Source organism: Lepidochelys olivacea, assembly GCF_965140295.1.
Source record: "Lepidochelys olivacea isolate rLepOli2 genome assembly, chromosome: 1".
Lineage (NCBI taxonomy): Eukaryota > Metazoa > Chordata > Testudines > Cheloniidae > Lepidochelys > Lepidochelys olivacea.
The window spans coordinates 212,386,917-212,453,294 of record NC_140411.1 but is presented as its reverse complement, the minus strand read 5'-3'; the positions used below and the strand labels follow the sequence as shown (position 1 = coordinate 212,453,294).

At 49.1% G+C, this 66,378-nt stretch overlaps 3 protein-coding genes across 11 annotated transcripts; all 3 read left to right on the top strand.

The window, feature by feature from the left end:
• The first annotated feature begins 6,032 nt into the window (after nucleotides 1–6,032).
• On the top strand, nucleotides 6,033–31,633 carry CHD4 (chromodomain helicase DNA binding protein 4). 4 transcript variants are annotated; one of them, XM_084617196.1, is made up of 40 exons: nucleotides 6,033–6,106; nucleotides 7,464–7,615; nucleotides 10,683–10,810; nucleotides 11,022–11,213; nucleotides 11,533–11,651; nucleotides 12,057–12,298; nucleotides 12,373–12,500; nucleotides 12,676–12,811; nucleotides 13,343–13,524; nucleotides 13,689–13,928; nucleotides 15,131–15,334; nucleotides 15,435–15,640; nucleotides 16,073–16,204; nucleotides 16,479–16,575; nucleotides 17,089–17,280; nucleotides 17,380–17,580; nucleotides 18,833–18,970; nucleotides 21,826–21,947; nucleotides 22,077–22,250; nucleotides 22,537–22,678; nucleotides 23,034–23,165; nucleotides 23,267–23,384; nucleotides 23,627–23,751; nucleotides 24,092–24,329; nucleotides 25,185–25,357; nucleotides 25,538–25,718; nucleotides 25,822–25,908; nucleotides 26,074–26,162; nucleotides 26,247–26,380; nucleotides 26,694–26,838; nucleotides 27,083–27,248; nucleotides 27,644–27,753; nucleotides 28,112–28,238; nucleotides 28,474–28,551; nucleotides 28,664–28,801; nucleotides 28,897–29,005; nucleotides 29,292–29,424; nucleotides 30,439–30,634; nucleotides 30,767–30,942; nucleotides 31,111–31,633. In XM_084617196.1, exons 2-40 carry the CDS (start codon nucleotides 7,519–7,521, stop codon nucleotides 31,126–31,128), a joined length of 5,745 nt encoding a protein of 1,914 aa, XP_084473322.1. In that variant the 5' UTR covers nucleotides 6,033–6,106; nucleotides 7,464–7,518; the 3' UTR covers nucleotides 31,129–31,633. The 4 variants fall into 4 exon arrangements, with proteins under 4 accessions (XP_084473322.1, XP_084473321.1, XP_084473320.1 ...); XM_084617195.1 differs by having other exon boundaries at nucleotides 27,638–27,753; nucleotides 28,115–28,238; XM_084617194.1 differs by having other exon boundaries at nucleotides 27,638–27,753.
• Nucleotides 31,634–33,188: 1,555 nt separating this feature from the next.
• Nucleotides 33,189–45,629, top strand: NOP2 (NOP2 nucleolar protein). 3 transcript variants are annotated; one of them, XM_084617198.1, is made up of 17 exons: nucleotides 33,189–33,263; nucleotides 33,837–33,955; nucleotides 34,115–34,160; nucleotides 34,679–34,782; nucleotides 36,379–36,653; nucleotides 36,982–37,025; nucleotides 37,723–37,877; nucleotides 38,264–38,463; nucleotides 40,496–40,585; nucleotides 40,665–40,752; nucleotides 40,854–40,994; nucleotides 41,248–41,387; nucleotides 41,617–41,706; nucleotides 42,400–42,522; nucleotides 42,624–42,721; nucleotides 42,831–42,961; nucleotides 43,111–45,629. In XM_084617198.1, the coding sequence occupies exons 2-17, from the start codon at nucleotides 33,850–33,852 to the stop codon at nucleotides 43,344–43,346; spliced, it is 2,067 nt and encodes a 688-aa protein (XP_084473324.1). In that variant the 5' UTR covers nucleotides 33,189–33,263; nucleotides 33,837–33,849; the 3' UTR covers nucleotides 43,347–45,629. The 3 variants fall into 3 exon arrangements, with proteins under 3 accessions (XP_084473324.1, XP_084473323.1, XP_084473325.1); XM_084617197.1 differs by having other exon boundaries at nucleotides 33,250–33,344; XM_084617199.1 differs by having other exon boundaries at nucleotides 33,256–33,368.
• Nucleotides 45,630–49,084: 3,455 nt separating this feature from the next.
• On the top strand, nucleotides 49,085–65,456 carry IFFO1 (intermediate filament family orphan 1). 4 transcript variants are annotated; one of them, XM_084612754.1, is made up of 9 exons: nucleotides 49,085–49,982; nucleotides 57,588–57,648; nucleotides 57,734–57,829; nucleotides 58,194–58,334; nucleotides 59,243–59,427; nucleotides 60,485–60,605; nucleotides 61,575–61,667; nucleotides 61,930–62,060; nucleotides 64,663–65,456. In XM_084612754.1, exons 1-9 carry the CDS (start codon nucleotides 49,252–49,254, stop codon nucleotides 64,763–64,765), a joined length of 1,662 nt encoding a protein of 553 aa, XP_084468880.1. In that variant the 5' UTR covers nucleotides 49,085–49,251; the 3' UTR covers nucleotides 64,766–65,456. The 4 variants fall into 4 exon arrangements, with proteins under 4 accessions (XP_084468880.1, XP_084468879.1, XP_084468882.1 ...); XM_084612753.1 differs by having other exon boundaries at nucleotides 49,087–49,982; nucleotides 61,572–61,667; XM_084612756.1 differs by having other exon boundaries at nucleotides 49,088–49,982; nucleotides 59,267–59,427.
• Nucleotides 65,457–66,378: the final 922 nt, after the last annotated feature.

Genomic DNA, 66,378 nt, shown 5'->3' with positions numbered 1-66,378 from the left:
CTGGCAGCTTTGCTGATGATTACATACAATAAATTATGATAAAAGACTGTTAAGGTTGCAAAGTCGAGCATTTGAAAGTTAGGAAAACACAGAATTAAGCTTGCCTGTACAACTTTAATTCAGCCCCCTTGTGTATATACATTATGATGTAGTCTTAATTACATGATCAGGTACTATTTTTTCCACAGGACCCCCAGCCTCATTCAATGCAGAATGGATAATGCTCACTGAACGGGTAGCTATGTGACATATCCATATCATTCAATGTATGGCCTCTGCGTTATTTATTGCCTACCATCCAAAACCTGCACTGAATACAGAATTAATTTCCTCAGTGGCTTTTTTATGGTGCTTATCACCGTAGTTTGAGAGTTCTTTACAAAATTAATGAATTTCTCTTCATAGCACCTATGTGAGGTAAAGTAGTAGTATAATTTCCATTTTACAGCTGAGGGAACAGGTACAGAGAGATTAAGGCCAAAATGATCAAAAGTTTCTGTCAATGTTGGGTGTGGGAAATAAGATATAGGGCTACATATTTGTCTGGATTTTCACAAGGATGGCAAAAGATACCTCTGTGACCCCAAGGCAAGCCCCTTGCCAAATTTCAAATCTCTGGTTGCTAAAGCTTCTCAATGAAATTGTTGTAAGAATTTTTTAACATTGGCAAAAAAAAACATACTTTTCCTTAATCACATTTTCTGAAATGGCTGAATGGTGTTTGCTGAACTTTTCATATATACAAAAAGCTTAGCCTGAGGTAGACACCAGGCATACAAAATTTTAGCCCACGTGGTCAAAGTTTGGCAGTTATAAGCAAATGAAAAGAGTCTTATAAAGGAAAGTGTCTACCAATCTTAACTACAGGAGTTGCTGCCAGCCATGCCTGTAATAAATATTTTATAATGATCAGTTAAACATATAACTCAACAAATAATGCATATGGAGTCAGAGGTTACCACTTCATTACCTGCCAATGGGGTACAGTCTTTACCACTGTCCTTTTACTGCATATTAGACCCATAGTCGTGCTGGCAAATAGTTTCACAGGGGATATTGTTTGAGTCACAGGATTCTCTGCCTCAGCTAGCACATTCTTCCCAGCAATCTCTCCCTCCAAGGCACTCTCTGGTCCACAAGGTGGTTGTTGATTGCACCCTTCTATATTATAAAAAGAAAAGGAGTACTAGTGGCACCTTAGAGACTAACCAATTTATTTGGTTAGTCTCTAAGGTGCCACTAGTACTCCTTTTCTTTTTGCGAATACAGACTAACACGGCTGCTACTCTGAAACCTTCTATATTATGTACATGCCTCACTAGAGGTCTTCAAGTATCTCTTGTTCTAGTGGCATCAGTTTCCTGCAGGAATAACCACTTGATATGACCTGAGGTGTTCACATCTTTTCTCCACAAGAGTAGGCAACTGTATTAGTTGCCTCCATGCCCAATGCGAAACAAGGACATTACAAAATGTCAGAAATGCCTCCCTGAGAAAAGAAAGGGGGAGGGAGGAGAAGGGACAGGAAGACAGCAACAGAGAAACAAAGAAAATGGGTAATTTCAAATCCCTAGAACCCCTAGCCTAAGGTGGAAACATTGCAGAAAAACAGAAGTGGTGGTAGTAACACTTCAAACTCTACTTGGCAGCATCTGGAGCAGAGGCAAAGCCCCAGAAAAAGCAAGTAGCAATCCTTTTGCATAGTATTAGAGAAGGTGCCTTTGAGATATTTGGTATTTTTGTTTTCACTAGTGGTGAGGCCCTAGAGAGCATAGCAAAGTTTATAGAATACTGTAAAAATGTAGCAATGTTGTGTTCAAGACACCTAAATTCTGAGATTATAAACAAACAAAGGGAAAATTATAGAACATTTTCTTATTGGTTTTAAAGTAAAAGCAAGTATCTGTGAGTTTGGCCCATAATGAGTTAAATGATCTAGGACAAAATTATCTTCTGTGTTACAAATGAAAGATGAAAAAAGACTCTGACCTCACATTTCAAAAAGAGGTGCTGCACAGTAGAAGCAACAAGCGTTTAACTCTAGGTCATGACAAGAGCCAGTACAATAGAGAAGGAATTGCATGGTTACTGAGAATATGCTCTGCAAAGGATCAGCCCAAGAAAGTTAGAAATCAAAACAGGCTTAGAGAGATTAAATGGGCTTGTGCAAATTTGTTCTATGGTGTGTCTGTGTGGACATCCCAGGAAGCTGCCCGGCATATTAAAAGGTTTTTCACAAGCATGGTGGTAAAAACCACTATGCCAGATTAAGTGTAGGTTGAACCCAGGTGCTAACAAAGGGGACAGAAAATTCCTAGCATGTGAACTGGATATGAGCAGTTTATTCACAGGGATGGAGACCTGTTCCAACTCCAAGCAGGCCTGAACCTACCATGATGGATGATTTGTTAACTAATAATAAAGGATCTTCCTCTCAAGTCAAAATGGACACAGGAGCACAGGCCAATTAGTCCATTTACGGAAATACCAGGGAACAAACAATTTGCTAAACCAAAGTATGGGTTTTGCATGGTGTCACTACAGGCCAGAGTTAAGGTTTCTGCTGAATGAGAAACTTTGATTTATGAAGAATAATGAGGGGAGAGAGAGAGGATTACCATTAATCATGAAAAATATATTCAAACAATGTCTGTGACAGAGCCTCCCTATCTGTTGCATAACTGTTTGGCCTGTGTTATACCATGGCGGTATATAGCCCTCCCGAGATCATAATCCTAAATGGGAAAGTAGAATATGGTACACAGAGACAGAACTTTGGTAATTGGCCTTCTAGAGATTCTGCCTGTGTTACCTTTAATCACTTGACCACATCTGTAAAGATAAGATTTTTATGGGATATATCTAGAATTTATACAGTAATAACAAACTGTATGTACGGTTTCAGAGTAGCAGCTGTGTTAGTCTGTATCCACAAAAAGAACAGGAGTACTTGTGGCACCTTAGAGACTAACTGTATGTAGATAGTTGACCTGTCTGTTTACCATAGAGCTTCACAGTTCTCCCCAACCAACCACAACCCTAACAGCATTATGGGATGTCAGTGTGTAAAGAGGGAATGGAAAACTTTCTGGGATGTTTACATGTATAGTGTGTGGGAGAGGGAGATTGGATGTACATGTCTAGAATGGGTGATAGAGAGTATTACAATATATTCATGGATAGAATGTGGGCTGGATAGTATTAGTAGTAATACTAAACATCACTTACTTCTTATGCAGCATTTTTAATCTATAAATCTCAGATAAAGGAAAGACATAAGCCCCACTTTACAGAGGGAAAACTGAAGCAATGAGGTGAAGAGATATATTGTGAGTGTGTGTACAGGTGGTTGGAAAGTGATGGTGAGTAGTAAAATAGTATTTTAGGGTGGACAGTCTGGTTTGTATAGTAATGTAAATATGTGCATTGAATGTGGAGTATGGATAGAGTGTGTTGTGTAGATGGATAGTATTTCGGAATGCTGATGTGTACAATGAGAGAGTGAGTAGTATTATGGGATGTCCTCTCATATAGTGGAGAGAAATGGATAGCATTATGGGATGACTGTATTTAACAGGAGGAGGGGGAGTAGTCAGTATTATAGGATGACTGTATAACAAAGACAAGATCATATTATGGGGTGGCTGTGTGTAATAAAGAGGCCTCAGTAGTATCATGAGATATCTGTTTGTAACAAGGGATGGATACTGTTGTGGGACGTTTGTGTATGTAACGAGAGGGGATGGATAACATTATAGGATGTCTATAAATAATGGAAAATTGGTAGTATTATGTGATGTCCATGTGTCTAATGGGAGGGATGGACAGTATAGGATGTCTGTCTTTATAACAGTGTGTTATAAAGTGATAGCGTTATGGAATGTCATGGTAAATTGGGATAGATGATATTATGAGCTGTCAATTAGTATGAGGATTGGAATATGTTATGGGATGTCACTATGTATAACGTGAGACTAAGTATTATTGGATGTGCGTATTATAATTGTGAATATGTATAATTGGGGTGTTTGTATTTTTATGAAATGCCCATGGTCAGTATAAAATGATGATGAGTATCACAAGATGCGTGTGGTCATAATGAGGGATGTATAGTGCTATAAGATGACGATGTCTATAATGAAAAGAATGGATAGTAAGATGGGGAGTCTCTGTATAATTGGGGTATGGATAGTTTTATGGGTGCCTGTAATGGAAGGGTGGATTCTGTTATGGTCTGTGTTTGCATATATGGGATAGATACTATTTTGGGATTTACATGTTTATAGTAAGGGATTATTAGTTATTGTATTATGGGATGTCTGTATGTACAACAAAGGGGAAGGACAATAATATGGGATGTCCATGTGTATAAAGGGAGGGTTAGATACTATACTAATATGTGTAATGGGATAGTACTGATATTATTATGGCATGCCCCTGTGCATAATAGAGGAGGAAGGATTGTAATATGGGATGTCTGTATATATAATGGTGTGAATAGTATTATGGGATGTCCACATATACATACACACACAATGAGAAGGACATAATTATAGAATATCTGTGTGTATAAGGAAGGATAAATACTATTGAGGGAAGTCCATGCATATAATGGAGGGGAAATAGATACTATTAAATTTATATCATGAAGATGTATAGCATTAAGGGATGGTCATGTCTATGATCTGGGTGAGGGGGTGGATAATATGTTTGACCTTGATAGGGATGTTTGAGTATCCAGAGTTGTTCACATTGATTGCTCTTCTGTATTGTAGGATGCCATTCCTTAATGGGGTGTATCTGTATTATTGGATGCTTGATTCTCTTTTAAAAGCGGGGTGAGCATGGTTATTTATGGGATGTCTGTCTAGAGGTAGATTCTAGTGAATATTATGGGCTAACTGCCCGAGTGTGTGTTTGGGGGTGTGTTGATTTTTATGGGATACGTTGAATCTGTATCATCTGGAGGAACAAAGAATCCTGGCAGTCTGTGCCAGAGTATTATGGGATGTGTCGCTGGCCCTGTGCCCCCAGTGATTATTATGGTCTGTGTAGATGGGATGTGGGGGTGGGGTGAATGGTGAGTGTGGCTCATGAGTATTATTATGAGATTTTCTTAGGAGTGATTGGTAGGTAGTACTACAGGATGCTTGTCTCCATGCTTCAGTATTGTGGGCTATTCAGATGGCACCCTGTTCCTTCTGGTCTGTCTGGGTGGAGGGGGGGAAATCCATGAATGTGATTATTATGGGCTGCCTGGCTGGAGTGGGGGAGCAGGCAGTCAGTGCAAGTATTGTGGGTTGTGGCTAAGAATTGCTGAGAGTATTATGGGATGCCTGACTGGACAGTGGCTCCTGGCAACTATTATGGGATGCCTGGCTGAGAGGGGAGGATGAGAAGGGTGACTATTATTATGGGATATATGTCTGGGGTATGACTATTATGGGATATTATGGGGGCTGTTATGGAATGTCTCAGTGGGGGAGTTGAAGAGGGAGTAGTGCTTATTATGGGATACCAGATTGGGCAGTGAGTGTGTGGTATTATGGGATATTTTAACAAGGAAGGGGGATTATTGTAGGATGTCTGGGTGAGGGAGGGGGAATGGGGTGGGGAGGAGGAAGTATTATGGGATGCTTGGGGCTGAGAGTGGATGTCAGTGTGTGTGGGAGAATGCAATTATGGGATGTCTCAGTGAGGGAGGGTGATGGTGAGGGACTATTATGGCATGTTTTAGCAAAGGATTAGTATTATGGGATGTTTGAGTGAGGGGTGAGTGTGTGGGGAATATTATGGGATGTTTCTCAGAGGGAAGATTGTATTATGGGATGTTCCTGATGGGAGGGGTGATTATTATGGGATGCTGGGCCGGCCAGTGAGTAGGGAGTTCTGAAGGGAGGGCAAGTATTATGGGATGTCTCAGTTGGGGGGTTGCCAGGGTAATGGGGGCGGACCCATTGCCGAGGTGTCGGGCATATTATGGGCTGGAAGCGGGAGTGGGGAGGGGCCTGGCCGGGCTTTTTCCCCTTTAAGAGGTGGTGCCGGAGCCGGGGCCATTTTCCCTTCAGCGGCGGCAGCGAGAGCGAGGAGCCGGGGGGCGAGCTGGGTGAGGAGAGGGGCAGGGACCGGACACGACCCGCAAATTGCTTCAAAGGGCAGGACGCGGGGGCTGCAACCACTCATGGGGCCGACTCCCGCCCCCGTCCTGTCGCCGCCGAGCCGCCCCCGACCCCGGGAGCTGTCCTGTCCCGGGGGCGCCGACCTCGGCCTGGGCGCCGTGTGTCCCCGCTGGGCACGGGGCAGCCGCGGTGCTCGGGACCCTCCTGCCTTGGGGCCGCCTCGCACCAGCGAGCGAGGGGCTCGCGTCCCTTCCCCCCCGCCCTGCCGCCGCCGCCACCACGGCCCCCAGGGAACGGCCCCGCTCATGGGGCCGCCCCGCCCGCCGGGACTGGCCGCGCGCCCCGAGCCGCAGCTGCGCCCGCCCCCAGCGAGGGGCACGGGTGGCCGCGTGCTGCTGCTTGGCTCCCCCCGCGCGCGCGCGCGCGTGTGTGTGTGTGTGTGTGCGGGGGGGGTGGCAGGCTCGCCGGGAGCCCGCGCGGTGCCTGCCACGGGCTCGCCGTGCCTTTGTTTTCTCTGCGTGAAATCGGGGGGCCTCTGTCAGCCTCCCGGGGGCGTGGTGGGGCTCCTTGAACGGGCATCTCTGTACATTGTCCCGTCCTGCTCTGCTGGCTCCGTGAGGGGGGTGGGACGTGAATCCCCCGGGTACTGAAAAGGCTTTTTTTTTGTGGTGGTGGTGGTCCTAAAAGCACGTCTTGACGATGGGAAATGTTGGGGGGGCTGCGATGCGGGTCCCTCGCACCGCTAGGGGCTTGTCTTCGCTGGAGTTTTTACCTCATGAATTGATCGGCAGCTTAAGGCAGCGAACACTTTCTTTGTAAAGGCGAGTTTGGCTGTTCCCCAAACACTTGTTCCATGCTGCACCCGCTTGTCGCTCAGCCGCGGCTGGCTCCCTGGAGATGTAAACCACCAAAGTTTGGGGACCATCAAGAGTAGCTTTGACAAGAGTGTTAACTATCTCGAATTAAATTGCGACCAATTGGCTAAAAGTCACAAAACTCCACTTAGCCTTACCCTACAGCACTGGTACCAGTCTGGCATCATATTGCAAGGGTTTGGACGCTGTTACCATCAGACTGCCATTTGATGGCCCTTTGCATGAAATGAATTCATGATACAGTTTAATTCCCAGTAGCTACAAAACCACCTTCATCAGGACCCTGAACTAGTGCTCAGTCTCAGCGTTTCCACGCTTCTCTACTCAGCCCTTATGTTGTAGGCTGCACATTTCCAAGCTCACTACAGATGTACATTGGGCAGGATTATTGCATGGGGATGTGGGTTCATGCTGATTATCATAGCTAATTTTTTTTGCGTTTTTATTAACCTACTGGCCTGACTGGCAGGAAGGAGACAAGGCTGCAGAAGCTGTCTGAGCCCAAGTACCCTAATTCAGAGGACATGGCATCGGGCATTGGATCCCCATCACCTTGTTCTGCTGGCAGTGATGATGAGGAGATGGAAATCCTGCTGAATAACAGCATCCCTCAGCACCCAGGTATAGATGGCATTATAGGATGTAAAAGGGAGTAGTAGTGGGTCTGTTCTACCCATTTTATTGAATGGGTGATGCACGTAAAATATGATGTGCAGGGAGGAGTTTTGTTTAGGAGCACAGGTGATTAGACTGTTTGGGTCTCTTTACTGTTTCCTTTTTAAAAGGTGTGGTCTGCACACTATAGTGAGGTAGAACTTGTTTTATTCCAAGCTAGTGCAGGCTGTTGGAGGTCCCTAGGGCAGGGAGTCTGGTTTTAATGGGGCATCTGAGTGCCTGCAAGGTATATGTACCATGGCTGGGAGCAGGAAAAGTATGTGAGAGGGCAACCTCTCATCCATCTGGGAGCTCAGACCTGCTGACAGTCCAGAGGAAACTGCCTTGGGCTATTGCATGACCCACTTTCTGTCTTCACCACACCCTACTCTCCAGGCTTCCCATGGATCATTCTACACTGTTCACCTTAGTCCTATTCTCAACCAGGAGTCTGAAGCCCCTGGGGGGCTGTGAGCAGGTTTCAGGGGGTCTGCCAAGCAAGGCTGGCATTAGACTTGCCAGGGCAGAAAGTCCTAGCCCTGCTGTGAGGGGCAGGAGCCCTGGGGCGCTCAGCCCCATCATCCATGGCTGAAGCCAAAGCCTGACTAACTTAACTTTGCAGGGCCCCTTGTGGCATGGGGCCCCAGCAATTGCCCTGCTTGCTACCCCCCTAGTGCTGGCCCTGACTTTTATATGCAGACAAATGGTGGTTGTGGCATGGGTGGGCCATGGAGTTTTTATAGCATGTTCGGGGGGGGCTCAGAAAGAAAAAGGTTGAGAATCCCTGCCTTAGTATTTGCTTCTTCAGGCCGCATACCTGGTTTTCACTATAACTGCAGTCTGTGTGGAGAATGGGGATGAAGTTACAGCTCTGGAGACTAAGCCCTGGGCTACACTGGTGGGGCGGGGGGGGAGGGGAGGGAGAGAGTTGATGTAAGGTACACAGCTTCAGCTATGAATATAGCGTAGCTGAAGTTGATGTACCTAGACTGACTTACTGCAGCGTCTTCACAGCAGTGAGTCGACTCCTCTTGCGGCACTGGAGTTCTGGAGTCGATGGGAGGGTGCTCAGGGATCGATTTATCGCATCTAGACTAGACACGATAAAACTACCCCTGATATATCGATTGCTACCCGCGGATCCAGTGGGTAGTGTAGACCTACCCTGAGAGTCAGCTCTCAGGTTCTATTCCCAGTTCTATTGCTGACTTGTATGGATGTACAACTCATTTTACCACTCTGTAAAATAGGAGTTCTAGAAAGGAGCTCTAGAATCATCCCCCCACACTTAGCCATTTGTGAGTCTGGGGCAGGGAGTCTTTCCAAGGGAAGTCACTTAAGTCAGTGGTTCTCACCCCATGGAAGACCTCTGTGTACCCCTAGGGGTACACATACCCATGATTATGTCAGCTCACCTAGGTATTTGCCTAGTTTTACAGCAGGCTACATAAAAAGCACAAGCAAAATCAGTTATGAACTAAAATTTCATACAGACAAAGACTTGTTTGTGCTGCTGTATATACTATACACTGAAATGTAAGTACAATATTTATGTCAGCTGATTTATTTTATAGGTATGTGGTAAAATGAGAGAGTCAGGAATTTTTCAGTACTAGTGTGCTATGACATTTTTGTATGTTCATGTCTGATTTTGTAAGCATGTAGTTTTTCAAGTGAGGTGAAACTTAAGGGTCTGATTTGTCTTGTGTACCCCTGAAAGGGGTACAGTAGTCTGGAAAGGTTGAGAGCCACTTACTTAAGTCACTGGGAATTTAAGAGGTTCAGGGAATGTACTGGGTGAAATCGGTGGGGGGGGGGGGCCTGACAAAGCCCTAAATCAGAACTGGTTGGAAGGGAAGGATAGGGTGCCTGTCCTGGTAGATAAGATACAGGCAAATATTGCTTGAAGGGGATATATTTGTGTCCATTGTGAATATGGACCCCATCCTGAGCACATTCCTCTGTGCCCCTTATTCTCCGGTGGCTGCATCTGCTGTGAGCTGTGGCTTCTCCCATCCTGCCTTGCTTCTGTGGTCAGGAGGCCATTTTCCCTTGGAGGCAGAATGAGTAACTTTCACTCTGTAATGGGTGGGGTGGCTGAGGAGGGAGAGAGGATGAGTGGTTGGGCTGCTGTGGATCCGGTCACAAAGGAAAGGACTGTCTGGCTGTCCATTGCTCTCTGGGCTTTGTGTGGGAAGGAGGGGGAGAGAACACAGATGGGAGTGTGTTTTTGTGGGTGGGGGAGAGTTGGCATGCATTACAACAGTGAAGGACTGAGCGTGCTGGCTGTGGTGCTTGGAAAGCACTGCTTGTGGGCTGGCTGCTGAGGCAGGGATCTGGTGAGTGAGTTGCCCTGAACAGAAGCTGCCCAGGTGGGAGTGGAAGAACCAGTTGCAGTTGACTGTTTTGTTCCTTGCTTGCCATTGTAGGGCCCCTGTCCTGTAGGAGTTTCTTCTGGGGACTCTGGGATAGAGCCCATGCCCTCATCCCTGATCAGCTGGTTCTCTTGAGCTTTCTGTTACGCTCATGCTGCCTATTCCAAAGATCAGCTGGGGGCTTCCTGTCTTGCTTTTTTCCTCCCTTACCAATTGGGGCTGCTCACATCTGACTGCTGAGTCCTCTGCATGTGGCCAGTATCTCCTAACTCCATTTTTGCTATGCTTGCTGGGCTAAGGAAATTCCTAACCTGTTAAATAACATGTGTGGCTTTGCTTGGAGAAGGAGCAGTGTGCTAACTGGGGTAAATAATGATGTGGGCACTATGAGGGTCTAAAGGCTTTTGATTTCGCCCGCTTCAGTACAGTATGATCAGTCTGTTACTGGACACTGTTAGACAGGGCTAAGACACGTGTGGATTTGCACATGTGCACCAAGGAGTTAAAGAAGCAGTTGAGCTGTATGGGGAGTGGGGTATGCTGTGATGCAGCACTCTTGGATTGTGTAGTGTGGCCCAAAGGGCATGATGGTGGGGCTTGGATATATATCCATGCTTCCTAATTTTTCTGCTCTCCCCTACCTACACATCCCCTTCCAGAGCCTGAAGAAGAGCCAGAGGAAGAGTTGCTATCAGAGGCTGAAACTCCCAAAATCAAGAAGAAAAAGAAGCCCAAGAAGCTGAAGGAACCAAAAGTGCCCAAACTTAGCAAGCGTCAGAAAAAGGAGGTGAGGAATGGAGGGCTGAGTGTGAGGGGAGATTCTCCCATGGAACAGGCCCTGAAGACTGGGCACATAGGCAGTCATTCCTGTTGCTGCACAGCCTGAGGCAGTGACCCCTGGTTTGAACCCCCTGGAGTGTGCGGGAGGGTGTAGTGAGTACTCCTCTTGGATCTCTTCTCACAGCTGCCTGATCTTCTCTCTTCCCAATTTCCCCCAGCTAGGGGACAGCTCTGGTGAAGGGAATGAGTTTGTGGAGGAAGAAGAAGAGGTGCTGCACTCAGACAGTGAGGGCAGTGACTACACCCCTGGGAGGAAGAAAAAGAAGAAATTAGGGCCCAAGAAGGAAAAGAAAAACAAAGCCAAGCGCAAGGAGGAGGAGGAGGAAGAAGAGGAAGATGATGACTCAAAGGTGAGAGAGTGGGGCGATAGGGCAGCCTATCTCCTAGATCTGACCTGGCGAGACCATCACATTGCCCCCTTACAATGGCACACGGGGGCTGTCCTGCTTGTTCTTCCCTCAGTTCTCTAGACTTGGCCCATATGAGCCATATTCCCAAATTACTTTCCCCTCACCCTTAGATCTTGAGGGGGAATCCCCTGACCCAGAGTTGTCATTTCTCCCCCACACACCCCCAGACTGATGGGCTTGCCTGCAGTATATAGAGGCTAAATCCCTTTCCATTGTATCTGGTCACCCTGGGACTTGCTGCCTGTCACCTTTTACACAGGAACCCAAATCATCTGCTCAGCTCCTGGAAGACTGGGGTATGGAGGACATTGATCATATCTTCACAGAGGAGGATTACCGCACTCTCACCAACTACAAGGCTTTCAGCCAGTTTGTCAGGTAAGCTTTGAGCCGATGGGGCTTTTGGGCCTCTGGAGCAGAAGGGAAACAGGACAAAATATCCTTGTTCCCAGGACCTCAAAGCATTTTAGACATTAAATGCCCACCTTTTGGTGACAGTTACCACCAGGGAAGGGGGAATGGAGACAGCAGTAAAGTGATTGGTCCCATGGTTTTGCTGTCAGTTGTAAAGCAGGGACACAAGTCCATATTTTCAGGCCCCCTTCTGCTCTAATGTAGACATCATTCTTCTCCCAGAGCTAGAAATATTTCCTCCTCAGGAGGGTGGCAGCAGCTAGTATCCCTGGGGTTAGGCTGGATTGTAGTTCCTGTGATGGGCGGGGGGGGGGGGGAAATCCAGTATCCATGTCCTTTCGGTAACACTCGCTCTTTGCCCCCACACAGGCCACTCATAGCTGCCAAGAACCCTAAGATAGCTGTCTCAAAGATGATGATGGTGCTGGGGGCCAAGTGGCGAGAGTTCAGCACTAACAACCCCTTCAAAGGCAGTTCAGGGGCCTCTGTGGCGGCTGCAGCGGCTGCGGCTGTGGCTGTGGTAGAGAGCATGGTGGCCAATGTGGATGCTGTCCTGCCCCAGCCCCCTGCTGATGTGCCACTACGTAAGGCCAAGACCAAGGAGGGCAAAGGTGAGATGAAAAACCAGGATGAGAGGTGGAATTTGGTAGCTAGAGATGTGTCTCACAATCTCTCTCACTCATAGGGCCTAATGCCCGACGGAAGCCCAAGGCCAGTCCTCGTGTTCCTGATATCAAGAAACCCAAAACCAAGAAGGTGGCTCCTCTGAAAATCAAACTGGGAGGATTTAGCTCCAAGCGTAAGAGATCATCAGTAAGTGACTCTTCTTCCCTTTTCTCCCCATTAGGGGGTACTGATGATGGCAGGAACTTGCAGCTGACCAGCTCCACGCTTCCCAACATGCAATGCATGAGGATGGTCCAAGGATGTAGGAGGCTGATAAACCATAGCTGCTTGACTCTCCATTCTTTCTTCCTGCATTCCCCAGAGTGAAGATGAGGATCTGGATGTGGAATCAGACTTTGATGATGCTAGCATCAATAGCTACTCTGTTTCAGATGGATCCACTAGCCGCAGCAGCCGCAGCCGCAAGAAACTCAAGGCTGGGAAAAGGAAAAAGAAAGGTATCCAAGTACAGTGCTCCTCTGGGGATGGAGCACAGCTAAGGAGATGAGCGGGGAGATACGAGAATTGTCTGCTGTTGGTGTATAAGGACTCTAAAGCCCTGGACAGGAGAATTGTTTAGAGAGCTCGGGGTGGATGAACTACTGGAATGGGGTAAGACTGCTGAAAGGGAAGGGAACTTGAGTCTCCCCCACAGTTAGCACTGAAGAGTTTAATTCCTGAGGAAGGGACCGTGAGAAGCAATCCTGCCTTGGGTCCCAAAGGTAGTATAAGACATGAAGGGACCTATGCAATTATTGCAGTTGGCAACAGCTGCTTTGCTGCCCTATCCTGGGTTTCTGTTTCCACTCACCTTGGCTATTGTGGAGCAAGAGCTGCCTGCTCCTGCCTTTTTTCTCTGGATCTGGAGCAATGTCTCTCCCCCTATGTAGCCTTCTGGTGTGGCGGGGTATCCCCACTGCTGCAGGAAGGAATTCTACCAGTGCCAATGACTTCCAATGATGTGTAACTGCAACCACCACCCTCTCCAGGTGAGGATGACTCCACAGTTCCTGTGGATGGCTATGAGACAGATCACCAGGACTATTGTGAGGTGTGTCAGCAGGGAGGAGAAATCATCCTATGTGACACCTGTCCCCGTGCCTACCACATGGTCTGCCTGGACCCAGACATGGAGAAAGCCCCAGAGGGCAAATGGAGCTGCCCACACTGTGTGAGTACCAGATTTTATACACCCAAGGGAAGAACCATGGAGGAAGGGGGTTCCGTACTCCCTGTTTCTGCAGAAGGCTAAGTTGAAGAGATGGTGGGAGGCTGGGGGCACCAGGAGGGTGGGGGGTTTTCTATACCCTGGGCTAATTTTCTTCTCTGCTGTAGGAGAAGGAGGGGATCCAGTGGGAGGCAAAGGAGGATAACTCTGAAGGCGAGGAGATCCTGGAGGATGTTGTGGGAGATCCTGAGGAGGAGGATGATCACCACATGGAGTTCTGCCGGGTCTGCAAGGATGGAGGGGAGCTGCTCTGCTGTGATGCCTGTCCCTCTTCCTACCACATTCACTGTCTAAATCCCCCACTGCCAGAGATTCCTAATGGGGAATGGCTGTGCCCTCGCTGCACTGTGAGTCTCTGCTACCCCCATTTGCCCCACCTCCACAGGGTGTGGTATCCCTCTCTGTCTCAGGGCTGTGTAGTTCCCTCAGGGATGTAACTGCTCTTCTAGCTTGCCCATTTCTTTCTGTCTTTATTTGTTTGGGGCCTCTCTCCTCCAGCCTTACAGTGCCTCATAGCTTGGTTACCTTATTTAGACTTCAGAAAGGGGCTCTATGGTCGTGGATCCCAGTGCTGGGCAGACTTGTGCTACCATGTGCAAAATGGTTCCATCGACATGGCTCCAGGGACCTGAGGCTCCAACTTTCCTGGACCCCTGAACACATCTGAGAACAAAGGCCATGGTTAAAACTCTTCAATCCTAAAGTGTTGTTCATTTAGCTGAGTTCATTATCAATAGGGCACAGGTACTGGAACTAGGGGTGCTGGGGGTGCTACAGCACCCCCTGGCTTGAAGTAGTTTCCATTATATACAGGGTTTACAGTTTGGTTCAATGGTTCTCAGCACCCCCACTATACAAATTGTTCCAGCATCCCTGCAGTGGGGTGTGAATTACCTATGTGGGCTGCAGATTTGGTGTCATATGCAGAGGCCTCACATCCCAGAACAGAGCAGGCATAGATGCTTACTGCACAAGATATCACTAAGAAAAGAATTTAAAATGGTGTTGAATGTATATGTGGCTATTGAGGAGATCCACAGTGAGAAGTATACAAGTTCTCCTGCTTCAGTGCATATTCCAACCTCTGACCCATTAGGAAGAAACTTCCTTTATGGGTAGGTTTTTCCATAATTGTCCTCTAGCCATCAAGCAGGATACTGGACTAAGTGGACCCTGGGCTGATCCAGTCTAGTAGCTTCTTTTCCGTATAGAATCTATATGGGTTTACATGGCTCGAAGATGACATCTGCAAGGATCAGCAGGAGGGCCAGACCTGTCCCCTGCCACCTGCCCCAGGAACATTGCACTCCTAAGGGCTCCTCCATCCTGGAAGAATGACAAACTAGCAAAAGTTCAGAGACAAGCCACAGATACTCAAGCACCAGAGGCTTTGAGGAGTTTGAGAGCAAAATCCATCTGGCTCAGTGAAGCCATGACTTAGGGGGATGTGTAAATTATTGGTATGTGTCTCAAGGGCACAAATGCTGGTGGGGAGTGGGGGTTGTTTGTATTAAATTCTGACATAACCACCTCTGTCTCCCTTCTCCAGTGCCCATCGCTGAAGGGGAAGGTGCAGAAGATCTTGATCTGGAAGTGGGGCCAGCCCCCGCTGCCCACACCAGTACCCCGACCAACTGATGCAGACCCTAACACTCCCTCCCCCAAGCCCTTAGAGGGCCGGCCTGAGCGGCAGTTCTTCGTCAAATGGCAGGGCATGTCCTATTGGCACTGTTCGTGGGTGTCTGAGCTGCAGGTTAGTGGGCTCTTGGCTTGCCCAAGGGATGGACCGCTACCTTTGTGTGGTGGGAGGGATGCGTGATGCCACTCTAACCATGTGTCTGTCCTGGCTGCAGCTGGAGCTGCACTGCCAAGTGATGTTCCGAAATTACCAACGCAAGAATGATATGGATGAGCCACCCTCAGGAGACTTTGGGGGTGAGGAGGAGAAGAGCCGCAAGCGAAAGAACAAGGACCCCAAGTTCGCTGAGATGGAGGAGCGCTTCTATCGCTATGGGATCAAGCCTGAGTGGATGATGATCCACCGGATCCTCAACCACAGGTGAGGGAGGGAGCAAGGATTTGTCACAGCAAGATCCAGTGGATTCCAGCCTACAGAGATAGTGGGGAGGCTTTCTCAAGAGTGTCAAGCATGACTACAGGAATGGAATAGGATCCACTGAATTCAGTCATGGGAGGGGAAGACCCATTGTGATCAGATCCATTGAGACCCTAACCATAGATATCAGTCGCACTTGGCAGAAAGAAGGTTGATCATGCACTACAGGTAAAGACAGGGGTTCCTATTATGATAGGATCAACTGGATCCCCTTCTGTGGGAAAGGGGATTTGATTTCAATTATGCTGGAGATTATGGACATGGCTGCTTTCTTACTCCGTCCCCTTCTGTTTCCTACCTTCCTTCCCCTCTGTGCAAGGGGTGGGCTGGCTGAAGGCTGGTTCCCACGCTTGAGATTTATTGTTCTCTCTGCAGTGTGGATAAGAAGGGGAATGTCCACTATCTGATTAAATGGAGGGACCTTCCCTATGACCAGGCTTCCTGGGAGAGTGAGGATGTGGAGGTGCAGGACTATGACCTCTACAAACAGGCCTACTGGAATCACAGGTAAGAGGGTGGCAGGGGGATCTACCTGACCTTCAGGATTGGTAGGATGAAGGGGATCAAGGAATCATTCTGCCCCTACTGACTCTTTTTTTTCCATAAAGCAGAGACCCTGTGCCTGCCTTGCAGTGTGTTTCGGGGTTGGCTCGTGTCTTGGACACTCTGGATGATTTCCTTGTCCTCCTTGCTATTTGCAGCCCCTCCCCATTTGGTGTCTCCTGCAAATTCCATTAAACTCACATAGCCCCACCCACACCCAGAGAATATTTTTGTACAGGGAGCTGATGAGAGGTGAAGAAGGTCGGCCTGGCAAGAAGATAAAGAAGGTGAAGATGCGGAAGCTGGAAAGGCCCCCAGACACACCCACAGTGGATGTAAGTTACTACTCCCTGTTAGGGGGGGCAGGTGGGTTCTGGGATGTGTGGGATACCTGCATCTTAAGGGGTAGAGTGTGAAGCATGTTTCTTTCTCTCCCACTAGTGATGCCAGCTGGTGCATCTGACTCGTACACATCAGTAAATTACTAAGCTGAAGGCAGAAGGATATTGTCTCCGGAGAGCCCCCCCATTGGGTTAAAGAGGATACAGAACCTTTAAATTCAGTTTTACCTTGCCATTTGGGGAGGGGACTAGCTGGCTTGTCATAGGAAGGGTTCGGTTTCCAAAGTTGAGCTCTTGAGATGGGATGCCATTCAGGCACAGTTGAGACACGTGGCATGGGGGATTGAGAGCTTGTTCAGGCACAGTTGAGACAGTGGCAGGACTATGGAGGCACAAGCTGGAGTCTGATGCATAGGAAACAGAAGTCTTGGTGGCTGTGTGGTTTTGTTTTTGTTTTGTTGTCTGATTGGTGCAAAGGGACTCAACATTTTTCTCCTCCTACTATAGCCAACGGTGAAATATGACCGGCAGCCAGAGTACCTTGATGTAACAGGAGGGACGCTGCACCCCTATCAGCTGGAGGGGCTGAACTGGTTGCGCTTCTCCTGGGCACAGGGCACAGACACTATCTTGGCTGATGAAATGGGGCTGGGCAAGACAGTGCAGACAGCTGTGTTCCTGTACTCTCTGTACAAAGAGGTGAGGAGCAAAAGTGGCTGATACCCACATATCTATGGGAATGCTCTCCTGCGCTGGTGGGATGCAGTTCTGTAACACTCCTGATGACTCTGTCCCCAGGGCCACTCAAAGGGACCCTTTCTGGTGAGTGCCCCACTCTCCACAATTATCAACTGGGAGCGGGAGTTTGAGATGTGGGCTCCAGACATGTATGTGGTGACCTACGTTGGGGACAAGGACAGCCGGGCCATCATCCGGGAGAATGAGTTCTCCTTCGAGGACAATGCCATACGTGGGGGAAAGAAGGCATCCAGGATGAAGGTAAAGAGCCTTAAATTGACTCCAGTTAAGCCCCAGTTACAGCACATTGGCTCACTTCTAAGAGTTGAGGACTTCAGTCTCTAGAAACCTGGTTCTGATCTGGTCCTTACTAAGTGAAAGTGGTTGCTAATTAAGGGCTGGTGGGCAATCCTCTGTGAAATAAATTCTCTGTCAGATTCCTGGTAGGACAGGTGCAGCTCATGTTGTAGACGTTTCCACTCCAAGTTCAGTAACAAATAAGGGAGGCTGCGACTAGGGCTTCCTGGATCTGTCACTGGCTCACTGTGTGACCTTAAGCAAGTCCCTTCTCTTTGCCTCCATTTCCCCATCTGTAAAGTGGATGACACTGACCTTACTTTGTAAAGGAATTTGAGATCTATAGCACTAGATAAGAGCAAAGTAGTAAACTCACAGAGACTGCAGCTCTGATTCCATGTGGAGCCTTGAAAGGGCCAGTTCCTCATAGTTCCTCTTGATATTCGTTTCACCTGACTAGGGGGCTGAAAATTTCCCCCCCTCCCCCACTTGCTTCCTTTCACTGATAGATAAATAACCTTCCTTACCACAGCTGTTAGTTTCTGTAGCATTCCAGCTTTCCCAGTAAATAACTTTTTTGAACATTCTAATTGAAAAGAGCCTTTAAACCGACTGCTTGCTTTGCCAAACCTACAGACAGGCAGCCTGGTCGGGGTGATGTTGCTGCTCAAAGCTTCCACGGCAGTATAGGGAAGCTTGGATTCCTCTGCTTTCACAGAGTGGCAGTGAAATGGGAACCATGTTGACAACTCCTTCTACTCCTTGAAGCTCCAGGCAGCACTAAAACAATTTCAACTAACTAGAGTTGTATGGCGTGGATTTAGTTCTCTGGCCGTACCATTCTCACCCCCGCCCCGCCAAGTTGTTCTTCAGTAATTGTCCATTTCTCTAGCATTCTCCTTCCCTCTCTTCATCCATTTCTAAACAGTGGACTCTTCTAGAATGAGGCTTGGCAAGTATTCAGCAGCCTCCTTAAACAGTAACTTGTGGAATCCTAAATCTAACTGAACATGGTTGCTAAGGAGGTAAAATCTATTTGTCCAAGTTGGAACTACCTCAGTGCTGATATTAACACCTTGACTCTTGAAGCCTTGAATGATAGTGAATGGTCAGGGCAGCCTGATGCAAGGGCAGGACCTGCCCTTGCTGCTTAGGCCTGGGGCTGTACCTATACTTCCCTGTTCCCTTATGACTGATCTCTCATTTTTCCTTGCAGAAGGAAGCATCTGTGAAGTTCCATGTGCTGCTCACCTCCTATGAGCTGATCACAATTGACATGGCCATTCTGGGTTCCATTGACTGGGCCTGTCTTATTGTGGATGAAGCTCACCGGCTCAAGAACAATCAATCTAAGGTACAGAAGGAGTTCTGGAGTGATGGCAGGAGGTTGAAGGTGGTGCAATTTATAGGGGTTTTTTAAAGGCCAGATCGGTGTTTTAGCCTAATCTGCATAATACAAGCCAGAGAATGTCACCCAGTAATTCCTGATCAAGCCCATAATTCTCAGATGAGCTCCATAATGTCTTAAAAATCCAATCTTGATTTTAAGGACTTCATGTGATAAAAGAATCTAACACTGGGTGGGCAAACTATGGCCTGTGGGCCAAGCAGTTTTAAGCCAGCTCTCAAGCTGCACCACATGGCTCAGCCCCGCTCTGGTCGGGGCTGCACTACGTGACTCTGCCCCGCTCCAGCCAGGGCGCTGGGTCAGGGCCGCACCAGGCGGCTCAGTCCTGCCGAAGTCATAGCATGGCCCCGCTCTGGCTCCTACGCGCTCCAATGGGAGCTGCAGGGGCAGTGCCTGCGGATGGGGCAGCATGCAGAACTGCCTAGCCATGCCTTCTTGTAGAATCATAGAATATCAGGGTTGGAAGGGACCTCAGGAGGTCATCTAGTCCAACCCCCTCCTCAAAGCAGGACCAATCCCCAATTAAATCATCCCAGCCAGGGCTTTGTCAAGCCTGACCTTAAAAACTTCTAAGGAAGGAGATTCTACCACCTCCCTAGGTAACGCATTCCAGTGTTTCACCACCCTCCTAGTGAAAAAGTTTTTCCTAATGTCCACCCTAAACCTCTCCCTCTGCAACTTGAGACCATTACTCCTTGTCCTGTCCTCTTCTACCACTGAGAATAGTCTAGAACCATCCTCTCTGGAACCCCCTTTCAGGTAGTTGAAAGCAGCTATCAAATCCCCCCTCATTCTTCTCTTCTGCAGGCTAAACAATCCCAGCTCCCTCAGCCTCTCCTCATAAGTCATGTGTTCCAGACCCCTAATCATTTTTGTTGCCCTTCGCTGGACTCTCTCCAATTTATCCACATCCTTCTTGTAGTGTGTGGCCCAAAACTGGACACAGTACTCCAGATGAGGCCTCACCAATGTCGAATAGAGGGGAACGATCATGTCCCTCAATCTGCTGGCAGTGCCCCGACTTATACATCCTAAAATGCCATTGGCCTTCTTGGCAACAAGGGCACACTGCTGACTCATATCCAGCTTCTCGTCCACTGTCACCCCAGGTCCTTTTCCGCAGAACTGCTGCCTAGCCATTCGGTCCCTAGTCTGTAGCTCTGCATTGGGTTCTTCCTTCCTAAGTGCACTTATCCTTATTGAACCTAATCAGATTTCTTTTGGCCCAATCCTCCAATTTGTCTAGGTCTCTCTGTATCCTATCCCTGCCCTCCAGCGTATCTACCACTCCTCCCAGTTTAGTATCATCCGCAAATTTGCTGAGTGCAATCCACACTGTCCTCCAGATCATTTATGAAGATATTGAACAAAATCGGCCCCAGGACCGACCCCTGGGGCACTCCACTTGAGACCAGCTGCCAACTAGATATGGAGCCATTGATCCCTACCCGTTGAGCCTGACAATCTAGCCAACTTTCTACCCACCTTATAGTGCATTCATCCAGCCCATACTTCTTTAACTTGCTGACAAGAAGCCAGAGAAGGGACATGCCACTGCTTCCGGGAGCCACTTCAAGTAAGCGCCGCTCAGAACCTGCACCCCCAGCCTCCACCCCAGCCCTGATCCCCCTCCTGCCTTCCGAACCCCTTGGTTCCAGACCAGAGCCCACACCCCAACCCCAATTTTGTGAGCATTCGTGGCCTGCCATACAATTTCTATTCCCCGATGTGGCCCTTGAGACAAAATTCTTGCCCACCCTTGATCTAACACATCCCTTGTAAGTATTCTTATGGGCTCATTGTTTAAAAACAAGCAAGCTAGGTTGTTCTGTATGAATGACGTTCCCATGATTTCCACCCCACCAAACTCATCTACAAACTTAATCAGCAATTTCATGTTTTCTCCCAGATAATAAAGCTATTAAATAATTCAAAAGAAATCCCCATCAGAATGACGCCCTACTAACTACATCTAGAGATCTATTTTAGACCATTTCTGATCCATTTCAGGTGGACTACATTGACTTGTTATACTTCTAACATTTTAATCAGTGCTATGTAGTACTAAGTGGAAGTATGTTGTGTCAACAGTAACCTTTATCAGCTAAACTTAATTTCAAAGTATCAAGTCTGTCTGACAACTTTATTTTTCGTAGAACCATGTTGACTGGCATAAATACTTGTTTAATTTGGAGTACCATTTCAGCATTCCCATGTTTTTGCCTGGGACTGCTTGTTGGGTTAAGCAGCCTCGTTTACTGCTTATACATACTGGCACAACCTTGACTTTTTTTCCCCCAGTTCTCTGGAACTTCCCTAGTATTCACAATTCATTAAAAATTGCCAATAATAGTTAGATCTACTTGGCCAGGGTCTCTTAAACTCTTTGAGAGGGAGGGAGCCTGAAGGAATGTAGGACTCCAGTTCAGGAGGAGGTAGAGTGGACAATATGTCAGTCTGGACAATGTCAGTCTTGAGAAGGCTGGTTGTCTGGAAGAGTCTGCAGTTCAGATACTGCACGTTTCCTTTATGCCTCTTGATCTGTGGGAATTTGCTACGGCAGGGTCTCACCCAGGCGGGTCTGAGGAGTGAGTATTAGGCAATGTGTGAATGAGATCAGCTTCTGTAAAGACACTAGCCAGGAGGTGCAGTATGTAGCTGTCCCTGTAATCTAAGATGAACCCTGGCTTGAAGGGTTGATTCTGGAAGGAGTATTCGTCTATGGCACAGTATCTTGTGTTGGAAAGGGGGACCTGCAGACTACCTGGATGAGTCCATTGACTCCCTTCCTTTCTTCTCAGTTTTTCCGGGTGCTGAATGGATATTCCCTGCAGCACAAGCTACTGCTCACAGGGACCCCTCTGCAGAACAACCTGGAGGAACTGTTCCACCTACTCAACTTCCTGACACCGGAGAGATTCCAGTATGTCTTGTAATGCAGGCCCAGACTGAGTCTGCTTCCTTGCCCCCCTCCCCCACCCTATTTGTCTCCCTATGGACCTGCATCTCCTTCCCTTGTGGCTCCTGCCCTGAGTGCTTGTTTTTCCTGCAGTAACTTGGAAGGCTTCCTGGAAGAGTTTGCAGACATTGCCAAGGAGGATCAGATCAAGAAGCTGCATGACATGTTGGGCCCACATATGCTGAGGCGCCTCAAGGCTGATGTTTTCAAGAACATGCCCTCCAAGACTGAACTCATTGTCCGGGTGGAGCTGAGCCCCATGCAGAAGTGAGCATGGGAGGGTGGAGGAGCTACTTGAGACCAACTTATGCCTTATCTAGGTCCATATGCTTTGGACATATTGGGTGGGATCCAGAATTCTTGCTGCCACTGGCAGGGAGGAATAATCTTACACACTCACGTAATAATGACTGACTGTTGGCAGAGTATAGGTAGCACTAGCAGGGAAGAATTGCCTAGGTAGTGCCAGGAGCTGGACTGATGCTAGCTGGGGTGTGCGTGTTATCAGCCCTTTTGTGATGGGGGCTTAGTGACTCAGATTCTCTCTTCACAGGAAATACTATAAATACATCTTGACAAGGAACTTTGAGGCACTGAATGCACGAGGTGGTGGCAACCAGGTCTCCCTGCTCAATGTGGTCATGGATCTGAAGAAATGTTGTAACCACCCTTACCTCTTTCCCGTTGCTGCTATGGTATGTTCTAGTCCTTCAGTCCTCCTCTGAGCAAGGCCCCTTACCATTCACATGGGGTGAGCCTGAACTTCCTGCCCCTTAATTTGGGCTTGAGATGTTTGTAGGCCCTTCCTTTATTTCCCTCTGCAGCCCCTGCCAAGTGACAAGCAGAGGGAGTCTCTCTGAAGGGGCCACAAGAGGTAGGGAGGGGAAGATTCAATAAGAGAAAGGAGTGGGAAGAAAGAAATGTAATGGGAGTGTAGGAGCCAAACTGCAAGATACCAGTTGAACAAAGGATGATAGTGCTGAGCACCATCGTGGTGCGAGAGTCAGAAATTTAAGAGAAAATGTACCTCCTCTTCAATTCCTCCCCCAGGAAGCTCCAAAGATGCCAAATGGGATGTATGATGGTAGTGCCCTGATCCGGGCATCTGGGAAACTGCTGCTGCTCCAGAAGATGTTGAAGAACCTCAAGGAAGGAGGCCACAGGGTGCTCATCTTCTCACAGGTAATGGGGCAGTGCCTCCCAGAGGCTGGGGACCCTGTGTGTGAGAGGGGCAGCAATCCAGTTTGGTATCTTCCTGCTCAGCTTTATCTCCTTGTTCCCAGATGACTAAAATGTTGGATCTTTTGGAGGATTTTCTGGAACATGAAGGGTACAAATATGAGCGGATTGATGGTGGGATCACAGGGAACATGCGCCAGGAGGCCATTGATCGCTTCAATGGTATGGAACCCTATACACCCCACAGAAAATGAGAACCCTCCCTCACCTCACAAATGCTTGAGGCCCCACATCTGCTGCTAACCCTTAGTGCTGATCTGCAGCACATCCTCTATGCCATTTTTAGGCCTTTGGGTTGACACTGCCCCCATGCATAAGGGGCTGGATGTGATGAGTCTGTGGAGTTGAATCTAATGCGCATGCTCTCCCCCATCCCCTTCGCTCTCCTCCCTCTCCCCCTGAAGCTCCTGGTGCTCAGCAGTTCTGCTTCCTGCTTTCCACTCGAGCTGGGGGGCTCGGTATCAACCTGGCCACAGCAGACACAGTGATTATCTATGATTCAGACTGGAACCCACACAATGACATCCAGGTAAGGTTGTAGGATGGTACTAGAGTCACTAATGGTAATAGGTGACCCTTAAGAATGAGAGGTGGTGAAAGAGAAAGTGGAGGGAGGGGAGAGAAGGAAGTATATATGTAGTCCGGCAGGGGAGGGGGAGACTCCACTGTGAAGAAACAAAGCACTAAGTGGGGAGGGGGCAGCTGGAAGGGATTTGGCAGGGAAGGCTGCTCCCAAAGGGTAATCTGCAGGAAATGGAAGGGGAGAGTGAAAGAGCCCAGGAAGGTCAGGGTTATGTAGACAAGGTCAGATGGGTGAAGCAGTGTAGTATTTGGTTTTGGGGTTGATTTGAATAAATCTTCCCCCTCAGGCTTTCAGCCGTGCACACAGGATCGGACAGAACAAGAAAGTGATGATTTACCGTTTTGTGACACGGGCTTCAGTAGAAGAGCGTATCACTCAGGTGGCCAAGAAGAAGATGATGCTAACACATCTGGTGGTGAGGCCAGGGTTGGGCTCCAAGACAGGCTCCATGTCCAAGCAGGAGCTTGATGACATCTTGAAGTTCGGGACTGAGGAGCTCTTCAAGGATGAGGCCACTGAGGGTGGTGAGTGCCTGGGTGTTGTCTAGGGCAGTGATTTTCAAACTTTTTTTTTTCCCCCCAGGGACCCAGTTGGAGAAAATTGTTGATGCATAACTGGGGATGAGCGGTTTGGGGTGTGGGAGGTGCTCGGGGTGGGGCCAGGAATGAGGGGTTCAGGAGGTGGGAGGGGGCTCGGGGCTGGGGGTGCAGGCTCTGGGCTGGGGCTAGGGATGAGGATGAGGGGTTTGGGGTGCAGGAAGGACTCTGGGTTTTGGGGGGGCTCAGGGCTGGGGCAGGGGGTTGGGGTGTGGACTTACTTCTGGTGGTTCCTGATCAGCAGTGCAGCCACCAGAAGTGGCCAGCAGCAGGTCCAGCTCCTAGGCAGAGGCATGCAAGCAGCTCCATGCGGCTCTTGCCTGCAGGCACCACCCTCCCTCCTCCTCCCCTCCAGCTCCCATTGGCTGGTGCTCGGGGCCAGGGCAGTGTGCAGCACCCCGTGGCCTCCTTGCCTAGAAGCTGGACCTGCTGCTGCCCGCTTCCAGGGCACAGTGCAGTGTCAGAACAGGTAGGCACTAGCCTGCCTTTGCTGGGCAGCACCGCTGACACAACTTTTAACATGCTGGTGCTGACCAGAGCTGCTAGGGTCCCTGGGTGCTGAGCAAGGTGACCCAGTGCCTTACATGCTGCAACACAATACTGGGTCATGACCCGAACTTTGATAAGTACTGGTCGTGGGGATGCTGCCCAACGGGTGGGGATGCTTTGTCCTCCACTGAATGGCAAGAGGGCTGAATGCTGCCTCATGGAGAGGCCTTCTGTGGCACACTCCCAAAAGGCTCTTGAGTCTCAACACCAACTGACTGTGCTCCTCTCCTTCAGGTGATAGCAAAGAGGGTGAGGACAGCAGTGTCATCCACTACGATGACAAGGCAATTGAGCGACTACTGGATCGAAATCAGGATGAGACTGAAGACACAGAGCTGCAGGGCATGAATGAGTATCTCAGCTCCTTCAAGGTGGCCCAGTATGTGGTACGGGAAGAAGAGATGGGGGTGAGTGTCTTGCCCCTCCTGTTCCAGGGTGCAGGAGTTAAACAGGAACAGATGTGACTAGGATGTGGACATGCGTAGGGTTCCTCTGGAAAGTGGTGGGGAGTGGTAAGCAGCAGGTATCTGCCCCGGTGGGGGTTTTGAATGCATGGCTATTATCGTATCCCTCTCTCCCTGGAGCAGGAGGAGGAGGAGGTGGAACGGGAGATCATCAAGCAAGAAGAGTCAGTGGACCCCGATTACTGGGAGAAGTTGCTGCGTCACCACTATGAACAGCAGCAGGAGGACCTGGCTAGGAACCTGGGCAAGGGTAAACGTATCCGCAAGCAGGTCAACTACAATGACGGCTCCCAGGAGGACAGAGGTACAAGAGGGACACCCACAGGGATTTTTTTTTTTTGTGGGGGCTGGGGAGAACAGGACCTGCAAGGATAGGGTCTGTCAGGCTCACTTTTTTTCTCCTCCAGATTGGCAGGATGACCAGTCAGATAACCAGTCGGATTATTCAGTGGCTTCTGAGGAAGGAGATGAGGATTTTGATGAGAGATCTGAAGGTAGGTGCCCTAGGAGCCTGGGCAGTATATCTGGGAGGTGGCAATCAGCACACCTTGGCTTGGGAGCTTGGTGCTCCAGTCTATCTCCATGTAGCATAGGATGCCATGAATGAATGTTCTCACTGTGGTAGGTTGTGTACCTCTTACTGCTTGTCTGTCTTCCAGCTGCTCGCCGGCCCAGTCGCAAAGGCCTGAGAAACGACAAAGACAAGCCCCTGCCTCCTCTTCTTGCCCGTGTGGGAGGGAACATTGAAGTAAGTGGTACCCTGGAAAAGGCCTTTCAGTCCATGTGTTTGTGTGCCTGGGGCTCTCACTATACCTGTCCTTCCTTTTTCCAGGTGCTGGGCTTCAATGCCCGCCAGCGCAAGGCCTTCCTTAATGCCATCATGCGCTATGGGATGCCACCCCAGGATGCCTTCACCACCCAGTGGCTTGTCCGGGACCTGCGTGGCAAGTCTGAGAAGGAGTTCAAGTGAGTCTCTGCATTGGGCAAGGGAAGGGAGGAGGCAGCATCTGTGAACCCACTGGGAAAGGGTGAGAATGGTAGCAGAGGGCTCAAGGGGTAAAGGGGGCTGCATGCTGCAGGGGCAAGAAGTCTGTTTGGGGAGGCTGAGGAGGAATAACCAAAGGGGAAACTGAACCAAGGGAAGGGAGCTCAGGAACTGTCTTGGAGTACTTACAGGTCTGAGCCAGGAGCCTATTGCTTGGGTCACTGGGGACTAGGAGCCGCAAGGCAACTTTTCCCCTATATGTTGGACCTTCAGGCTGATCTAATACTGCTACAGGGCCTACGTCTCGCTGTTCATGCGTCACCTATGTGAGCCGGGAGCAGATGGTGCGGAGACCTTCGCAGATGGGGTTCCACGGGAGGGGCTGTCCCGCCAGCATGTCCTCACCCGCATTGGGGTCATGTCACTCATACGCAAAAAGGTGGGTGCTTAGTGGAGCAATGCTGAACTCTCCCTCCACCCCACATCATCCCTTTATCCTCTTATCACAGAAGCCCTGAGCTCTTGTATGCAGTGGACAAACAAGTGGCTGCTCTCTTCCTCTCCCACCCATCTTTGGGGACTCCCCAGCCTGTGGTGTCTTGAGCGATCCCCATCTACCCTGCTTAGAGAGGCAACTTAGTGTGATCTCTCCCATGATGTGTCTTTCTCTGCTTTCCCACCAGGTGCAAGAATTCGAGCATGTGAATGGGCGCTGGAGTATGCCAGAACTGGCAGAGATAGAGGAGAACAAGAAGCTTTTGCAGCCAGGCTCGCCCTCCCCCAAAACCCCCACACCCTCCACACCAGGGGACACACAGCCTAACACACCTGCCCCTGCCCTTCCACCTGGTGAGACCCTTCCCCTTGCATAGCCCCGCGTCCTACCCCTACCAGTGCTGTTCCCCTCACCTGAGCTGTGGTGGGGAGGACCTTAGGGTGGACGCAGATCAACCTGCCTCTCAGGTTAGGAGGGCTGCCCCCAAGAGATGCGCATGCCCTTAAAGGCACGAGAGAACATTGCCTTTCCCTGGGTGGGCTGTGGCCAACAGGCAACTCCTGCATCTGTCCTGTGGGGTCTGAGGGCTTTGGTGCCATTGTGGTTCAAGTTAGGGTGGAGGTCCATTTTGTGGGAGCTAAGGGAAAGGTGCACCAAGTTGCAATGAGGGTCAGCTTACTGATGGTCTTTTTTTTTTTTTTTTTTTTTTTTCATAAAAATATGCTGGTCTTGGGTGGGGGAGGCACAGAAGAGGGTGTGAAGGTGGAAGAAGGAGCCAGTACTAGGGAGCAAGGGGAGCCCATGGAGTCTGAGAAGGAATCCAACCTACCTGCTGCTGAAGCAGAGATCCCAATGGAGGTGAGTTAGTAGCTGTTTTTGTTGTCATACTTTTATAGGTATCTCTTCTTCTGTTGTGCCCATTGTTGTTGCCCTGTCCCCTTCTCTCCTTTCTCCACACTCCCACCCCACCCCCCCGTGCCTGGGACAGAGCTAGACTCTGGGGATTCCTAGGAAGAATGCATCTTCTTGTTAACACTCTGTAGAGGTATGAAGCAGCCCTATTTTGTTCTCTCCAGCACTCTGTTCTCCCACAGCTACCCTCTGTGGCACACTCAGATGTCTTTCACCGTGCCTTCAGCTTCCGGTGATGGGTGGGGTTTCATAGGCTTTGTCCATACACTGCTCCTCCTTGAGTGAACAGGCTTTCTCTCATCAGCAGTGTGCCCAGCCTGTGGAGACACCCCCACAAGAGGCAAAGTCCCCAGTGAACCCCCCAGAAGCAGAGGAGAAAAAGCCAGAGGAAACAGAGGTGAAGGAGGAGCCAATGGAAATGGAAAGCAAAGGTATTAGTTGCAGGTTGTTAGAAGCCCAGAACTATGTGCAGGACCCCAGTTGTCTGTACAGCTCTGGAAACGTGCTACTATCCTCTTTTGGTCAGGGTGAGGCTTGAAACATAAATGTGAATGGGGATCACATGGCTGTGATTGCGGAAACAGACCAGGTTTTAGACTGAACAGTTAAACCCTCTGTAGCTACCAGACTTGATCTCATGGCTTCTATTACTCTTTTCTCATGCAGCTGATGTGGAGAAGATTGAAGATAGAGTGTCTACTGAGCCCTCTGCTGAACCTCCAACCATCAACCTGGATGAGAAGGGTGAGTGTGGCAGGGTACTGCCAGCCCTCTTAATTCTCCACCTTCTAGAGGGGTACTTCATGAGTGCACTGTGGTACTCTATTTTCTCTCTAATGGGTCCTTGTTTCTGCAGAGGAGAAGAAGGAAGATGACAAGAGAGATGTGGTGATGCTGCAGAATGGGGAGATGCTGAAGGACTCTCTTGATGAGAGGCACAAGAAGGCAGTGAAGCAGCGCTTCATGTTCAACATAGCTGATGGTGGCTTCACTGGTATGAGGGGCCTGAGTGCAGCTACACTTACTCTGCCTCTGCTCATCTTAGTGAAATCCCTTTTGACTTTTTTTTTCTTTTTTTCCCATTCTCAGAGTTGCATTCTCTATGGCAAAATGAAGAACGAGCAGCAACTGTCACCAAGAAAACCTACGAGATCTGGCACCGGCGCCATGACTACTGGCTTCTGGCTGGGATCATCAAGTATCCTTCCTCTGACAAAATACCCTTTTTTCCTTTCTGGGAATCTGACCCATCCCCATAAAGGGATCTTATCAAGTGGTGGCTGGAATATAGTTAATGGGATAGCCTCATATTTACCCACCCCAACCAAGATCACAGCTCCATCTGGGGATCTTGCTACAATATAGTGAGTAAGATAGTCTCGTCTCTTGTATCACATTGGGTGTGAGGGAGATGGAATCCTCTTTGCCTGGAATGTGTTCCCTTGTTTTCATTACCTTTGTTTGCCTGAGCTCCTCTATCTCAGTCATGGCTATGCCCGCTGGCAGGACATTCAGAATGATCCACGTTATGCCATCCTCAATGAACCCTTCAAGGGTGAGATGAACAGGGGCAACTTCCTGGAGATCAAGAATAAGTTCCTGGCCAGGAGGTTCAAGGTAGGAGCTGCAGAAAGAAAATTGAGGGCATCTGCCTATCTGAGACTATTTCTGATGGATAAAGAGAGCATTGCTATCTTTCATGCTTGCCCACTGTTAGGTTCTCCTGCAATCTATGAAGAGGATTGGGAGTGCTTTGGCATCAAAGGGGTGGTGTTTGGTTTTTTTCCCTCTTCTTTCTCCACCCTCAAGCTCCTTGGCGTTACAGCCCTCTTAGGGTATGTCTAGACTAGGTTAAAATAATTTTAAAGCATGTTTGACATATAGAATCCTAGTGTAGATAGTGCATGTTGTATTCACACTGCTATAGTAAAGTTCTAAAACAAGTTAACCCATGCTTCAATAAAACCATTTTTCTTCTAGTCTAGCCATGCCCTTGGTGACTACACAAGAACTGGTTTTTTTGTTACTGTTTTATTTTGGTTTTGTTAGCATGTTTGTTTTTCTGATTGAATTACTATGAAAATTGTCCCAGACTGCTCTGCCTACCAAAAAGAGAATAGTGGCCATTTGCCTGCTTAAGAGCACTTGTTCCTGGGGTTTAGGGGGGAAGAGGGAAGGAAGAAGTGGCCTGAAGGTCCTTCAAGGAACACCTACTGTGAATGTGTTTGTGTGGTCTGTTTGCTCCTTCAAGGGATAAAGAGGATAAAACCATGAAGGTACCTGAGGGAACAGTCCCTGAAAAAGTGAGCTATAGTTGCATGGAGAAGAGGATGCTTAGGAGATGATTTTGTTCTGGGACAGGACTAGTTCTTTTGTGCATAGTGTCTAGCACAGTGGGGACCTGATCCTTGACTGGCATTTCTAGACACTACCCCAATATAAATAAGAGCCTGGGAAATGGAGCTAAGGGAAGGAGCTGCAGTAGCTCAAGCCTGAGAAGATGGGGTGGGGATGTTGGCAGAAGGTAAGTCTTAGAATCTGGGGGAGTAGGAAGGTGTGTTTGATAGGCTGCTCTGCAGGAAATAACTGGAGGTGGTGTGGCAAGGCTCTCATATATCCTTTCTCTCTCAGCTGCTGGAGCAGGCTCTGGTGATTGAGGAGCAGCTGCGGCGAGCTGCCTATCTGAACATGTCAGAAGATCCATCGCACCCGTCTATGGCCCTCAATACACGTTTTGCTGAGGTGGAGTGTCTGGCGGAGAGCCACCAGCACCTGTCCAAGGAGTCAATGGCTGGGAACAAGCCAGCCAATGCTGTTCTTCACAAAGGTGAGGCAGTAGATCGTGCTGAGCAAAGGTGGACTTGTCTTATGCTGCTATTTCCTCTTCCCCGCCCCCCCCCCGTTTCCCCCTGTGCAGGTGCCCCTTCCCCCTCTAAATACACACCCCTTTCTCTTCCAGTTTTGAAGCAGCTGGAGGAGCTTCTGAGTGACATGAAGGCAGATGTGACTCGGCTGCCTGCCACTATTGCCCGCATCCCACCTGTGGCTGTGCGCCTCCAGATGTCTGAGCGTAACATCCTCAGTCGATTGGCTAACCGCAGCAGTGAACCTCCTCCCCCACCGCCTCCCCAACAGGTAAGCATCCTCCCCTCCCCTGGCCAGTAGAGATCCCCATCCCTCTTGGCGCTTAATTCACCCCACTCCAATCCGGTTGTTTATCGGGAGGGAGTGGGACCCATGGGGAGTGTCCCAGCTGGACGGGTGCTGTCAGTAAGAGCTCCTAATGCATGTTTTCACCCACAGGTGGCCCAGCAGCAATGAGTCCTTGGCTTGGTACTGTTGACTTCTCGACCAAGCTGAAAAGATCCTTCTTCACACGCTACCCTTCCTCTGCCTGACGTTCCTGATCGGGTGCTGTTCCCCTTGTTGGACGTTGCTGCACGGGCCTCCCTGGGGGCGAGGAGACTCCTCCCTCTGCCGCCAGCCTGCACAAGCAAGGAGTGTGCCAGGGCTAGAGGGGGACATGATGGACTCTGTACATAGTGACTGGAGGCCACAGCGCCATGTCCTGTTACACAGAATCTAGGCTGCACTGCTCGCTGCCTCAGCCTGGAGTTCCACGTTTTTTGTTTTAATCTTATTTTGAGTTTGTTTACTGAGACGAGTGTACAGATGAGACCAAGCAAAAGTCAGGACAGAGACACAGCTACCTCCATCAAGATCGTTTTTAATACAAAAACTGACTGGACTTGTCCACTAATAAACAGCTAAAAAAGATGAAAAAAATCTTGATAAAACTGAAAAATAAAGGTTTCCTTGTATTTTATTCTGCTGTCTTTCGTAGCTGTGCTGAGAAGCTGTAGGGCGGAAATAGCAGGAGCTAAACAAGCAATCTCTGGTGGAGTGCTGCTGCTGCTTTGCCCTTCTGGGGCATGGCGCAGGGTGGGTCCCTGGTATCCTGTGGCATGAGCTGCCTTCTGTGCTCCACAAAGACAGAAATATTGTCAGATCCTCATTTGCATGCTGTGATGCTGCTACCTCCTTTCCAGCCCAATTTGTGATCAGTGCAGATCTGTCATTTATATTACTGCTCAGGTAATGAGCTGTCAAAGGCTTGTTGCTGGCTTGGGGCCCTCATGTCCCTGATTTCTGTACCTTTACAAATGCTAAGTAGTGTATATCTACGCTATAGTTAAAAACCTGCAGCTGTCCTGTGTCAGCTGACTCAGGTTAAGGGGCTGTTGACTTCCCGACCAAGCTCAAATGATCCTTCTTCACACTTGACCCTTCCTCTGCCTGCCATTCCTGATTGGGTGCTGTTTCCCTTGTAGATGATTTGGGCTCAAGGATGCCTTGAGCCCCAGGAGCCTGAGTCAGGTGTCTTATCATAGTGTAGATATACTCAAGGTGCTAGTAAGCTATGCCCAGTTTCTGATCTCTATGGCTACAGTCTTCTCCCCCATAACTGAGTCAGTGCTGCTAGGGCTGCTGCTGTCAGTACACACCTGGCCAGAGCTGCCTGCTTGCTTCTGCTTTTAGCAGGGCCAGACTTTTGGGCTTGATAGCTCCCCACCTTGCCATTTTTGGAGCAGAGGGTGGTAATTGCTCTGATCTGGCAAATACATAAGTGCACATTTACCCTCCTCTCCCCCAAAATTCTAGAGCCGCTGTTGGGACAAATCCAGTGTTGCTATCTCTAACTCTTGGTTATTAATTTCATTGTATGTGATATTTGGACAGAAGTGAATTCAGCATAATCTCTGCTGTCTAATATTAAACATTTTAGTTCTACAGCCTGTGAGGGAAAAATCTGAGTTGTACCCCTTGAAGTTTCAGAAGGCAAATAAGTTCCTTTACATTTACAATTTGATAGTCTCCTGCAGTAGCAGCCTAAGGCATGTTTGAACAAACACAGGGTAAATCTATGCTATAGAACCTCTACCAGCATAGCCAGAGTATTTTAGCTGTGTCATGTAACTGTAGGTTATGCTGCCATAGCTGTCCCTATAAGCACATCACCTCCCCAAACACGTGGCTAGGTCAATAAACCCTCTGCCCTTGACACTGCTGGGGTTAGCCTAGCTAGGTCAGCAGTAGGGGCTCTCTAGAGCCCTGCCTGACACCTTAACTGCAGGGTAGACCAAGCCTGCAGCTTTTACGGCTGTCTGGCTCGATGCATTATTCTGGAATCGCTGTTGCCCTCTAGATTCACACCTACCTTACTCCGAAACAACCCCCACTGCGCCGAGGGGCTTTGCTTGAGCCTCCCTCCTCGGCGGGGGGAAGTCTTCCCAATCATTGGGTAGGGGAGACAAATCTAGCCAATGGCGGGGTGGCAGGAGGAGCAGCTTCTGGCCAATCCCAGGGCGAGGGAGGAGCCAGGCTGAGCCTGCGTAGAGAGGCAGCTTCGCAGGGACCTCCCCAGGAAGTAGCCGCTGCGCACGTGGGTCCGGAAGGTAGGTGGTGGGGTTGCGGCTGCTGCTCTCGCCCGGGCCCGGTGCTGGTGCTCTGCCCGTGTCCACACTCCTGGAGCCGGGGTTCGTGCAGGCCTCCCGGGCGTGGTAACTTGGGGTGAAAGCTCTAGCGGAGCTGGGGCCTTTGGGGGGTGAAGTGGGGGAGCCAGCCACAGGCTCCTTGTGCCTGAACTGGGAAAAACTCTGAGGCTGGTCGGGAGGGGTGAGGGTTTGGGGAAGACTCTGAGTTAAGTGGTTTCTGGAAAAGGAGATTTGAGATCCCAGACACGGGGGATGGGGTTTAACCAGAGACACCTTAGAACGGGGAGTGTGTTAGATCAGAGGTTCTCAACCTTCACCGACTACCCTGTCAGGAGGTTGATTTGTCTTGCATACCCCCAAGTTTCACCCCTGGTTGAGAACCACCATGTTAGAGAGACAGAGACCAGCAGTTGGAATAACTGCTGTCCTAAAAGAATCACCCCTGAGGTTGCCATGCCATATGACTAAATATGTGTGCGTGGCATCTGTTCTGTTTTCTTTCATCTCATTCTCCTTCCTTCTCTTACCCTACAGGGTGAACAGTACTATGGGGCGCAAACTTGATGTACTTAAGAAGGAGAAACGTGGCCCAGGGCGCAAAGCCCGCAAACAGAAGGGAGCAGAGGTAGAATTAGCCAAATTTCTTCCCCCAGGTAAGCATCTTTGTTTCTGTATCCTTTTCTATGTTTTCTGCACACCCTCCCCACACACAATCATATCTGTAAGGGTTTCTAAATAAGGACATCATCCTGTTGTTTGTCCTCCTCTTGTTACCAGTTTCTTAATTTTCTGTCATCTTTGTTTGTTTCTAGCTACCGATAACAGTGGAAACAAATTATCCAGCCATGCACGAAAAAGGTGAGTGTACAAATACACAGAAAGAAAAGAAGTACTTGTGGCACCTTAGAGACTAACCAATTTATTTGAGCATGAGCTTTCGTGAGCTACAGCTCACTTCATCGGATGCATACCGTGGAAACTGCAGAAGACATTATATACACAGAGACCATGAAACAATACCTCCTCCCACCCCACGAGGTATTGGTTCATGGTCTCTGTGTATATAATGTCTTCTGCAGTTTCCACAGTATGCATCCGATGAAGTGAGCTGTAGCTCACGAAAGCTCATGCTCAAATAAATTGGTTAGTCTCTAAGGTGCCACAAGTACTCCTTTTCTTTTTGCGAATACAGACTAACACGGCTGTTACTCTGAAACCTGTCAAATACACAGATTAATTTCTCCTCTAGAGAGGGCAGAATCCAAGGCACTAGTTGCAATCTGGCACACCCAAGTCAGAGTGAGTTGTTAGGCCCTCTGATGTAAGAGGGTTTATATGTTCATTCATTCTTTGTTCGCTTTTCCATGTATTTTTAGAGCTGCAAAGAGGCGAATGGGGTCAGGAAAAACCCAAGCTAGGAAAAATCTGCTTCAGCTAAAGAAGCAAACAGATGAGGGGAGGATGGATGGCACCAGCGCAGGTATGTGTTTAATGAGTTGACTTCAGTCATTTAAAAGCATTTTCCTAATGAAGAGTTCTGGATGTAAGTTCTTAGCTCTGATTTTTGCCAGTATGTTTTAATGCCATTCTCCTCACTTTCATCCCCAGTTGTGAGCAGAGTAGAGTTTGGCATAGCTTAAGTCCTTTCAAGGAGTGGACATCTCTTTCTGCTGCCCCCAGCTGACCTCCAGGGCGTTGTGGGCATCTTTAGTAGCTAGGGTTTTAAACACACGAATTACACAGGACTAAGAAGCGCCTTGTAATCACCTCAACTTAATTTTGGCTCAAATTAAATTTTGTAAAACCTGGATTTTTAAAACTGCATCTCCTCAGTAACACTGGGAGCACATCAGACTTGTTTTCTGCTTTCTAAGCTGGTTCCCCGTAAAATACAGCTTCAAATGCAAAGGTCTCAGTCCTTGACCTCAGGGTGCACTATAACCTGGGATATGCTGAAGGATTTGGGAATTTTTGGGGACTAATCCAAAAGTGTAGAGAGAGATTTTCACAGAATCCAAGAACCACGTAATAATGAGGAGAATGAAGAGTTTGTATTTACGGCAGTGCCTAAGAGTATGTCTACGCCGCAGCTGCTGGCGAGCCTCCCAGCCCAGGCAGACAGAGTAGTGCTAGCTCTGCTCACTCTTGCTTGCTAAAAATAGCAGTGTAAACATTGCAGCACAGGTGGTGGCTCAGGTTAGCCCCCCAAGTCGGAGCCTGCCCGCCCTCCTGGGTCCGAGCTTGGGTGGTGGGTCTGAGTCATTCTCCTCCGTGCTGCAGTGTGTACGCTGCTATTTTTACTTGGGCCTAGGCTGGCAGGCACACTCCCAGCTGAAGTGTAGACATACCCTAAAGGTTCCAACCAAGATCACAACCTCATGGTGCTAAATGCCGTGCAGATATAGAGAAAGGCACTCCCCGATTCAGAGATTACAACCTAAACAGATGAGATGAACAAAAAAATACTGTGACCCCCATTTTACATCTTGGAAATTGAGACTGGTTAAGAGACAGACCGTCTATGGTGATGTCAGGAACTGAATCCAGACCTGCAGAGTCCCAATTCAGTGCTGCCTTCTACAAGACCATCCTTTCTTTAACCACTGTAAACCTCCCTATTTTTCACTACAAGTATAGGACCCGCTTCTGTGACCTTCCTTCCCTAATACAAACTCATACCACAACATGCATTTAAAAAAAAAAAAAATTTCCCTTGGGAGAAAGGAAGGAAGGGTTACTACATGTAACCAATGTTAGCTGCTCCACATAATGCATTGTGAAAGGTGCTCTGGTGTTATGCTGGGAGGTGTAGCATAAGAATCTAACTTGGAAATAAGCAAGAGAAATATCATAACAAATAGAATTTTTAAAAAATTCTGTATTAGACCTGCGAAAAAGGAGTGGGTATCATAAATCCCCATTGACTGTATATGAGGAAACTCAAGTACAGAGAATTAACTGGCCCTTCTAGCTAGAAGTTAGAATGCAGAATTCCCAGCCCTCTTATTCTGCATTGAACAGGACAAGATGGTTTTGGGGGTTTTTACAAATCATTAACCTTTTCTTCTGCCTGTAGCTGCAGAGCAGCCATCACTACAGAAGGGAGGAAAACACAGGGGGCCAGGGGAAGGAGCCTCTCGGCACCCTCAGCTTGGGTGCAGTGATAGCCGCTCAGTTTCACTAACTCCAGCCAAGAGATCGCAGCCTGCTGGGGATAATGAAGAGGAGCGTTTGGAGTTCAGTGAAAGTGAGGGAGATGGGGATGAAGATGCCTGGGAGAGACTGGAGGATGACGAGAGCAATGAGGAGATGATGGATGATTATGGAGCCTCGTCTTCTGAGGAAGAGGAGGTAGGAACTCCTGACTTTCATGTCACAGTAAACACTTGAGACTTCCCCAGCTGTGGGTATTGTGGGGTTCAGACACCAGGACCTTATCCCTGCAGATGGAGGAGGCCTGGGGTGGGTGGGGGGAGTTGAAAGGCTTTATCCCCATGCGAGAGAAACCTCAAGAGTGGAGATGGGTCCAGGCATAGAATACTTTCTCCTGCCTTCACCTGCTGCTGGTCTGTATGTGCTCTTGCATACAGTGAGTGGGTTTTACAGGGTCAGGAATGGGAGTGGCAGGGAGTTGCCATCTGATGCCATAGTCTCACTAACTCTCCCATGACTCTCTTAGCTACTGCCCATTGAACAAGCCGCCCGGAAGCAGAAGTCTGGCAGGTGAGCGTTTCAGGAGCTGGAAGCCAGCAGGTTCTCTCCTGGGCTGGGGTGAGGCTATGCCTTCTATCCCCCCACATTTCTAGCATGCCTAGATTCCAAAGCCAGAAGGGACCACTGTGGTCATCTAGTCTGACCCCCTGAGTTAACACAGGCCATAAAACTTCTCCAAAATAATTCCGAGTGCATGTTCCTTAGACAAACATCCAATCTTAATTTAAAAATTGCAAGTGGTGGAGAATCCACCATAACCCTTACTAAATTGTTCCAGTGACTAATTATTCTCACCATTAAAATGTACTCCTTATTTCCAATCTAGATTTGTCTAGCTTCAATTTCTGGCCATTGGATTGTGTTGTGCCTTTCTCTGCTGGGTTGAAGAGCCCATTATTACATATTTGTTCCCCCGTAGGTATTTATAGACTGTAATCAAGTCACCCCTTAACTGTCTCTTTGAGCCTATGTATTTAGCTTTAACAATCACTAGAAGGCAGGTTTTCTAATCCTTGCATCATCCTCATGGCTCTTCTCCGAACCCTCTCCAATTTATCACCATCCTTCTGGAAACGTGGGCACCAGAACTGGACACTTCTCTGTGGCACTTCTCACCTTACGTGGAGGGAGGGAGAGGATGGGAGGTTCCCGAGAGGATGGGAGGTTCCTATGCTTAAATGCAAGCCCTTCCCTCTCTTGTGCTCAGGGAGGGTCTCAGTGAGGATGACAGTGAAGAAGAGGAGGAGCGGGTGAGTGGCCGAAGCAAGGAGCAGGAGGACGAGGAGGACACAGACCTGCAGCTCAATATGGAGATAGATGAGCAATTTGTGTTACCCAGTGGTGAGGAGATCGAGAGAGAAAATATCCTTTCCTCTAACGTGTGTGTGGCCCACATAAGCTGTGTACACGGCACAGATGAGCATCCACACTCTTGCACAGAACCATGTTGGGTTGTTCATGTGTGTTGCATAGCAGAGGTGTATTGGTTATGATAGGCTGCACTAGTGTATCATGGGAGCCATACCACCTGCATGTGTTAGATCATGCTTGTGTGTTTGGGGGAGGGGGGAATCTAGCACACTCCAGCATAACAGCAGAGGCATTTGTGACACCATATGTGTAGCCTAAAACTCATGCACTAGAGGCACCTGTGCATTGCATGTCATGGTATGCACACAGTATTCACATTTGAGCAATGCCCAGGGTCATGTGACTCTCTTTTCTTGATTCCTTAACTGCCTCATTACCTGCTGAGCCACCTGACCTGCAGCTCATTCATCAGCGTATCAAGGACAACGTGGAGGTGCTGCAGGACTTCAGGGTGAAGCGGGAGGCGGGGCGTGCCAGGCAGGAGTACCTCGCATTGCTACGCCAGGACCTTGCTGCCTACTATTCCTACAGTGACTTCTTGCTTAAGAAGCTCATGGAGCTCTTCCCTCTCCCTGAGGTATGAACCCCGCCCAGGTCCAGGTATGCTTCTGGATTCACCCAGCCTACATCCACACTGACTGGTGTTCATCCATCTGCCCACCCCGTTCCCAGATATGGGCCTGAGTTCCTTGCCGCCTTCCCCTGTTCTTTCTCATTTTCTTTCTCTCCTTCCTCCCCTGGAGAATAGCTGTGATACCTGTATTTAAGAAAGGGGGAAGAAAGTGACCTGTGCGATTACAGACCTTGTAGTCTGACCTCAGAAGCATGCAGGGCTTTAGAGCAAATTGTGAAGAAAAGAATAATTAAACTTATGGTGGTAAATGGTCAAAAGTATATAATGCAACATGGGTTTAGCAAAGGCCAGACTAACCCGATTTTCCTTCTTTGAAAAGGTAACTGATTGCTTCCTTTTTTAAGATAAGGAAAGTGCAGTAGATCTAATATACCTGGGTTTCAGTAATGCATTTGACATGGGACGTTGTTAATTAAATTAGGAAAGATGGGGATCAGTCCAAGCATTGTCAGGCGGATAAGGAACTGGCTAAAGCGGAGAAGGCAACAAGTTGTGCTGAAAGGTGAACTATCAGACTGAAGGGGGGTTTCTGGTGGAGTTCCTCAAGGATTGGTTTTGGGACCTCTCATATTTAATATTTTTATTAATGACTTTGACGCAAAAAACAGAGTAATGAAATTTGCTTCTGATAAAGTTGGGAGACGTGGTCAATACGGAGGCGGTTCAGAATATTATACAGGAACAGGATGATCTTAAAAACCGGAGCAACAGAAATGGGATGAAATTTAATAGTACAAAGTGTAAGTTCATGCACTTAGGGTCCAATAAGAAGTTTTGCTATAAACTTGTTGCTCATGAGTTGGAAGCAACAGAGGAGAGAGACTAGGTGTGTGGGTCGATCACAGGTGACTGAGCCACCAACATGATGCGGCTGTGAAAAAGGCTAGGATGTGAGGCGAGGCATTTCCAGTAAAGATAGAGAAGTATTAATGCCATTATACAAGGCACTAGTGAGACCTCATTTGGAATGTTGTGTACAGTTCTGGTCACCCATGTTCAAAAAAGATGAATTTAAACAGGGAATGGAGGGCCTATCTTATGAGAGGAAACTGGAAGAGTTTGGCTTTTTAGCAAAACAAAGGCTGAGGGGATGTGATTGTGCTATACACATACATAGAGGGTAGACACCAGGGAGGGTGAAGAGCTATTTAAGTTAAAGGACAACATTGGAACAAAAACAAGTGAATATAAACTGGCTATGAACAAATCTAAACTGGAGATTAGAAGGTGGTTTCTAACTATCAACGGAGTGAGGTTCTGAAACAGATTCTAGAAGTTATGGGGGAACACGAGTTTGACAAATTTATCAATGGAATTATATAGGTCTCAGCAGTCCTGGGGGTTCCTTCTGGTTCATGTCAGACGTTTCTAAAATCTCATGCTTCAGGATTTCAGCTGGTCACCTGCAGGGGTCAGGAAGTGACACCCTCCCTGGCAACGTATTCTGTTTGTTTTTTTTCCTCCTTCCTCTGAAGCATCAGAGATGGCCACAGCTGGAGAAGGGGCAGTGGACAGGGTGGGCCAAGGCTCAGAAGTGGCATTGATCATTGTCTCTCTGGTGCTTGGCTGACTGGTTCTTGCTACATTCTTAGGGTCTAACTGATCACCTTATGTGAGTTTGGGAAGGAATTTTCCCCCAGCTCAGATTAGCAGTGACTTGGGGAGAGGGAGGGTAGGTTTGTCTTCCTCTGCAGCATGTGAATGCGGGTCATTTGCCAGGATTATCTGGGTATATCTCCTTTAATTGCTTCTCTGCCACTGCACAGGCCTCAGGCAGTGGTGCATCTTGGTTCCTCCTGTTCTCTGCCTGTAGCACACAACAGTCTAGTCTCCTGACAGTTGTAATACGTTGCTCTAATTTTGGTTGTTGGGCGTAGCGTGCAAGTACTGGGAGGGATTGCCCTGTGATGTACAGAAAGACAGACTAGGTGATCTGGTGGTGCCTTCTGGCCCTAAACTCTGACTCTATCTCCAGCTGGTTAACTTCTTAGAATCTAATGAGGTTCCTCGCCCCATGACGCTTCGTACCAATACACTGAAAACACGGCGACGAGACCTGGCACAGGTGAGCAAAGCATCATGGTCCCTCAACTTCTGTCTCAGTTATGGAGCAAAGATCTCACCCCTCTGTCTTCTTCCTTCAGGCTCTAATTAATCGTGGTGTGAATCTAGACCCCCTGGGGAAGTGGTCAAAAACTGGGCTTGTTGTCTACGACTCCTCTGTGCCCATCGGTGAGAAACTGACCCTCCCTTCACAGGGCTGAGCTGACTGACTCATTTTTTTGGCTGCTTCTCCTATTCTCATGTCTCTGTTCTTCAACCCCCACCCCAAGGTGCCACCCCTGAGTACCTGGCTGGACACTACATGCTACAAGGAGCTTCCAGCCTTCTCCCTGTCATGGCTCTGGCCCCTCAAGAGAATGAACGTATCCTGGACATGTGCTGTGCCCCAGGAGGCAAGACCAGCTACATAGGTACCTGACTGGAGGGGTGCGGGGGATAAAGGAGAGACCAAGGCTGTGAAGTTTGGGAGGAGAGCCTGGGGGAAAGAGGTCTGTGGGGACACCTGGGGGCAGGGAAATAGGGGGAGCTGGGGGATGGGTTGCTGGTAGGAGGGAGAGGCAGTGTGGGATCCACTGAGGAAGGAGGGGATTTTATTCCTGCTGCTGATTGGGAGGGGCAGGGGCTGCACGTTGGGTCTGGGTCTTGATCTTCATCCCCTGGCAGCTCAGCTGATGAAGAACACAGGCGTGATCCTGGCCAATGACAGCAGTGCTGAGCGGCTGCGCAGTGTGGTGGGGAACCTGCACCGTCTGGGAGTCACCAATGCTATCTTGAGCCACTGCGATGGACGCCAGTTCCCCAAGGTACGTAGCTGCTGCGTAGTTTCATGCTTGCTGTGTCCGTCACAAGGCTTCATGGAATCCAGCTGTGCTCTCCTTGACTCTGTGCAGCGGGTGGGTGACTCACAAGAAAGGAATGCACATGGGGTGGGGGAGAAGGCAATGGGGCATCTCTCTGCCCCCGTTTTCTGTTGTCTTGTTGTCCTGTCAATGGAATTGAGGCCAAGACCTCTGTCTTTCCACCCACCTCTAGGTGCTGGGTGGGTTTGACCGTGTCCTCCTTGATGCTCCCTGCAGTGGCACAGGTGTCATCTCCAAGGACCCTGCTGTCAAAACCAACAAGGTGAGCAGCCTGGGCACGGGCAGCTCAGGAAAAGGTGGGAAGGAGCTTGGGTGATTTGTGGTGCAGTACAGGGGTTCTCAGCCTTCTTCCTTCTGAGGCCCCCCGCAACATGCTATAAAAACTCCATTGCCCACCTGTGCCACAACAATTCTGTCAGTAGATTAAAAGCCAGAACCAGGCTGGGGTTAGGGGGTAGCAAGGAGAGTGATTGCCCAGAGCCCCACGCCACAAGGGATCCCCCACCAAACTAAGTTGGTTGGGCTTTTGCTTCTGCCCTGGGCCCCAGTGAATTTAACACTGGCCATGATCTCTGGTTTATTTTGGCGGACCTCTTGAAACCTGCTTGTGCCCCCGCCCGAGGGCTCCTGGTTGAGAACAGCTAGTGTAGGGTACAGAGTGAGATGTGAACTTGCCTGCAGACCATGGAAGAGCAGGGCTTCTGGACTCTTGTCCTTGCACCAAGATGCCTGGACCAGAGAAACCTGAAGAAATTGACCTGTCTCCCTCACACACACTGTCCTGGGACCAGATTTAGGGGTAGAAGCCCAGCTGAGTCCTGCTACCTCACAGCCAGTGGCTCTTGCTCTCATCACATCTCCATTCACAGCAGGCACAGAGGGTGCAGTGTGCTAGACCAGGGGAAGGAGTGGATCAGCATAGCTCAAGTGTTCTAACCCCCTCTGTGTCTCTCAGGATGAGAGGGATGTCCTGCGTTGTGCTCATCTGCAGAAGGAGCTGATTCTCAGTGCTATTGACTCAGTCAATGCTGCCTCAGAGACGGGGGGCTACATAGTGTACTGTACATGCTCCATCATGGTGAGTTCCCTTTGGGTGCCAGGCAGCTGGCCCATGTGCTGGGGGAGCTCTCATTTGAAGAGTCTCCACAGAGTCTGTCTCTAATGCTTGGTCTCTGGCAGGTGGAAGAGAATGAGTGGGTTGTGGATTATGCCCTGAAGAAACGCAATGTTCGCTTGGTGCCCACAGGGCTGGACTTTGGCAAGGAAGGATTCACCAGGTGTGTGTTAAGTCTCTGGGGACTGTGGGGAGGAGGGAAGCTTGCTCTGTTTTTAACCCTCAGACTTCAATAGAGAAACTAATATTTCCTCTCTTCTCTCTCCCCTCAGGTTCAAGGACCGTCGCTTCCACCCATCCGTCAAATCCACGCGGCGTTTCTACCCTCACACCCACAACATGGATGGGTTCTTCATTGCCAAGCTCAAGAAATTTTCCAATGCCATCCCCAAAATGCAGAAAGGTAACTGAACTCCAGAGCTGCCCTATGCTACCTTGCTCATGTACCGTGCTGGCTGGTTTGGAGCAGCAGAGAGCTCACCATCCAGGCAGCACTGTTTGCTCACCACAGCATCTTCTGCACTTTCCTTTCTGACTCATTTCCTCTTCTAGATGAGGAGTCTACTGTGGAAACAGCAAGTCCAGCGTCTGCTCCAGAAGTAGCTGCAGAGCCACAGCTTAAAAGGAAGAAACTTGAGAGGTTGAAAGTCACCACAGGGCAGAAGAAGCAGCAGCAGCCCCCTTCAAAGGGAGGTTCTGTGCAAAGGCATAAGAGGCCCTCTCCCCAGCGTCTAGGAGCTCGGCCACCTGCTAGGAAGCAGCACAGAGTGCACCGGAATGGACAATAAGAGGGACTGCCTCTCTGGGCTTTGGTGTCTGATTCCATGAGAGTTGCAGGGATGAGGCATTCTCCTTGAAGGCTGAAGGTCAGGGACTCTCCAAATTCCACCCATGTAGGGTTGTTTTTTGTCATCTTGTGCAGATGATTGCTTTAGCAGTGAGTGTCTGGGACAACTATTGCCCCTATAGAGGGAGCATTTTTTGGACTGTCTTCCCTTTATTCTTGAAGTCCAGTGTACTTCCCCCAGCATGGGGTTGGGGTGCTGGATTGATAGATCCTGATTCATTAAAGATTTTATACTTTGATCAAATTCTCTCTCTCTCCCCCTACATGTCTAAGGCAGGAATTTATTTTAGTGCAGTGTAACTGGACCCTGCAGTAAATGTTTAGCTGTAGCCACTTGTTCTTGTGCTGCACTGTGGCCTCTCCCTCTGAACTTGGCTTCCATTGTTCTGTCCTCCCATCACTCTTCCTCACTGCCTCTTTGCTTTCTGTCCTGCCCTTATTCTGACCTTCCTGTTTCCCAATCTTCTGTTGCCCACTCCAGTCACTTCACCCCTCCTTCCCAAACCCTTTCCTTGTGCCCCTTTCTTTCTCTCCTGGGCTAGTGATGGGGACTGCCGTACAGCTTGGTTCATTTGCCTCTTCACTCACCCTCCAGCTGTTGCGGCTCAGTAAGCGGGGCTAGTAAAGGATGGAAGGGAATTGCTTCTGCTGGAAGGCTACTAACCTTCGTACAAACCCCGGCAACTGCCCTATGCCTAGTACATGTCAGCCCAGCTCCCTGAGCTCTGGAAGCCCTTTCTGCGAGTAGACCTGCAAATAAGCTCATGCCTGAAGAGGGGAAAGTAGCTAGTTTTTCCCAGTCACAGCAGTGAGCAGGCCTCGTGTTGGAGGCAGTTTTACTAGTAAACTTTCTTCCTCTGCATAGATAAGGCTGCCCAGCCCCCTCTCCTAGATATCTGATGTAAGGTATTCTTCCTGCATGAGCCTGGTGTACAGGAGCCCTAAACTTAATTCTCATTGCTGCTGTTGCCTTGCTGTACAGCTTTCGGTGAGTTCCTGCCCTGATTCTCCTTCTCTAACCTTTGGACAGTCCCTCCACTAGCCTAACAGTGGGTGATGAAATCAAATTGATCCATGTCTGAAGTGTCCCCCTCCCATTCCCCACATACTGAGCTTTAAACAAATCAGTCTTCCTTTAGTGCCCTGTGGGATCATCCTCTAGGGCTCCTAGTGCCTTAAGCCGGGGGGGGGGGGGGTTTCCAGGACTTTCCTGGGGGGAGATGACCCAGTCCCCAACATAATACACCCCCATCAACACTGGTAATTGGGTCATGAGTTCCAGCTTGAGCTCTCCTGGGTTAGGTTCTAGCTGCAGTCAGGCCTGTGTGGATAGCAGATTTCTGCTGAAGTAGAACAAGATTTTTAGCTTAAACCTTGGCTCTCACCTTTTGGTTCCTGAATCTCTTTCTACATCATAGAGTTGCCCTGGGGGATTCAGTGCCACTGCAGTGAGGATTTAATCTTAAATGTCTAAATCCTGGTCTACACTACACACTCACGTTGGTTTAACTGTCACGAGGGGAGGTGAAAAATCCACATCCCTGAGTGATGCAGTTACACCCTCCTGGCGTAGGGGACCTAACTCCCAGTTTCTCCTATCAACATAGGTACTGCCTCTTCAGGAGGTGGAGTCCTATGCCAAAGGGAGAAGCTCTCCCTCCCATGTGGGTAGCGTCTTCACTAAGCACTACACTTGTGCACCTGCAGTGCTGTATGTGTAGACAAGTCTGCAGCACCAGGGCCTGTGAATCTTCTGCACCTAGACCAGGTGAGGCATCTCCTCCAGGATACTCTTTATCCTTTATGGGGCTGGGAAATGCCCACCTGAAGGTCTGAGACCTCCTGGTTACAAGTGATTCTAAGCCTTTGCCTGCTTGTGTCCTTTTCATGTGTGAGGCTCCTAAAGAATCTTCTGTGCACTGATGGAGCCTCAGACTCTCCTGGCAAGATTAGAGAGGGGGGGATGGTCTTGCCCAGGGTCACAGTTCAGTATAGGATCCAACATTTCTAAGGCCCAGCCTGCTCTGAATTAACCCAGTAGAACTCTATTCCCTTAAAGAGCTCGGAATAAAATGCAGATGTCCTGACTCCACCATGTAACTGAGCTTCTGCCTGCCCAGCTAATTACTGAATTATCTCCCCTCCCAGACTCAAATGTGTACATGCATTTGCCAGCAGTTCCTGTGCTATTGTCACACATATGATTAAACCTGACAGTTACGAATCCCTTGGCTGTGACTCCGGTTCCTCTTAGAATGCTGAACAACGGAATGAGGTGAGACTGAGCGAAGGGAAAAGGAGCTGAGGAGACCAAAATAGCCACTAAATCTAGTAGAGGATGACTTCTAGATCTCTTGTATAAACTGCTCAAAGGCCAAGATTGGTTTAGAGAAGCAATTTCTTGACACCTTAATTATTTCTTGGAACAGCTAGTGCTCGAACATTGAAGGGACGAGGCAGTTAAAATTTAAGTGACATACAGGGGTTTGTTCAAGGAGTAGCTGTAGTTGAACCATTAAGTAATAGTGACCGCATTATCAATGAGGTTTAACATCCCCAGGGGAGGAAAGAGCCCAAAGTGAGGCATGGTGATATAGCACTGTAGAAAGGGAGATATTAATAAAATGAAGCTAGTCAAAAAGGCTCTACCATCAAATGTACAAATGAAATCCTTAGGTTAATCAGGGAGGCTACCTAAGCAGCTACCATAAATAGCAGGGTAACCCCTAAATAAGGCAGGATGGCTAAAGGGCAAGGATCAAAGGTTTATTGAGCCAACCAGGCATCCTTCCAAATATGGAAATCCAAGCCCTGGAACCCAGCAGAAAGGAGCTGGAACTGCAGCAGGGACAAGGAAAGTACAAATAGCCCAACCCATCACCAGTGGAGAACATTTTTCAGTGTACGTTAAGCAGGGAGGCAGCCAGGGAATGGGGGGATATGCTGGCCTATCAAGAAATACACAGATTAAGGAATGTCAGGATGGCCCTGCCTGGAATACCCTCCTGCAGTAGGCCACAGCACTCTGTTTGCTTCCTTCAGAGTCCCCAGGAATAGTCCAAACATTCTTTCTGCATACAAATAGTCTTGAGGAGTTATTACAACAGCCACCCCCACGCATGTAAACCATAGCCCAAGTCTCAGAGCTGTAGTTCAGAGAGCACATTGCATAGAGTCTCAGCATGCCCCAGTTCTCTAGTGCAGCTTATGTCCCTCCCTACACCTCAGCCCTCTTTGGCTCAAATAGCCTGCAAGCATGTCCCCCTGCTGCTCTTCACCTTTAGCCATCTCACACATTCTCTGGCCATGACTCTCTAGCTGAGGAAGGCCAGCCAGCCCTTTCACTAGCTTCCTAAGCTTCAGCCCTTTTCAGCCTCCCGCCACTGACTTTCACTCTTGAAAGTCAGCAGGCTAGCCCCTCTCCTGGCTTTCTGAGAAATCCCCCCTTTCCCCAGGAGGGCTTGTAGAGAACTCTGCAGCTTTCCACAGAGACTGCCAGCCCTAGTTCACCAGGTCTCCCTCCTCCTAGGTTCTCACTGGTCCTTTATTGCCCTGCTCTTTTAATTGTACCTGTTCTGCCTGGCATAGGAGTGGTGGACCTGCGTAATTTACAGGGGCCAGCCATGCTGTGATGAGGACATTGTGGAGATGCATATCATTTCTTTGGCTCAGTCTTTACTGCAGAGGATGTTGCGAGATACTTGTTGTTTTGTGGTAATAACGCTGAGGCTCTGTCAAAAATTAAAGCTGCAAAAGAAAAGATGCTGGAGCAAACTGAAAAATTAACAAGCAACTGGTTAACTGGAGAGGATGATAGGTTAAAAGAATATTGTTCAGGCTGCAAAGTCAAGAATACATAAATTAGGAAGTGCCATAATTAAGGTTGCCTGCTTGACTTTAATTCGCATGCCCCCTCCTGCCCCCCCCCACTTAGGCAAATGCATTATGGTGCATTAATTATGTGATCACATACTATTATTTCTATAGGATCCCTGGCCTCATTCAGTGCACACAATGGACCTGTTCTGTGTGGTGAAGGAGACTACTGTCTGTAGGACCCCATGTCTTATTTGTTGCAGAAATTAGGTGTGTGAAGAAGGCAAAGGATTGCAGGAAGAGAAAGGATGGTCTCATGGCAGCTGAATACTGCCCTGGAGAATTCTATTCTTGCCTCTGTGTGATGCTGGGCAAGTCACAGCAACCAGACTTTTCACAGCTGGTTACTAATTGTGTGCTCCTCACTTTCTGGGTCTCATTTGCAGAAGTGCTGGACTTTGAGCAGTGTAGCTCTAAGTACTCTGAAAAATCAGGTCCTAGGTGTCTCAAATGGGGTACCTAAAATTAGTGGGCATTTCTGATCTTAAACTCTGTGCCTTAGTCTCCTGTCTGTAAAAGGGGGATAAAACCCCTTCATCTCACAGGGCTGTTGTAAAGTTTGTGAAGCATTTGGATATTATAGTGATGAGAGCTGCAGAAAAGCCCAAGAGGAAATAAATAATTTTTGTCTTCAGAGCAGGGTTTGAACAGTGTGCAGTGAATGAGGCCTGGGCCTGTACACGGAGTAAATAAAATATACAATAGCTGCTCATTTAGTGAGCACCCTCCATGCTGTGCATTGAATGAGACAGGGGTCCTGTGGGGGGGGGGGGGAAGCATGTGATCATGTCACTGAAGACTGAATCTCCAGTTTGCAGGGGGAAACTGAGGCACAGGGATTAAGTGACTTGCCCAAGGTCACCCAGCAAGTCAGTGGCAGAGCTGGGTATAGACCCCCCACCGCCCCCCAGTTCCTCTGAATCCCAGTATAGTAAAGGTAATACTCAGAGCATAGTCATAAAGGCAAGACTCAACAGGTGAGTTAAACAGCCATTTTGGGGTGGGAGGTGAAAAGCTGCGGTAACAGCACATCTCATGGGCTAGAACCCACTTCATCAAAGCTTATGCCCAAATAAATGTTAGTCTCTAAGGTGCCACAAGGACTCCTCCTTGGTTTTGCTGATACAGACTAACACAGCTGCCACTCTGGAACCCAGCACCAGCATGTCATTGCATAGACAAAATCTCAGCTAATCATCTGCCTAGCCATCATCAGCTGGCGACTCTCTCTAGGCACCATGGGGATGGTCTAGATGGAGCTGAAAGTGGATAAGCTTGGAGAGGGAGGTTCCCCTAGATTTCAGTGTAGCAGAGGAGAAAGCACCCAGGGCTTGTAGGAGAATCAAGGCTTTTGTTGGCGAGAAGGCAGGGGCTGGATGTCTCAATAATTCATAGGACTGTGGAGAGCCTTGGAGGCAAAGGCAGATTATCCAGCTCATCGCTGCCTCCTGCAGGGCCTCTTGCATCTGCCGCTGGCCACTGCCAGGGACAGGATACGAGGCTGGACGGACGAGCGCTCGGCTGCCCCAGTCTGAAAAGCGGGGAGTGCCCATGATTCCGCCCCAGCCCTGCGCGGGCGGTAGAACCCCTCGCCCCAGGGAAAAGCCTGGACCGCTCGCAGGCGGGGCACGTGAATCCCGCGCTCCGGCTCTGGGCCTTGCTCCGACACTCTCCCCCCCCCCCCGCGCGCAGGCCCCCGCCTACCCCATCAGCGCTTCTGCTGCATTCCCGGACCCCTCCCCTCTGCAGCGGAAGCTGCCGCCCTGTCGCCTCCCCGCCTCGGCAGCCGGCTCCCTCCGTCTCTCCTCCCTCGCTCAGCCTGGGATTGCTCCCCGCGCAGCTCCCTCCCCCTAGCCCGCCTCTGCCTGACAGCGGCCCTGCAGCAGCCAGGGTCCTGATTGGCCCCTCGGCCCCCCCGCTCCCCTCCCTCGGCCCGCTCCCCTCGCCGCCCGCTCCGACCAGCCGCAGCCATGAACCCGTTATTCGGCCCCAACCTCTTCCTCCTGCAGCAAGAGCAGCAGGGCCTGGCTGAGCCAGAGCCGCTTCCACCAGCGCCCCTGGGGGACTTTTTCGGCGGAGAGCTGGGCCCCGCTTCAGCAGTGCCCCCTTTCCCGGCCCCCCCTGCTGCCATGGCCCTCCGCAATGACCTGGGCTCCAACATCAACGTGCTGAAGACCCTGAACCTGCGCTTCCGCTGCTTCCTGGCCAAGGTGCACGAGCTGGAGCGCAGGAACCGGCAGCTGGAAAAACAGCTGCAGCAGGCGCTGGAGGAGGGGGGCAGCCGTCTGCGGGCTGTCCAGCGCCGGGATCAGGCTGTGCAGACCAGCTTCAGCAGCCCCATTCGCCCACTGGGGCTTGCCCTGGGCAGCCCCCGGCCAGCTGGGCTCTGTGCCCCCTCTAGGGTTTTGGGCTCTCCCAGCTGCCACCTTGGGGTGCCATTCACGTCTTCTTCCCAGCCTCCTCCCTTGTCTGGCAGCCCCTTTTCATCCTCATCCTGCTTCATGCCAGGCACCATCTGGTCCTTCTCGCAGGCCCGTCGGCTGGGCCCAGGACCTGAGACCACCCTGGTTCAGGGGCCGGGGGTCTCGTGGGTTCACCCTGACGGGGTTGGCGTGCAGATCGACACCATCACCCCTGAGATCCGGGCCCTCTACAATGTGTTGGCCAAGGTGAAGAGGGAGCGCGACGAGTACAAACGCAGGTGAGAAAGGGAGCAGGGTGAGTCCAGCACAGGCAGGAGACTAAAGGGAGAATGGGGGCAGGGAGTGAGTGGCAGCCCCAGGGCAACTGGAGATGTGTCAGTGCAGACAAGAGAAGGGTGCAGAGAATGGAGTGGTAGGGAGCAGTGGGGTGAATACAGCTAAATGTGAAAAAGTGGAGGGGCTGCAGGGGAGTGTAAGGTAGGGAGGAGGGTGGTGAGTAGGTGACTACTAGCACAGGTGAGAGAGCAGAGGCAGAGGGGTGGGGCAAAGGGACATGGGTGAATGCAGACTGCAAACTCCAAGCACTCAAAATCATGACTCGTTCCAAAAAATCACGAGATCAGGATACAAATCACAAAAACTTTAAAAATGGTAAATACTGAGCTCTTTTCATGTATCTTGAAAAGGAGTACTAGTGGCACCTTAGAGACTAACCAATTTATTTGCACATAAGCTTTCGTGAGCTACAGCTCACTTCATCGGATGCATTCAGTGGAAAATACAGTGAGGAGATTTATATACACACAGAACATGAAAAAATGGGTGTTATCATACACACTGTTAGGAGAGTGATCACGTAAGATGAGCTATTACCAGCAGGAGAGCGGGGGGGGAGGGGGGGGAGAAACCTTTTGTAGTGATAATAATTTATTTATCTTCTGGTTTTTGAGCATTCATGGTGCATTTAGGTCACATTCTCCAGGTTTTCACCCCAACCATGAGGGCCTGAAACTTTTTTAATGAAAGTTGAGATTCTTCTGAACTAACATGACTCCAGGAGCTGGGACTTTAAGAAAAAAATTGAGAGTTAGCAACAGTGAGTAAGATGATACAGCATGTAAGGAGATTGGGCTTGCAAGGGAAATAGGGACCAGGGAGGGGGGCTGAGTTGGAGACAGGGAGTAGATGAAGTCTGGAGGTGAGGGCAAAGAGAGAGAGTCTCCAAGACTGTGGTAGTTCAGTGTCAAAGACCAAGGGACCTTGCTGTGTAGTGGGAATGCTCTGGAGAAATTCTTGATAGGACTATCTGTTGGCCACCCTTTCTCCCTGTCCTTCCTCTCCAAACCTCATATAAGAACATAGTCCTGTAGCATATCTAGTCCAGTATCCTAGCACCAGCTGTTTCAGAGGCAGGTGCAGGAAACCCTGTAGGGGGCAGTGATGGGATAACCTGTCCCAGAGAAAGTTTCCATGTGACCCCCTGGAGCTAGTGGTTGGCTTGTGCCAAAAGTTCTTGGGTAGTCTTTCGATATCACTGGGAATTCCTTATTTTATTATAGTTAAGAGGACAACCACACTTCTGTTTAATGTCAAGTTTTAAACTGCTCTAAAATTCACATGTTTAATAAGATCAGCCTGAAAACAAGTAGGTTCCAGTTCAGGGCCTAGGGTGGAGTTGGGTGCAAATTTGGGGTAACTTGGCTAAGGGATCCTGGAAACATTAAGTTCTTTCCCCACCTCTCCCACAGCCAAATGACATGTAAATTTAAAAAAAAAACAATGTTCTTGTGTTGCTTTTGGAGGATGTTTTAAGCAATGAAAGGGGCAAAACTATGGGCAGTATCCACATAAAACATATAAAGAAAAGGAGGACTTGTGGCACCTTAGAGACTAACCAATTTATTTGAGCATGAACTTTCGTGAGCTACAGCTCATTTCATCGGATGCGTACCGTGGAAACTGCAGAAGACATTATATATATATATATATATATATATATATATATAGAAGACAGCAGGACAGTGGGGTGGGAGGAGGTATTGGTTCATGATCTCTGTGTGTATATAACGTCTTCTGCAGTTTCCACGGTATGCATCCGATGAAGTGAGCTGTAGCTCACGAAAGCTCATGCTCAAATAAATTGGTTAGTCTCTAAGGTGCCACAAGTCCTCCTTTTCTTTTTGCGAATACAGACTAACACGGCTGTTACTCTGAAATAAAACATATAGTTCTGTTAACCCCTAGCTGTCAGGTGCCAAGATCCAAATAATTCAAAAATAATCAGGCTTTCTTTTTGTCTCTGTGGAGGGGGAAGCTGAAGTGCTGTGAGCTACATATGGAAGGAACAGGAAGGGGTTGGGGGGACCAGACTGTTCTATGAAATACCTGATACTCAGAGGAAGGTGCACTTGACTAGGAAACAGAAGCTCAAGAGTTCGTCTTCTCTTCTATGGACTGCTAATGTTACTCTTCTGTGTGCGTCATACGTGTTATTATTATTATTATGAAGTGTATGCTTAGAGCCCTTTCCTAGGGGCAGGCAGCCACCATTACCCCTTTTTTGCAGATCAGTGTCACTGCTATCGGAGCTAGGAATAGAACCCAGGTCTCTAATATGGAAAACTCAAGTATCATCCATTCAGCCCTTTGCCTTTTGAAATTAGCATGCTAAAACTGAATTCCCCGGGGCTGTAGTCACACAAGCTGGAATGTCAGTGTAATAGGTGTGGTAATGAAGGACAGATTGTAGGAAGAAACAAGATGGTCTTGTGGTTAAGGCAATGAAGAGTAGGACCCAGGAGAACTGGTTTCTGTTCTTGAAGCCCCTCCACAGACTGGCTATGTGGTGGTTAGCAGTCACTTAAATTGTACATCTGGAGCTGGCCATCCTTCTGAGGTATTTTGGAGAACTAGCCCACCCCTGAGGCACTAATGGGGACTCAGGAGACCCAATGTTCAATTCTGAACTTTGCTACAGACTTCCTGAGTTTCCCTAGCCAAGTCACTTTGGCCCAGATCCTCAAAGATACTTAGGGGCCAGTGATTTCAATAGGCGTTAGGTGTATCAAAACCTTTGAGGATCTGGGCTTTAATTTCTGTCTGGTGGTTTCCAAATCTGTAAACTATTTGGGCTCTTCAGGAGTATGACCAGCCTGTTTTGGCTTGTTCACAGTTCAAGAGTTCGTTTTAGCTGGTTTGATGCTGAAAAACTTCAAAGGCTTTGGAGGGGTCCCATATTCACCCCAGCACTGGGAGGGGCATTGTGTAGGTGATTCTGCGGATACATTGGGAGGACACAGGGGGGTGGTTAGAGATGCTGCAGGTCTGGGGGCTAGTGATGTGCTTGGTGTAACATATTTTTCATTGTTTTGCCAGGAATAGCAGGAACGGGAGAAAGAGAAGCCCCACAACCCCTTCCCCACATCGAGAACCTTCTGAGATGCGCAGCTGCAGCTGTGAACCTCCTGTGGTCCTGACTGGGAGTAGGAGGCTGTGGGGCTCCCCTTTTCCCGCATCAATGGAAGGGCTTCTGAGATTCCCCATCTCGCATTTCTGGGGGCAAGGGGAGTGCAGAGACCCTTCCCGCTACATGGGCCACAGTTTGAGGCCTGGATACTGGGGATCCCCATCCCCCAGGCAGTCTCTAGCTTTCTCAAGATATCTCTACTACCCGCTTCCTTCCTCTCACTGGGCTTCTAACCCTGCTGGAGGCTAGGAGGAGGTGGGAGCTAATGCCTGAGAGGTGACAACATGTGCCCAAGAAACCTTCCTCATTCCCTGCTGCAAAATTTCCCTTCAGTCATGGCCCCTCACTTTCTCAAAAACAGGGGAAGTTCATATGCAAAAATGTAATGCCATGGAATTAAGGTTGCAGGAGCTCAACACGGCCCTGGGTTCCTCATGTCCTCCTGCGATAAGAGTTGAATTCCCTAAACTTCAGTGCTGCAGACCCAGGAAATTCCTGGTTCCCATTGCCATCCCAATAGGGACACAGCGACGGTTGTGTTTTGTAGGAAGAGTCACATTAACTTAGTATTTCCTGGTTTTTGAATAGTTTGAGTTTTGGGAATTAAACTCTTGCATTCTGGAAGGGCATAGGGCAGTGCTGAGTGTCTGCACCTTGGCCAAAGGAGCCCCAAAGACTGCTGATCCCCAACGGTGTGATGAGGAAAGTTTCTCTTCAAATGTACAGGACTTTGGAGCAGACCACAGCTTGCAGGGGATCGGGAATATGAAGGGAGGAGAAGCAGCGACAAGAGACTGGGTGGGGAAAAAACCTGTGTACAGACTGCCAAGGATCATGCAACTGGGAGCCCAGTCATGTCTGCTCTCTCCCTTTCTCCCACATACATATACGTATTCCCAGACACAAATGATAAGATGTGGTTAAGATGGAGACTCCATATCAGTAATTCAGGATAAACTACATCGCAGTGATGGCGTGATTATCCCCAAATCTTTGTATTACAAACCCAGGAAATCCACAGTTAAGGTTAAACATGTGTCACCCAAACATGTTAAAGTTGGAAATATACAATTTAAAGCCCCCAAACAACCTTAACTCTGCCCACTAATGGCACCATACAATAACCACATGATGATAATTAAGGCATTTTAGTGTTCGTGGTCCCAGATTGGCTGATACTGATTTTTAAAGAAAGATTTTATTTTTTTATGCTGTTTTCCTCATGGTGTCATGAGGCTTGGATGGGGAGGGCAGGGTGTTGTCCTTGGTCTGGGAGGGGATGGGTTGGAAATGCTGGCCTAGTGTTGCCTGGTAGGTGGCCGGGTCTATATGGGGCAGAGGATCTCTCAGGTTTTCTGTCTTCCTTCCCTCACATTTTCTGGTCCTCGAGCAGGTTACTGGGATATTGCAGTGCTGGAGTGATGTGTGTGTTACATTGGATACAAGGGAAGGATCTGTGGCTCCCCGTGAGGACTTGGGATGATAAGGGGTTACATGAGGGAGCTTTGCTCACAGTCCGCAGGAACATCCAGGATGCTGGCTGGAGCCTCTTGGCTGGTCTGGTCTGCGTGGGGGAAGTGGTTCAGGGAGGTTATTATTAGGAATGGTGCATTGCAGATGGGAATGATAAAGTATCTGAGAGGAGGAGAGAAACAGAGAGCCAGGGAAAGAGTAAGCAGGGGGTGAAGGATGTAGAGGGCATACAGAAGTGTTGCTTCCACAAAGTATCACTGTCATTTTCTGACCCAGTGTTGAAATCCCTGTCTGTTCTACGCCATAATGATTCAGGGGAATCACTACTTAAAAGCAGTTTCAGTAATGGGTCACTTTCCTAGTGTAGACAGAGCTAGAGAGAGAGGTTGAGTGATGGGAAGAGAGGCAGAAAGCACTGCAAGCCAGATCTGGAGAGAGAAGGAGGGAGAGGAAGAGACACTGAAGTATTTTGTGACAGAGAAACACATTTTCTCCTCAGAGATGGAAACCTTGTTTGATCAGTTCCCATGGAAGGTACATCCTGCTTGTATCTCTGTCCTTCCCTCTGTTGTGTATCTCTTTCTTCTTCCCTCTTTCCTGTTCTTTCCTATCAAGGTAAGAGGAACCCCTATGGACTGTTTTCCTGCAGATGGAGGATGGGCTGCCTGCTTGTTCAGGGCAGTGATCTGGGGTACATAAAAAAGCCCAGCATGCAGCTTTAGGGTGGGACATTTTCTAAGAGTGAGCAATATTGCCAATCCCAGGTATTCCAAAGTCATGAGCCAGATGCCAGAAATCAGGAGCCTGGCTTAAAAATCATGAGATAATAAATGTGGGGTTCTTTCTATTTGCCTTCTGGTTTCTGAGCTTTTAGGATTCACGTTTTCAAACTTTTCTGCCCAGCCACGAGCACTAGAAATGTGCTACGATAAAAATGAAAGCTGAGACTTTCATGTTATTATACAACTCCAGGGGCTGGGGCTTTAAGAAAAACACCAACTATTGCAAGAATCATGATAAAATTGCAAGAGTTGGCAACTCATAATGAGTGCCCAGCCCAATGAGAAAATTCCACTCGCCCAAAGGAAATGGAAGTGGAATAGCAACAACCTTGTGCTGCACTGTTCAACACAATAGAGCAGGGGCCAATACAGTGCACCACCAACCAATATGAACTAAAGATGGGAGAGGATACCGTTAATTAGCAAAGTGAAATACAACCCAGCACAACATAACCAAACATGGATCAACACACTGCAATACAGCACAATGTAAAACTGTACCACACAAGCTAATATAGCACAGAATGGCACAACACATGGTGATGAAATATAGCTTAGAGTATTGTAGCCCATTGCAGCACAACACAACCCGCATAAAACTGCCAGTCATCTTGCAATAATTGCAGCATAGCCAGCATGCTGCAGAGAAATATAGCTTAATATAGCAGTCTTTTGCAACATAATACAGCCTAAGTATAGTGCAACCAATCGAAACCCAACATAACCGGGGCAGAACAGCTCTTTGCAGCCCAGCTGCAGTGCAGTACAACCTGGTGTAACATAATGCCTGAATAACCAATACAACCTAACATAAAATAGGCCAGTTCAGCACAGCCTATCGCAGTGCAATACACGGGATGATAGCATAGGGGGTGGGCAAAGTTTTTGGCACAAGGGCCATGAATGATCATGAAATTGGGGGTTGGAGGGTGGGAGGGCTCCCACTGGGGGGGCTGGCAAGGGGTTGGAGGTGTTGGAGGGTGCTCCAGGCTGGGACCGAGGGGTTCAGAGGGCAGGAGGGGGATCAGGGTTGGGGCAGGGGGTTGAGGTGTGGGAAGGGTTGAGGGGGGCAGGCTCAGGGCAGTGCTTACCTCATGCAGCTCCCAGAAACAGCAGCATGTCCCCCCTCTGGCTCCTACGCGAAGGTGTGGCCAGACGGTTCTGCATGCTGCCCTGTCCACAGGCGCTGCCCCTGCAGCTCCCATTATTTGCGGTTCCCGGCCAATGGGAGCTGCGAGGGCAGCGCTTGGGGCGGGGGCAGCAGGTGGAGCCCTCTGGCTGCCCCTTCATGTAGGAGCCGGAGAGGGGACATGCTGCTGCTTCCAGGAGACATGCAGAGTGGGGCAAGACCTCGACCCCACTCCCCAGCTGGAGCACCACAGCAGGGCAAGCCCCAGACCCCACTTCCTGGCAGGAGCTCAAGGGCCAGATTAAAACATCTGGAGGGCCGGATGTGGCCCCCGGGCTGTAGTTTGCCCACCACTGGCATAGCCAGTTATACCACACGCCATAGCCCATCACAACACAGTACAGCCCTGTATAGTGGAGCCCTTTGCAGAGCTCTACTATCCACTGTCCCAGTACAGCCCCATTTAATAACACAGCATATCTCTATATAAATATAACACAAGCACAGCACAGATTGTGGCAGCCCCTCAGTGCCCAATACAGCCCAACGCCTGTTACTGCCTGTACAGCAAAACCCAGTATAGCCCAGGCTGGAGGCCACTCGCCTGAACTGGCATGGTGGGGAGGGGCAGAGAGGACAATGGGCTAGATCTGCCAATTGATCTAATCTGGTCCTGGGGAGTGTGTTTCAGCTGCTAAATACAGCTTGTGGTTGGTGTCCTGAGGGCCCCGTACTGTGACGTGAAAGACAGTTGGTGAATTCTGAGTGAGATCAGTAGAGTCTGTGGCAGGGACCAGCTCATGGTTGGAAGGCGTGACATGCATCCAACAGCTGTAGCTGTTTGGAAAGGAAGGGCAGCAAATTCCAGAGCAAATTCTCTCCCCCACTTCCAATACTCCTTGTATGACTAGAGTGGATCCCGTAGTGTGCAGTTCAGCAGTGAGGAAGGCAACCTGCAGCTGCCAGCTCTGCCCTCCCCAGCAGAGGGTGCTGTGCGGTAGGCAGGGTGTAAATGGCACATTTGTCTCACTAGGTGGGAAGAGGAGTATACTGTGCGTGTCCAGCTGCAGGACCAAGTGACTGAGCTGCATGAGGTGAGGGGCCCATCCCCACTCCCCCTGCACCCTAGCCTCATTTCCCTGGCACTGATTCCAGTGTTTCCCTTTCCCCCCTGAGCAGGAGGCCCAGGAGGCTGAAGCATGCCAGGAGGAGCTAGCCCTGAAGGTGGAGCAGCTCAAGGCAGAGCTGGTTGTCTTCAAGGGACTGATGAGCAATGTGAGTGCCCCTGTCCACCGAGCATACACACTCAGCCATTAGCCAAGACATTGTGAACCCATCCCATGGCTCGGCAGGCTGATGTGCGTTTTCTCATAGTAATGCCAAACAAGGAATGTCTGTAGAGTGACACAGCAGTGCCCAACCTGAGTGCATGGGGAAAGCCTCCAGCGTGAGCTCCCTCAGCAATGCCCTGACAGTGCCTGGCCTTGATTATAATGCCTCCAGCATGATGATCTCCCTCACCATGCCCAGGAGAATTCTCTGTCAGGACTCTGTGTTAGAGGGTTCCGTGTGCCTTGTCTAACTATCCTTTTCCTCTGTCCCCTTGCACCATGTGCTGGGCTGGTTCTCACTGGGTCAGAATCTCACAGAGCTGGATACCAAGATCCAAGAGAAGGCCATGAAAGTGGACATGGATATCTGTCGGCGCATTGACATCACAGCCAAGCTGTGTGACGTGGCACAGCAGCGTAACTGTGAGGACATGATCAAAATGTTTCAGGTGAGATGCACCTGCTGCTGTCCCAAGCGAAACAGCTACCACTGGGGGAAGGAGCTTCTAGCCAAGGGGGAGAGACAAAAGCACTTACATGCCTCTTGCAGAGGAGGGGATCAGTCACTATAAGCCTTGTTCCATGAGTTCACCTGCTCTCCATATTGGGTTACATGTGTTGGGGTGGGGAGCAACAGGCAGAGAGGCAAGAGGAGGAGGCTGAGAGCTGCAGACTTTACTCGAGGCATTAGGAGTACCCACCCAACTCATTATTCAGAGATATTGGGCACTGGGACTCCTGAGTAATAGGGGAGCAGCTGCAGAAGAGGGAGACATGGTGCAAAGTGTCTGTCTCTAACCCCTTCTCTCTCCACCCCCTCTTCTCTCTGTCTCTGCCTTTCTCTCTGTCCCTGTCCCTATCTCTCTCTCTTTCTCTCTTTCTCGCTCGCTTGCTCTGTCCCTGTCTCACTCTCTCTCCCTTCCCCCTACAGAGGCAGCTGGTTAGTTTCATTCAGTTAAGAATATGTACAATTTAGACACTTTCTGTAAACTAAGGTTTGACTGTAAATATTGACATATTTCACTTAGACTGTCTCTTCTTCCTCTCTCTGCCTTTCCCTTTCCCTCTGTCTCTGGATCTGGGGGCGGGGAGAGTTGAGTTCTTCAATTAAACCACATTCTTCTCATCAGGTTCACAGATTCCATCTTTAGTTGCATAATTTTTAATTTTAAAATATTCTAAAATCACATTTTAGCCATTGCACCATCTTTAACCTGATCATAATAAGCCCCTCTCTCTCGCTCTCTCTTCTTCCTTCTTTCTTTCTTACTTTCCCTATCTTCCTACCCCTATGCCATTCCTTTCCCCTTCATCTCCTCTCAACAACCCGACCTTGGACCCGGCCTTGTTTCTGTAGTCTCTGCACTTGTCTCCCATTAAGGTCCCAGCCACGGCGGGGCGGAAGCGGGAGCGGAAGCTGATCAGTGACGAGGACACTTCACTGTCTGAGAACGATGCCTCCAAAAAGCCTGAAGAGGAGGAAGATGAAGAGACCACAGCCATGAGCATCAATGAGGAGATGCAGAGGATGCTGAACCAGCTGTGAGTGTAACCCAGCCTTTACTTATGCCCCACACCTGCTGCTGAGACAGGCTGGGACTGGAGTCGCTGTGAGTTCTGTCATAGCCAGCTCTCCTGCCCTGTTCCCTACAGCTCTTCCCCATGCTGGGAGAGGCTGGGACTGGTGTAGCTGAAAGCTCCCCCACAGCCAATGGCTCTTCCGAATTCATTACAGCAGTGGTTTTCAAACTTTTTTTCTGGCAACCCAGTTGAAGAAAATTGTTGATGCCCATGACCCAACGGACCTGGGGATGAGTGGTTTAGGGTGTGGGAGGGGCTCTGGGCTGGGGCAGAGGGTTGGGGTGCAGGAGGAGGTCAGGGCTTTGGGCTGGGGGTGCAGGCTCTGAGATGAGGCCAGGAATGAGGGGTTTGGAGTGTAGGACGGGGCTCCGGGTTTGGGGGTGAGGGGAGGCTCAGGGCTGGGGCAGGGAGTTGGGGCACCTGCTTACCTCTGGCGGTTCCCAGTCAGCGGCGCAGCCGGGGTACAGAGGCAGGCTTCCTGCCTACCCTGGCACCGCGTACTGCACTGTGCCCCAGAAGTGGCCAGCAGCAGGTCTGGCTCCTAGGCGGAGGCACGCAAGCGGCTCCACAGAGCTCTCACCCTCAGGCACACCCCCCCCCATCTCTCATTGGCCGGGAACTGGCCAATGGTAGTGCAGAACTGGTGCTTGAGGTGGGGGCAGCGCGCAGAGTCCTGTGGTCCCCCCACCTAGAAGCCGGACCTGCTTCTGGCCACTTCCAGGGTGTAGCGCAGTGTCAGAACAGGTTGGAATTAGCCTGCCTTAGCCAGGCAACACCGCCGATGGGACTTTTAATGGCCCAGTCGGCGATGCTGACCAGAGCTGCCGTGACCCAGTACCTTCTATTCCGCAACCCAGGACTGGGTCACAACCCACAGTTTCAAAAACAGCACCTTCCTTTGGGGAAAGGCCAGGATTGGGAATTCCACCACAATTAGTATTGAAGCCTCACACTTTGTAGCTCTTCCTACTGGGAGAGTTCCCCTCTCTTTGCTGACATGCGGTTTCCTTGTCCCCAGGAGAGAGTATGATTTTGAGGATGACTGTGACAGTCTCACATGGGAGGAGACAGAGGAAACGCTGCTGCTCTGGGAGGATTTCTCCGGATACGCCATAGCAGCTGCGGAGGTGCAGGGGGAGGTAACACCAGCTTCATGCTCCAGTCATACCCCATCTCCAGCTACCCTTCTCTCTCTCTCTGGTACAGTGTGGATCCCTCATTCCTGTTTATGCTAATTCCTACACAAATACTCACCCATTTCTAATGGATTGGATAGTTCTCCGCTGCCGTGCAGTCTTGAATGTTTGTTACCCCGAAGCTCTCATTCAAATACAGAATATTCAAACACCCCTGTCTAGGCCCTACATGGCCTTCCCCCAACCAGTTATCTACACCACCCTGCCCCTGTAAAATGTGCCCAGATCTCTTTTTCAGACTGGCCTAAGGCCTCTTGTCAGAGGTGCTTGCCAAAACCAGCAAGCATAGAAAAAATCCTACCCAGCTGGGAAGGTGCCATCTTTAGCTGCTCTCATTCTGTCCCTTAAACCCGCCATTGAGACTATCAGCCCCTTGAGTGAGAAGAAAACTTATTCTGCACCGCCTAAGATGAGGCCTGAAAGTCCAATTGGCCAAGGCCCCTGCATAGCCAGCACTCCAGCTGCTCCCCTTGACCCTAGTGGGTTCACAGTTGTGGGGTCTTGGGGGGGCTGTTGGCGATGGGGGGCTGTCTCTTTGCCACAATCCTCAATGTCTCAGGGCAATGCTGTGCTTTTTCAGGACAAAACTTCCCACTGCCAGTGGTCCCAGGCTGTCTGTCCCATCCCTGCTGCTAGACGGGAGAGCCCTGGCTGATCAAGTGTCTACAGATGTAGCTGTACCAGTGAATGCAAACATGGAGACAGGCTGTAGTTGTGGCCTGTTAAATGTGATTTATGTGAACTGGGAACACACCCACCCTTATCCTGTGTCACTGTCTGTCTCTGTTCTCTACCCTTTCCTTGCTCCCTCTGGTGCTGCCCGGTCTTTCTCTGATCTCTCACGCTGTGCTTTCTGATGTCTGGCAACTGCCCTGTCTCCAAACGTCATGGCACCCTCTTCTCCCCCAGCAGCAGGATGACTGTCTGGAGAAGGTGATTAAGGACACAGAGTCGCTCTTCAAGAGCCGTGAAAAGGAATATCAGGAAACCATCGACCAAATAGAGGTAGGAGAAGGACATAGTGGGGAAGATGGGGGCGGGCAAGGAGATGGGAGATGTAGGGATAGACCCCAGGCGGGACAAGAAAGTTGGTAATTGTGGATGTTGCCCTATGACTGGCTAGTGAAGCTGGGCAGTGTCCCCTGATTGGAGGAGAAGGTAGGCAGTGTCCTCTGGCGGGCTGGCTGGGACAGTATGCAGTGTTCCCATGTGGCACAGATAGTGCCACACCGGCAGGTTCAGCTCCTCATTGCTCCCCCTTGTGCAGCTGGAGCTTGCAACAGCAAAGAATGACATGAATCGGCACCTGCATGAATACATGGAAATGTGCAGCATGAAGCGTGGGCTGGATGTGCAGATGGAGACCTGCCGCCGGCTCATCACCCAGTCTGGAGACAGGTGAGCTCCAGGATAGGGAGGGCCAGGATTCCTGGGTTCCAATCCCAGCTCTGGGAGGGGCATTGGATCTAGTGGCTCAGAGTCAGGGGATGGAGTTAGGACTCTTGGGTTCAATTCAGTTCTGTGCTTTATAGATTTGTGTACTGCACTCCTCACTGTAGTATCTGAATGCCTTCCAGATTAAGCATCCTGACCACGTGTTTGTCACGTGTTGTTTGTTCACTCATCCTCTCCCGAGGGAGCAAAGTGTGCACAGTGCAGTGCTTTGGGGGAGGAGGGGGCGGCATTGTTTGTTCTGAATTTACATGTTGCTCTATATCTTATGTTAGAGAAGGTAAAGTCAAAGAAATGCGCCTCGTACTTGGAGAGGAAGGCACTGAGGTTTGTTCCATCTCCCACACAGACAAGGTTCTACTCCCAGCGCTGGGAGAAGAGTGGGAGCTACTAGGGGGACTGGAAATTGAGGCTCCTGGGGTCTGTTCCCAGTTCTCACAGGGGAGCTAGTGCATTGATGGGTGAGGGGCTGGGCTGGCTGTCACAACTGGATTGGACTCTGAATGATCAGCTGTAACCGCCTTGCAGACTCCTCACAGGAGTTGAATTTGGTGCCAGGTGCCTATGGCAGATGAATCATGTTCAGCTGTCAGCTTTGACAGATGATGTCACTGTCTAAAGAGAACCTGGAATAGAGCATCACTGATCTGCTGGGACATTCTGCTGGCCTGTGGGAGTATGAAGTCAGTGCAGCTCTGGGCTGGGCCCTGCTGGAATGAGTTCACAGTGTCACTTCCCTCCTCCATATCCCCCTCCTCTGGGTGCTGCCAGGATATTGTTCTGAGCAAAGCTCCCCATCATTGGCACCAGCATTTATTTAGGCTCCATATAAACCCCTTGCCCTCTAGTGGTGCTCTACAGGACCCATCTAATGTCACGTATATACTTCCCAGTGTTAACTGCACCCCTTCTACTACCTGATGAATCCATCTGGTTATACAGCACCTCCTAGGTATCAGTTATAATTAGGGCTATCAAGCAATTAAAAAAGTTAATCGCAATTAATTGCACTGTTAAACAATAACAGAATACCATTTATTTAAATATTTTTTGATGTTTTCTACCTTTTCAAATATACTGATTTCAATTACAACACACAATTCAGAGTGTACAGTGCTCATTTTATTTTTTATTACAATTATTTGCACTGTAAAAAAACAAAAGAAATAGTATTTTTCAATTCACCTAATACAAGTACTGTGCTGCAATTTCTTATCATGCAAGTTGAACTTACAAATGTAGATTTTTTTTTTACATAACTGCACTCAAAAATAAAACAATTTAAAACTTTAGAGCCTACAAGTCCACTCAGTCTTACTTCTCGTTCAGCCAATGCTGAACAAGATAATGCTATCCGCTTCTTGTTTACAATGTCACCTGAAAGTGAGAACAGGCATTCTCATGGTACTGTTGTAGCAGGCTTTGCAAGATATTTACATGCCATATGCACTAAAGATTCATATGTCCCTTCATGCTTCAACCACCATTCCAGGTGACATGCGTCCATGCTGATGACGGGTTCTGCTCGATAACTATCCAAAGCAGTGCGGACCGACACATGTTCATTTTCATTATCTGTCAGATGCCACCAGCAGAAGGTTGATTTTCTTTTTTGGTGGTTCGGGTTCTGTACTTTTCGCATCTATCTTTAGAAATCTCACATTGATACCTTCTTTGCCTTTTGTGAATTCTGCGGTGAAAGTGTTCTTAAAATGAACAACGTGCTGGGTCATCATCCGAGACTGCTATACTGTGAAATATATGGCAGAATGCAGGTAAAACAGAGCAGGAAACATACAATGCTCCCCCAAGGAGTTCGATCACAAATTTAATTAACGCATTATTTTTTTTTACAAGCGTCATCAGCATGGAAGCATGTCCTCTGGAGTGGTGGCCGAAGCATGAAGGGGCATATAAATGTTTAGCATATCTGGCATGTAAATACCTTGCAATGCTGGCTACAAAAGTCCCATGCAAATGCCTGTTCTCACTTTCTGGTGACGTTGTAAATAAGAAGAGGGCAGCATTTTCTCTCATAAATGTAAACAAACTTGTTTGTCTTAGCAATTGGCTGAACAAGAAGTAAGACTGAGTGGACTTGCATGCTCTGAAGATTTACGTTGTTTTGTTTTTGAGTGCAGTTATGTGACAAAAAAAAATCTACATTTTTAAGTTGCATTTTCACGACAAAGAGATTTCACTATGGTATTTGTATGAGGTGAATTGAAATACTATTTCTTTTATCATTTTTACAGTGCAAATATTTGTAATAAATAATATACACTTTGATTTCAGTTACAACACAGAGTACAAAATATATATGAAAATATAGAAAAAAATCCAAAATGTTTAATACATTTTAATTGGTATTCTATTGTTTAACAGTACAATTAAAACTGCGATTAATCGAGATTAATTTTTTTAGTTAATCACATGAGTTAACTGTGATTAATCAACAGCCCTAGTTATAATAGCTCTGCTTCTCTCCCTCCTCCTTCCTCCCCCAAATCTGGTGCCCACGTGACCCCTGCCCTTTGTTCTCTTTCAGAAAGTCTCCTGCTTTCACACCACTCTCTAACAGTGAACCGGCCCTGAATGAGGATACCGAGGAGTCCAATCACAACCTCCCAACGGATGCCTCTATCAGATAATTTGAGAGGCCCTGCCCCCTCCTGGCAAGGCAGAGAGCAGGGGTGTCTGAACTGTGGCTGGGAGAGACTGACAGGGACAGGGAGCCACCATCAGAACTCTGTTATCAAATCTCTCCTCATTTGGGGCAGGGGTGGGGAACCAAAAAGGACATGTTGTAAATGAGAACAGCTAGCTGGAGCTGAGGGCCCTCACACAGGGTCCCCTTCCCTCTCCCCACCTCTGTCTTCTCCTCCCCCACGTGGATCTTACTGGGGTTTAGACAGGGAGGAGCCAACTTTATTATAGCAGCATCCCCTGGGACCTGTCTCCTGGGGACCTCCCAGACCCACCGCATCCGTCCCTTGTCCTGGTATACTTGACCTATCTCCCTCTGCACCCCTTGTGCTGCTCAGAAGTAGAGCTTCAGAAGTGGAGCTGTGCCCATCTGCAAACATTGGTGCCAACTGGGCCAAGTGCTGGGCTCTCTCTGTCCTCTGTGCTCAGTGAACACTCACATGGTCCCTGTGCCACAGCACACAAGGTACCGAGAGCCTCGTCTCTCCTTGGGGATGGGGAAAGGGCTGTTGGCTCCTGCCCCCTGCCACCTCCATGCACTTTGCTTTGCTGCGCATCTCTGGTGTGATGACACGTGTATGTGTTTGTGATGGAAATTAGGACTCATTAAATGGGACAATAATGCCCTTTTCTACAGCTGTGTGGGGTTTTATTTATCTGGTGTGGGAGTTGGAGAGCACTGCTGACAGGAAGCTTCCTGTAGGCAGTCCAGATTGGGCACTGCCTGGGCACTGCTGCAGGGAAGAGTCTGTTGTTGCAGCTTCTGCTAGAACATGGTGGGGAAGAGAAGAGGGCTCCATTGTTGCGGTCACACTGCCCTCCAGGAACTGCACTTAGTATTTTGATTGTGGTAGCACTCAAATGTGCTAGGTTCTGTTTTAAAAACAACCAAAAAGTAGACATGGTCCCTGCTCTGCTGAGCTTCGTTCTAAGCAAGGACAGGGCTTATGCTGCTCTGACCCTTGCTCAAGGACCCTACTGGAACCTGAGTTACCCTCCCATTTGTCACCCTTCCCCACGCTCTCAGCCTGTACTGATCCACTGTTGGCAAAGGGAGTTCCTGTAACACTACGCACAGGGACGCTGTCTGCTCTCATCACATACCTGGAATTAACCTGTATGTCCAGTACACTTTAACTGAGAATTCACTCCCTATCTCCTTGCCAACAAACACAAAGTGGCATTTGACAGTCAGCAGGACTGATAACTGGCTACAGGATAATGGAAAATTCTCTCTCACCTGATGGGATGGTAGGACTCTTCCAGAGGAAGTAAGACTGGTCTCTCAAATTCACTGTATGTTGCAGAACATTCTCATTTTGGCTGAATGAGGCTGCACTGAATGATTCACCAATTCAAATCATGATTTAAATTGGCAAGCAGGAAACCTTCATTTCAATCATCCATTTTAATCTTGTTTGTTGTTTAGTTATTTTCCTAAAAAAAGATTGATTCTCATTGATTGGTAACCATTAAAACATTGATTTGCAACTAATTATAGCCTTTACACTAAATTTGGTGCTTCTGTTTGCTAACCAGGAGGACACACTATATCTAT

Excerpts from the sequence above, each read along its gene's own strand:
- IFFO1 (XM_084612753.1), top strand. The coding sequence starts at position 49,252 with ATGAACCCGTTATTCGGCCCCAACCTCTTCCTCCTGCAGCAAGAGCAG. Across the intron at positions 57,830-58,193 it reads TCAAGGGACTGATGAGCAAT|AATCTCACAGAGCTGGATAC; the intron begins GTGAGTGCCCCT and ends TCACTGGGTCAG. Across the intron at positions 61,668-61,929 it reads AAACCATCGACCAAATAGAG|CTGGAGCTTGCAACAGCAAA; the intron begins GTAGGAGAAGGA and ends CCCCTTGTGCAG.
- CHD4 (XM_084617193.1), top strand. The coding sequence starts at position 7,519 with ATGGCATCGGGCATTGGATCCCCATCACCTTGTTCTGCTGGCAGTGAT. Across the intron at positions 22,679-23,033 it reads TCTTTCCCGTTGCTGCTATG|GAAGCTCCAAAGATGCCAAA; the intron begins GTATGTTCTAGT and ends TTCCTCCCCCAG. Across the intron at positions 23,166-23,266 it reads GGGTGCTCATCTTCTCACAG|ATGACTAAAATGTTGGATCT; the intron begins GTAATGGGGCAG and ends CCTTGTTCCCAG.
- NOP2 (XM_084617198.1), top strand. The coding sequence starts at position 33,850 with ATGGGGCGCAAACTTGATGTACTTAAGAAGGAGAAACGTGGCCCAGGG. Across the intron at positions 38,464-40,495 it reads AGCTCTTCCCTCTCCCTGAG|CTGGTTAACTTCTTAGAATC; the intron begins GTATGAACCCCG and ends CTCTATCTCCAG. Across the intron at positions 42,523-42,623 it reads ACTGTACATGCTCCATCATG|GTGGAAGAGAATGAGTGGGT; the intron begins GTGAGTTCCCTT and ends GGTCTCTGGCAG.